The following is a 72,089-nucleotide window of genomic DNA, read 5'->3' on the forward strand; positions in this document are numbered from 1 at the left end:
AGATAGATTTCTACGGGCATCATGGCCGTCCGAAACGAAAGCGTCCGCCCAGCCGATTAACTGAGTTGAACGTGTAAATTCTCGTGAAAAAGCTGCAGTAACCAAAAGCGATCAGTCTTTGTTTGGTGCTTCTACTTTTATTTACTCTTTGTGTTGCCGAGATCGGCAGATGCGTGAGGCAACTCGCAACCGAGTGGCTTTCCGCAGTTCACTAGGCGAAGGATTTCTTCACCTCATGTTAATTACAGCTACAATAACATCAGTTGCGCTACCTTAAGAGTGTCGAGGAGAGCAGAAACTAATTGCCGCTATTAGCAAAGTTACCGCGTGAGTATATTATGTATGTATAGTATATATAAGCGACATTACAAACTTGGGCCAGTTAGAGAGAGAGAGAGAGAGAGAAAATATTTATTTATCATGACTTTGGGCGACTTCCTCGCAGGGTGGGCCAGTTAGAAGCAGAATGAAGGCTGCGCTACAAACTGAATTTTTTCGGTGACTTGTCATCAACTCATAAGCTCAGCGCGTGATTAAGATCTCGTACTCTATTTTTGTGGCTGCCGAGCAGTACACCATGTATCTATGCGTGGTGACTTCGCTTCTCGCTTAATTGTTTTCTCCGTGTGCGCGTCTTTCCGAACCGTCCGCTCTGACAACGTCACTGCGCAATATATACAGTGTAATAAGGCCGCGGCGGCGCGTGCCTAGCTTTGGCAGCTAAACAAACACGTTTTCAGTTAAAGATCAAAACATCCCCGCGACGGCAAGGAGCGGTATATCGGCAAGGCATCATTTAGTGAAGAAACTGTCCAGAACTGGCGTAAACGGCTGTCGACGTCTTACAGCGAATCGAGTGTATGAACGCACCATCTGAATGCAGCGCTGCGACAGCTGCGGCGCGCAGTTCTCAAGCAGAATCGTGGTCGAAACGCGACCTCCCTGAGCGCGAGCGATTGTGCAGTTTTGTGATGTATACCTCATGCACCAAACATACGTCCGCTAGGAAAACGAAGAGCTTTCCCGATGTATACGCACTGCCGTATGTTGCATACGGCCCAATTCGTTTACAAACGGGAAATCATATGTCTGCATGTACTAAACTGGGCTATATACGCTATCGCCGATCATTACTATAGCGTATGCGATAGCTCTGCATGCATTCACGCTAAATGCTGCATGAACAGACTTCCATTGCACGCCTTTCATTCTGAAGCGAGTTAACAAAATTTTTATCAGCATAGCAATTAATTTAACAGCTGACAAATTTTCATTAGGATATACAGAAATTCTATACGGTTCTCATATTGTTGCTGTGGGTGCACCGAGCTATCTTCAGGCTGAGGGCTCAATGTTTCTGCAGACATTGTGTGTTTAGTCTAGCTTTGAGTCAGTGCATCAATTGATTATTGGTAGACATGGAGCACACCCATGCAATGCAACTGTCACAAAATGTGTAAACTGCAAGGTTAACATATAACACACAGCCAGCCGGTGAAAATATGCTCTATAGCCCCGAAGATGCATATGTGAGCCTGAAGAATATGCCATATGCCACATACACTGGCAAATGCTGTAACAGCTAGCCGACTTATTTTTTCCATGATAAAGGCGGTCATCTATGCATGCAGTCCACAATTATATCTTCTGGTAAATTTTAGCAACCTGTACAGGCTGCTAGCCTGGTGACCATGTCAATGCCACCAAAAAAAGTGCACCTATACAATTAATGCATAATGTTAAATGTGTTCTGTATTTAAGCAAAGGCTGTGACAAACTCTTTTTGCTGGTAGTTGTAGCAGTGTTGTATATCAGAAATTGTATATATCATCATCATATCATATATCATCAGTAAGGTGAACAAGATTTCAGCATTTTAGTATTGTGTAATAAAATTGGTTGAAGTCAGTGCTTACTTACATCTACATTTACCCTGTGTACTCATCAATTTCATGCTGCCCGATACCACGGCACTTTACCAACTTGCCTGCAGGATTTCAGCAATTGATGCTTCTTAAATAAATTTGACATAGATGTTACAAGTGCTGCTTCAATGTCAATCAGTGCTTAATGTAGCAACAGCTTTGCCCCACAGTACTTTAGGAAGGTGATAAATGCATGAAAAACAGCTTTCATGTTTGAATTCAGCAGCAGATATAAGCAGGATTTCTATTAGGCAGGCATGCCTCAAACACTAGATGGCTTCAGCTCCGTCGCTGCAGCATGTGCAATATATTGCACGAGCTTTCCCTTTGGCTTCATGCTTTTCATTTTAACTAATAGTGTACAAAAAGCAATATTTTATCATTGTATTGGATACAAATATTCAAGGAAAGCCACCTTCAAGTATCAAACAGGCCCAATGTATAAACAAAACTTAAAAGTTTCATGGGGTCTGTGCAGAAATAAATGCCAGATGCCAGATGCATATATAGATATTAGTGTGTAGTTCTCGTTGAGAGTTAAGTGCAATATAAAGCAGCATTCATCATTTTGAAGGAATCCAAATGTGGCAAGATCTCCCAAATAATGAAGTGGTGTCTAGATCGAGACAGTGAAATTACAGGCAGCCTAAAGCAAGACATGCTCACTCAAGGGCTGTTAACTATTACGCATAAGTGACCCCCTCCATGTGTTTATCCAGAAACTCTTGTCTCTATACAACTGTGGTTCTGCTAAATTAGAATCATACCATTGCACACCACATTTGCATCAAGCCTCACTTTGCATCAGTCTTTCCCCTTGTTAACTGCAACAACTTGTGTTGTACCTGATAGTCTTTGAACAAAAATGTTTCACAAACACTTGCTAGTGGCAGCTTATTCAACTGCCCCTCTTTTTTTATTTAGATTCAGCTTTCATTTCTGTGTTCACTTCAAGCTGGTTTTGTTTCTTCAAGGAAAATATAATTTTTCTTTTTTTTTCATCTCCCATCACACGTTTGATGAAGGATGCTTCACCAATTGTCATACCGATTCTTTTAGACTACTTGCTGCAAGTTTAGCACATTTATCCTCAGATCCCCGTTCATCCTTGTTCTGCTAGCACAGTCTGTAGTAATTAGTGTTGAACCAGCTCATAAAACATATGGTCTCACTTGAAAATATGTTGATCTTACATGAAGCTTATCCCAATAGTCCGCTAATTCACAATGGTCTACAACAAATATCCTATAACTGTACAGTTTGTTAAACATTCTACATGAAATATCTTACAGGAAGTACACTGCACTCATAGCGGTTTCTTTGCATATATGTTCATTCTCGTCATCAGCCTATTTTGGTATCCACTGCAGGAAGAAGGCCTCTCCCTGCTATATCCAAATACCCGTCTTGGGCTAGACAATTCTAACTTGCACCTGCAAGTTAGAATCAGCTCAAATCAAATATTCAATATATATTGGGTGGCATCCCCGAAAAGGTTGCAAGGCCTTGAAGGTGCGTGGTGCCACCCAAGAGACTGAACTTATAAATCCGATCACGGAAAGTAAGATCGAGTGCGTCGTTGCATTTAATCCACGGGGTGCCACAAACACCACTGACAACACTAATGTGGCTTACCCATCTAATAGAGGACTCCACTATAGTGGTGCCGGGCATTTGTACCAGTACCAGTATAAACAGTACCAGGCACTTCGTTCGTTGCCCGTCCAGCCGAAGGTCGTACCGTTCCTCTCGTCTCGACAGGTCTACAACTATCCTACAGGCTTGCAGAGAGCTAAAAGAAAATATCAAGGGTTGACTTGGGCATGTTGGTAGTACATGTTCATAATAAAAACACCACAAGAGACAGAGACAAATGAAGAAAGACAGAGCACTGTGTTTGTCTTTCCTCATTTGTCCGTGTTTCGCACGCCTCATTTTAAAAAAGACAATATGTTCAGAAAATTTCACTTTTTATTGGTGAATAAAAATTATGCACAGATGTACATCAACAAAGCATGGGCTAAACAATTGCCATGAGGTGACAAGATACATTGACAAAACAGTTGCTTAGAGGTGACAAAGCAATTTTCTTAAAAACGTCTAAAAAATGAGCAACATAGCCTATTTAAAATCCACATCAGTTAGACCAAGCACTATGCAAACAAACACCGCAGATAATACAACATGTAAGCGAGCTCTCAGTGGTAGTGTCATAAATGGGGATGCAAGAGTACTTGCAAGGGTACCCCCCACCCCCGCCTATGTAATACCCTCTCCTGGAGGGCCTTTAGGGGCAACGTGAATAAACAAACTTGCATAACTGTGCAACATTATCATAACTGTGCGACCCAACAGTGAAGCCTACAAGAAAATGCACCAATGTGTAGGTATATGTCACTTATCCTTTGTCAGATAATGTGCATGTAGTGATATCATTGTTAAATTTTCTCACCATGCTTGTCTCTAAGTAAGCACTTTTTTTTTACATCAAAATCACAAGTATCACTCATGGTTCTCAAGTGCCTGTGCCTATAACTATGAATGCCTCAATGTACAAAAGTTGCTGCTGAGCATGTTGAGGGGCATTCATTTTATTAGGTACTTCACGAAAGCAAATAAACACACAAGCTTGGGTTTGGATCGTAGCAGTGCACCAATCGGCTACAGCTCTACTGAGGAAGGAGAATGCTACATGCAGATTTGCACATGAATAGAACACATTAGCACGTTCTGCCTAGGCAGCAGAGCTTACCAACCACTCTCACAAACTATTGGTGCCATGGCTGGTCAATTCAATGAACAGTTGCACCTGACTGCTACCTCTCCCCAACCACCTTCACGGAATGGCGACTTCAGGCAACCGAGCCAACCATGCAAGCACAAGCACAGCCACTTAGAGCGAGTGTGACGGCAGCCTTTCTGTACCAGCCGACTTCCCACAGCTCCACGGCCTCCTGGAGTTCTGCATCGCCTAACGAGCCCTCTGGTTTAGCCAGCCGAACAGCCATTTCACTAACAATGTGACTGACTTACTGCTGCATTACCACCATGCATTAGGGGAGCTTTCAGAGGGCCGAATTGTGGAACTGTGAATGGCACCTCCTGTGCCAAACATCTGTAAGAACCTGCGGCACAGCGTAATCGGCTACTGTACTTCGTCCTCCTCCCAGCACGCTGTCATGACCACTTTCACCCCATAACCAGTGGCCTCATTGCATATCTTCACAATGCTTACCCATGTTCACCCATGCTGATTGTTATCACATGCCAGTCCAGACCTTCAACCTCTCTTCATCCCATGAGTTGTCACACTAGCTCAGATAAGTCCGCACACCTGCTGTTCCCACAAAAGGAAACTGAGCCAACCACAAATCCTGTCCGCTTCTTTACAACTCCCACTTCTTCCTTACACACTGCCACGGGCTCTCATCCCAACCTGTTGTATCTGGTGACCTCTCACAACCATTTCCGAGGCTTTACCACTCACTCTACCAGGCACACTTTCTCTACATGACAGTCCAAGGACCACTTCGAGCAACCACCACCACCGCCCCAACTTTGTTGTCATAGGAATTCTCCTAGCAAGCAGGAGCAAGTAGACCGTCTTCTGAAGAGCAGTGCTCTTGATCCCCACAGATGCCTGAACTGCAAAAGTTTCACAGATGTAGCCTTGCCATGTATTCATTCAGCTTGAGTGTCAATTCTACCTCAGCATGAGTAAGGCACCACGCCACCATGCTTCTGCTGCAAGTCCTACACAACTGCCGCTTTTTCTGGTATCACTGCTGCCGCCAAATTCGTGTACTCTATATTCATGTCCCCAGCAGCAAGTAAACCTGCTCTTAATAAATTAAGCAATGACAGCTATCGGAATCCCTCATGAGACATTGATACTGCAGATACACCGAGATTACCACACCAAGACACCACTCCCGACGGCTTCTCGCACCAGCCACCTCCACCTGTCCTTTGCATTGTTCCTGCAGCTAAGCTTGTGAAATAGCATGAATCAGCTGCGACTGATCGTGCAGACACCAGCTTTTGCTGTACTATGCCAGTGCCATCCGAGCACCAATGGATGACACGGTCCTCAACATCAGCCCTTGCTGGACCCTTGCCCTCAGCATACACCTGCCTGGTGCACCTCGGCCCCGATTCCAAGATCCGTCACACTGGAAAAACAGATGTATATTCAACATAACACTGTCAGTGGGCAAGACTGCACGTTTCATGTACAGCCACAGGCTTGGTCTTCCCATGGCTATGTCTTCCTGCAGGCTCGCAGCTGACAACCTTCAGATAGGCAACTACGACTGGCATGTACGTACTTCTTGAATCTATGCAACCCACCACCCATCCCCAGCACCACTCTCAGCCTTGACCTCTAAAGAACCGTATGTACCATTCACCCCAACATGAACTCGACCAGGACAGCCCAATTGGCCCTATGAACTGCCACCATGTGTACGCACTCTCTTATTCGAGCGTTTCTTTTGCATATATTATTCAATCGCACTGCATGCTAGGGGAAGTACCTTAGCAGAAATGCGCCAATCAGCTACATTATCGCCAAGGACGAAGAAAGCTGTAAGCAAATTTGTGCATGTATAAAATGCTAGCACAACTGGCCTGTGCAGCTGCACTTGCGAAATGCTCTCAGCTTCAAGGCTATTTGGCTTCGACGAACCATGACCGTGGCATCTCCCTCTCCTCAAATGCCTCCACATGCTTTTCAACTCTGTCTTGATTAGCAGCCTATGGCATTATTCTACATGTCGTAAGAGGAGGGAATGGCTGCACTCTTTGCGTGCATCATAAGTGATTCATAATCCCATACAACCAGTAATGGCCTTCATGGCATTCCCACAACCAGTTTTCTCATCTGCCATGGTCCCATTTGTTACATGTGGTGGCATAAAAGCCGGCTCTGCTTGCCATTCTAGACGGCTCACAATGAAAGGCATGGCACACTTGATGAAATTGCTACCGAGCAGCCATTAGTAAACCTTATGGAGGTGCATGCGCTCGCCCGCCTTACCACAAATTCGCATAGTAATAGAGGCACACAGCTCCTACACCTTGCTGCATCTACGTCAAGAGTGCTGGAACATGAGCTGCTACATTTGCCACCCCAATTAGGTCCTCTTGTCGAAATGCTTACTTCAAGTTTCTTTTATCCGACCATTCCAAGTTCCAAGGTGATTTCAGTAACAGGCACTGACGAGGACACAGACAAGAAGCAACAAAGGCTTGATGAGGTCTGCACACCATATTACTGGCAAGCATGATGTATGGTGCTCACAGGTTGAAACACAACACTGCAAGAGGGTGGCCGCCGGTATATGCAATGTCGCGTGGGAGCAGGGTGATGCAGTGTGGTATACCGCGAGGGTGAGAGCATTTTGTGCATAGGCTTACTGCTTCCAGCTGCCAATGAATGAGACTGCGGTTCCCTGCAGCTCCCCACTGATGCTGCATGCCTGGCGTGCTAGAGTGTGCCGCCAATGTCGTCACACTGTCTGCTCGCATGCTCTTGTTACACATGCCCTTCCAATATGGCAGATATTCTGTGCACGTAAGGCACATTTACGTTCATCTTAATAAAATGAATGTCTGCATGAAGGAATAGCAAATGTTATTCTTTCTTTTTTTTTTCTAGAAGGTTACATTCTGCAATAAAGTTTGCTATTCCTTCGTGCAGACGTTCGTTCTATTCAGATGAACGTAAAAGTGCCTTACGTGGACAACACATGTGCCGCATAGGAAGGGCATGTATAAAAAGAGTGCGTGAGCAAATAATGTCGTGAAACCATCGGCACGCAAGCACGCTCCAGCGCACCAGGCTTGCCGCGCCCCTCCGGCGCTGCAGAGAACCGCAGTCCCATTAATAGGCAGCCAGAAGCAGTAAGCATACGCTCAAAACAATCTCTCTCGCAAAGTACCACAATGCAACACCTTGCTTCTACGAGCAGTGCTGCATGTACTGGTGGCCACGCTCTCACAGTGTCGTGTTTCAATCCGTGAGCACAGTACATATCTAGGTAATGCAATGCATGAAAAGAGCCTTTTTTTATACAGGTGCAAAAAAAGAAATACAACTTGTGGAATATCGGTTAATAAATTAGATGAACAATTACATATTGATCGATTCTCGTTTTATAAAAGGACCACTAGAAGTAAATGATACAATAAACAAGAAACAGCAATAGAAAACTAGCTATTCTGCAAAAGCTCAGGACACACCATGCAATGCCACATAGAAGCGAAGTAGCAATACAGCAGTGCAAGGCACTGGGAAAAAAACAGCATTACAACAGTTTGTACAAAGCATACCATGACAGACACACTTCACAAAGCATACCATGACAGACACACTTCACTAACAACAGCTTTCACATGTCATTACTCGCACACAATAACAGTGAAAAATACATAATAAAATAAACAGTCCAATGGTTTGTGCAAAGTGTTCTACTATAGACACTTTGCAAACAATATCAGCAGACAGGACTATTGATCAGTTTTTAAGCATGTTGATGACCAGATGCAAAATACAAATAAATAAAAATGCCACATTAGTGATCGAGAAAGGGGGAAAAATTAATTATACCCTCACACTACTTCAGCTTGCGGCCAGACCAACAAGCCCCAATTCAATGTTATCAATAAGGTAGAAAAACTCAATTTTATGGCCAGAGCACACACACGTAACAAAGCAGCTCCCTTCTCAGCAGCAGTCTACAAGACTTGGCACAGAACCATTGCAGTTAAGATTCCTACAAGAACATGGATGTGCAGATGCCAAAAGGAGGACATGCCTGCCTCTAGAGTCACCAACATCAATAGTATACTGGGCACAGTTTTCAAGCAATCCACGACTGTATGGTGAAATAGAAAAGATTCCTGAGAACTAGAAAGGGCGGCTAAACTTTGGCCATGCTAAAGAACAATTGAGCACTGCACATAGCGCTAGCCAATAGCCATGACAGCCTGCCTGCTTGCCACTGCCAGGCAAAATAAACAAACTGTAATTCACCCACAATGACAGAAAACAGAACCCCTGACAAATAAGTGGTCAACATGCATGCAGCATCAGCAGAGAACATTCCTAACAAAAGCTGAAAACACTTTTGCAGCTTTTAGTCTGTGGTGCTCTCCCGATTTTTGTTATATGGGAAAAATAAAGGCAAATTTCAAATGTCGCGATGTTAACCTTTCCACCATGTCCAAAAGAAATATAGGCTTCGATTATACCACTCAGCAATAAAAGCTCAGAGTAGAGCAGACACCTAATAGTTTGTATTTTTTTTTTTTTTGTGCAGCTTCACTTCACTGAATCTACGTGCCTGTAATGCCCACTGGCAAGAACAAAGAGATTGCCACAAATAAAAATTGCATATGCTGCAAAAAATATGTGTGCAGGAACAAATGTAACAGATTGTCCTCATTTATCATCAGATGGTTCCTTGTGCTTTAGTTTCACATGGAAACAGTATTAAAAGCTAGCCTAGCAAAAAGTCAATACGAAGTGCGACACAAACAAAAGTATTGCTATCATTTGCATCTACAGCTTCTAGACCATTCATGACAGGAGCTTCTGTGCAAACATTCTGGCAATGTCATTCTTGTCTACGACCTCCAGGGCAAAGTTAGTTAGCATAGAGGGTAAAAACTTAGTCACAGTTGTCTTGAACAACTTCTCGTGATCACTGGGGCCTGAATACTTAAGACTTAATGCTGTCGCAGCACTTCAGCACCATTTTTGCCAATATCACACACCAATGCTTATGGTGCCGCATTGATCAAATTGCATTGATCGCAAAATGGCATTTAACAGCAAGAATAATTAGAAATCTAAGCTTTCAAACCCGGTACACAGTCGACGACAACTCCATTACATGTTTAAACGCAAGCACATTAACCTTGCGACTTGTTGACAATGTGCAAAACAAGAACACTAACCGATACATATATATTTTGTTTTTTTTTTTCATGTGGCACACGACTGGGGCTCTCGGCCAATGCAGTTAGTTCATTGTATAAAAGTAAGCCACTGAAATCCTACAGCGAAGTAAGCGGCTCTTGAATGCAAAACAACAGTATGACAGCCTAATGTGTGCTTTACTTCACAGACAGCAGTCACTGCTCTATTACTATATCCTTAATCCCAAGCCACAGTTTTAGTAAGGCGAACAGGTTTTGTCACATTTTAAGACTTCCAGAAGTGCATACACTGCCATTGCGACTTTTCCGCATAGGTGCTTCGACAGAGAGAGCGCTGCAAGCCTGGATTGAAATGCGAGGCGGCTCAGAAACTATACAAGAGACTATGGTGTAAATTATGCAGAATGAAGTCCCCACTGCTCTCTCAGTTCAAACATTGCTAGTGTTGACAAGAGAGTTCATATGATTAACTACTGCAGGCAAGAATACTTTCAGCTCGCTGTACACATTTCGTAAACTCGCCATTTCACCACAAAGGATTCCTTTAGAAGATCAGTAGTCAGTCCCTGTAGGCCTTGTACATCTACAGGTGGAATCAAAACTTCTCTACAGAGTTCCCAACATCACAGATGTAGGATGAGCTGCCTACAGTGAAGAATACACACTGTGCCTGCAAGTCATCACTGCTGTACAGGCAGTGATTTTCTGAGGGCGGTGGGTGTTGGCAGTGCATAATGTGAGGTACATCAAAAGCACAAGCACCAATGAGCATGTGCTGACAATGAAAATATATGGAGCTTGTGTCCGCATAAATTCCCAAGACATGCACGTACTTGCCATCCTTCATGCTGACATAATATGAAGAGGTTTTTCGCGGAACTAAATAGTCTGCAGCATGTACGACTACTGTGCCAACCTGTGCTCGGAAGTACCTTGAAACTTCAGGCACTCTCTCAAATTTAGATATAAACAATTCCTGCAAAGTTTCTGACATCCCTGAAAATGGCTGGGGCACACCAAGAACACATGTCTGAAAGCATGCCTTGTACTGAATTTCCATCTTCGCTTTCGCAGATGCTATGCGAGCAGACATAGTCACTGTTCTTTCCAAGTTACGATACATCTCTCGCATAATGCACCTCTCAGCTACCTGCATTGGCACAAACTTCGCCGCAGAAATAAGACGCAATACAAAGCCATTGCCATCTTCAAAGGGAAATGTCGATGTTGCCCAAAGAGGACCAAACATTCATGTTGACTTCGGCAAGTGTAGCAGTTGGTGGACATTAAATGTCATTGAAGATTCTCCATAAAGTCTTGACATATGAGCAACAAATCTCAGCAACAGCTCTTCTGCCTCATTTATGCCACTTGCAGTAACAATATCTTTAAGCAATAAAAAAACAGCTTTCGAAAGCAGAGAAAAATGAGCCAGGAAACTTTGTGCAAGCACACCTGAAAGGCATGGAATACTATAAAATAAAAGCCAATGCCGCCATTCAACAGCCTTCCAAAAAGAACGCTCCGAGAGTGGTCGCGGTGTTCGTCCGAATGTTATTGGTGGCTTGATGCTACACAACCTCCCATCCAGCAATTTCAGCTCTCTGCCAATGTAATAGGCAGATCCTACAGATGAAAGCCACAACTCAGTCAGCTGTTTTGTTACACCTTCTAAAACACAATGCATATAGTCTGGGGGCAAGCCCCACACAAGGTCTAGACTTTTTAGCTTCATCAAAGGAGATGGCCCCTTAATACCAGCGACTGTAGTTCTCTGGTGTACAGCTTGAAGCATTGCCTTGAAAACACCTTCATGCGTCCTTTCTGGGGCTGGCTCTGCATGGCACAAGTACTTCAGTGTTCCTGCAAATATAAGCGCACAAATGCAAAGGTCATCTCCTGAACGCATCAGAATAAGCTATGAATTACATCATATGGCAGTATCAGCAATTCAGCTTTAGTAAGTCTTCACTCACATACACTAAGAAGTATTCCTGCAAAATAAGTGACTCAGCAATCGGCCTTTGTCCATATAGCATAACAAAACCAGATAAAATATGGTGATTGCAGCTATTAAAATTGGTAAAGTGTGCAGAGCATGCCACCTAAGCATAACGTGATGTGGTACCACTACTACTGGTGGCAGCACAGAGCATTGCAGCAATGGTGCTTTCGGCAGTACAGTGGGAAAATGATCAGCGATGTAAATAAGAGGGTTAAATGAATTCTTGATGGACTCTGCAGTTAATCCACCAATGTTTAAACCACAATGATTTTTATGTTTCTATAAGTGGTTTAGCACACTAGCTCAAAAAGCCAAGCATTCAGCATAAATTTATGTGAGCTTTTTAGGCAGATAGCTACCATGCCCAAGTAATTAACCACTTATTTTTCATTTACATTTAAATCATTTAAAACATTACCTTTCAGTGCATTCCCACTTTATTCGCATACATGTGGCAGCTAAATCTGCAGTAAAAAACTGTCAAAGGAAACAACAGAGATAGACTCCAATTCAGTGGTGCAAGCTAATGTAGTGCCTTTAGGGATGAGAATATCTTCAGATGTCATGTTTGTAGCGTAGAGAAGTGCAGAGCCATGATAAAACTAAGCCAGTCCTGATGCAAAGGTTATCCCTCTTGCGAGACCGCTTGCAGATGGTAATACGAGCACGTCGCCGCAGTCAATGACATCAGACGTCATAGTAACAATGCTTTGATGGCAAGGAGGTAGCGCAGTATCTTCTGCAGCAAGCAAGTGAAGTGGAGCATCATCTGCATGAAGTGAATAGGTCGCGTCGTTCATGTGGAGAATGCGTTGCCCGCAGCAGATGGAGGCGGAGGCCATAGAAAGAAAATCCCATCCCAATATGAGCTGCTGGGCACACGAACTTAGCACTGCAAATTGTACGTAATGCAGAAGTCAAGCGATGGATATACAAGCAATGCACATGACGGTAGGTCGAATGGCGGCCCCTTGAGCAGCGAGCAGCGTAGGTCCATCATAGGGGGTCGTAACTTTCCGAAGTCGCGAACACAATTCACAGTGAATAACTGAAACACTAGCACCAGTGTCTATCAAAGCTTCTACTTGTACACCTTCTACTACAACCAATATCATGTTGCACGGACGCGATAGAGGAATTTCTGTCCTGTCGTTTGATGCAGCTTTTCCTCCAAAAGCCGGACGACGCTCTGCGAATTGAGAAGCAGGTCCAAGTGGGGACGTGGAGTGGCGAAGGGGTGATGGCGAGCAGCGTCTCGCAGGACGGTACGTCGGAGCCATCTTGGATGCTACAGTAGGCGATGGTGAGCGGCCGCGTGGTGGAGCATAAGGATGGCATTGACCATGGAGGCTCCCTAGACAATGGAAAGTAGCTTTGGGCGAAAAGTCATCCCGTTCGTATACGTCATATCCGCAACGCTCGTCTTGCTGGCGCTTGTGGCAAAAATGTGCTATGTGGCCACGATAGCCGCAGTAGTAGCGGATGGGACGAGGAGGATGCCACTGCGGATAGCTGGTTTGGCTAGGTGCGCTGGTAGTCATGGAAGCCATGTGGGCCGGCGTTGGTTTTGAAGGCATCAGTGGAACGATGACTGGAGTAACTGCGACAACTTGTGCATATGTTGGCGCGGTCCAGATATTTCAGTAACTCAACTTGTTTCTAAACTTATGCTTTGATGTCATACATATAATTGTACCCATGAATTTTGCACTGTACCATGTTTTTTTTTCTATTTTTTTTTATATTCAATTTCGTTCCCGGTCATCACAGGAGGTGACCGGAAGTGCTGCGCAAGAAACAAGAGTGTCACTCGGTGCTCGTGCTACTAAAATGTATCACTTTTTTTCTGCAATTTCTGCTCGATTTATTTTGACATTGCATAGCAATGGAAACAAGTATCAAGCACCAGCATATAAAGTAAAATATAAACATAAAGTAATAAAGCAAAAGAACCAATGTTCTGCTGAGACTCAAACCTGGGTCTTTTTTAGTGGGAAGCAACCATTCAACCAAACAACATAACTTATCGCAGCACAACTACTGGCATTACCATCTTCTGGCTTATTTTTTTGGAAGTTTCTTCTGCATCACTCCACCATGACACATTGAAAACAAAAAGTGCAATGCATGAAGGAAGAAATAAATTCACCGACAATCAGGATACTCCCTAATGCAGAATTGGAGCACAGCTCTATACATGTTTTCATTTCGCAATATATTGGCTGGCACAGACAATCAGTCTTGTGCAGCCCACTGCAAACAGAGTGAAGTACGGCGCGACTGCCTTGCTAATTTAGAGATTGCGGGAGCCAGCGTGTGTGTGACGCGTGCTTGCGAATCACAGCAGCAGCCGCCGGCAGACCTCCTTGATGACGCGCACTACTCTGGCACCGACTCGTAGCCATCATCGCTACACTACACTTTTCTTCTCATGCCTTCGCCATACCCTCCTCCACAGCCTTCCTCCTCACATCTCGTCCCCTGCTGCAGTCCGTATTCACTCTTTCATTCTTCGCTGCGGTCATTTGCTCAGTTACGCCAACGCTCGCCGCAGAACAAGCGCCTACGAGCTGCACTCTGCAATGAAGATGTGCCCTTCCTGAACAGGAAGCATCTGCAACTTGTAGGGCAGTAGCTCCTCTATGCATGCCGTCTCTGATCTCCGAGCTAAGCACGCCTACGCCAACCAAAGCCACATCGGAGAGCAACCACTGAGATTTGTTCCATAAACGAGGGCAACGAGACCTAAAATTACATGCGAGTTTCGCCACACTTTTTGCAATGCATCTAGAATTGTCGGCTTACCAAGACCATTGAGCTTGTAATTGCAGCAGCATAGCTTAAACTCCCGTTCCATGCACAGGCAAAAGCACTTAACTTTTCTGCTGACCTACACACTAGTCCTAAAAAGGGCTTTCAAGTACCTTCTGAAAAAAGTACCTTCTGAAGAAGATACAAACGGAAATTGGCTCAGGAATACTAATGTTCCTGTGGCTTCATAGCATGCTGTCATAATGCCATCACTGATAGGTTCAGCTGAATTGTATGTTCTGCAAGTAATAAATTTGCAAATCGTCTGGCTGAAGCCACAAATTAATCCATGGGTATCATAGCGCTATAGGACACAGAGAAGACGGAGGCAACAGCATGAGCGCTTGTCCTGTTGTCTCACTCTAGTCTGTGTCCTATAGCGCTATGATCCCCATTAATGTATCTAACCAACTAGCACAACGAACCATACTTCTAAGCCACAAATAATTTGCTCATACGGAGATAAATTATGTTAAATTCCACTACCAGTTCTCTAAAGAAATGTTCTATAGAAAATGTCCTGTAAAAAACAATATATACACTGCTTTGAGAAAAACTAGTCAAAAATTGCCCAATGTGGCATAAAAACGTTGCAACTATCCAGACCACTTAGTAGATGGGAACATATGCAACAAAACTTCACCCACCCAGCTTTTCCATCTATCAAGATAGATCTCCAGCTCTAGCCTCAGTGCTGGACAAATAAATACACTTTCTATGATAAATGTGTAAAGTTAAGCTTGCACTCAATTTGCCCTCCACTTGCTGGTTCATAGTACTCACTTAATATTTTTGCTTCTGTTGCCAATAAGAGTTTGACAACACCAATTCAAAGTGCTTTGTAGCTATGGGCACTAAGTACCATGCATGCACTCACCTTCTACAGCTGTGCCTCTCTCCAAACACCAACTACAGCCAAAGTAGCCGTTGAATTGCTTCATGTTCAGAACTGCAGCTCTAGCTGGCGAATCAACACAGCAAGCAACTGCATGGACCGCTGATTTAATTCGTCTTCCACCATGGGACCATGTAAGAGTTCCAATATTGGCAAGCTCTTCAACAAATTTGCCAATGAAAAGATGCATTGGAGGGTGAACTTTTGAAAACCACAGAGCGCCAATTGCTATATTTTGCCACCGGACTTGAGCAGGAAGCTCGTTCAAAAGAATTTGAATTGGCCAAATTGAATATTTGCTCGATTCAAAAACTGGTGCACCATCTGTATTGAAGCACAGTGTCAAATCTGACCAACTCATATTAAACTGTTTCCTTATGCTTCTATACAAATCACCGTCAGTGATGTCACTGTATGTTCCTGGTATACAGCGTCGTGATGCCAGCAACTGCAAGTTTTGAAGCAGTGCACCACCAACATTCTTCAATATATCTAGCATCCGCTGCCTCATATCAAACATCAAGAAGAAACTCCCAGAATGCTTCAGGCTCTGAAGCGTCTTCTCCGTGCCACATGACTGACAAGTCACCGACACATTTTCTTCAGATTTTGAGAACTTCCCCAAATATTCATGACAAGTGTGACAAAAAAAATGTAGCTTTATCAGTTCTTTCTTGTCTTTCCAGAGCTTTCGGAAGAAATATGTGCTTCCAGGCACTACATTGCTTCCTAACAGGGCATTTATCAAAATTAGCAGACCTCTAATTTGAGCCCACGTCAGTCCAGCACTGACAACATAAGCTAAGATGAGCAACAGTGCCTCTGCCTTTGTCGTCGACTGCGAAGGGAGCGTTTCCTTTGAGAGTTTCAAGAAGTACTGCTCAGGGGCATCATCCAAACCAAACTGTTCCGTGTCACAATCTTCGGCTGCACTGTCACCTTCGCTGTCATGTTGCACCTGTGTATGGTCGGCCTCTTCTTCGGTTTCAGAGCTGACATCCTGCATGGCAACACTGGGAGCAGGAACAGAGCATTCATCTTCGTCTCTCTCGTCTCTTTCACATGTGTTGCTGGCATAAGGCATTGGCGGTTCATCATCAAGGCAGCTAGCAGCCATGTCTGGTAACATGCTCAGGTTGCCATCCCGAGATGCATCTTCAGAAACACTGGCTGTCCGATGAACTGGAGAGTCCTTTGCACAAACAATGGTCGCTGCCTGCTTGTTTGGTGCAATAACCTGGAAAAAAAGGCCTTCCAGTTTTAATTAAGTGGTAATTACTTTTACTGCGTACTGGGCAGATAAATTACAGTGGAAGTGATGTGTAATAAACAGAAGTATCACAACTAATAATAAACAACACAAAGAATAAGTAATATAATTGATATCCAAAACATTAAAAAGGGTCACACAATGGAAGGCTCGCTCTGGGCTGAGGCTTCCCTTGTTCAGCCATTATTAATAATTGATATTACAATATGTGTATAACATGCTGCCATATAATCAGTTGCAAAATACTCAATTCAGGTGGTTCGTAAGGCATCTTAGAAGCAGGATATTCTAAGTGCACTGTACACAGAATCGTATGAGCACATGACACTTAATATAACCTGGATTAATTTTAATTGCTGCGCTCAAGTTCATACCGACATGAGCAAAGGATGAAATTATGACAAAATAGAGAAAACATACGCCCATTGGAAGCAACACAGTGATGCTGTTTTGTTGCATCATGTGCATTAGTTTAAAATACAACTAATCCTGTTTTCCAATAATACAAATGGCTGCTGACAAATCTCAATGCCAAGGATACAGAAAGCTCCCCTAAGCTATCAAGCTAATATAATACAATTTATTATATTTTATCACAATTGTGTGCTTATTTATTTGTTAAATCAAGGAGTGCACAAGTACTTCGAAATGCAAAGATCTGACGGCAAGGGAAAGAATCCAACGAGTTGGCACAATCCTGCAAAAGGGAATTGATGCACTGGCCTCTTGGGTCGATGTGCTAGTAGCATGTGAAAGAAATGTATTATATTTGAGGGCAACAATTACCTACATTGTCACATGCTCAGTTATTGCTTATGCTCATTTGCCTACACAAGCAATCGAAATCAGAGAACTTTTGCAACTGCGTTGTCCATTCTAGATTTGTTACCTGAATATAGGGCACAGCAGCAATTCTTCTGTGGTAGTTCAACGCGTTCAAGCCCAGTCTTTTGTTTAGAGCTTGAGAAAAAGAGACGCAATTCGCTGCGGCTCAGCTACGTCGTGATTTTAAGTGACGCATTCTCTCTTTTGACCCTGGTGGTCGTCTGATGCTCTCGCAGTTGCTTTCACCGTTCTAGACTAGAGCCTTGATCGAGCTCTGTACGAAAAACTACACAGGACTGTTTTTACTTTCTGCCTGCATCGTAAAGCGGCGCCGCGGCAATCGTCATGGGAGCCCTGGATTAGGGGCCCCGCCAACAGTCCTCGGACTAGTCAATAAAGATGTTTATATTTCTCTGCACAGAACTCGACTTTGTGCTCGGCTGCAGAACGCCACAGCCACTAAACCAAAGTGGCATGTCAAAAACTGCCTACCCCCCCCCCCTTCCACCCAAAAAGAACTTGTTATAATCACTGAATTATCAGTATTGCACGTACCTTGCTAGCGCTGCGTGTTTTCGCTCGCTTGGCAATGCTGCTGAGGGTCTGCTTTGGTACTTGATCAGTTGAGTTCGGTTCCAAGTACCGCCTGTAGCGGCCTCGCGTCTTCTGCGACATGCTGCGCGCAAACACTAGCAGAGAGCAGGCTGGGCCTGCGGCACGCTTATTACTGCTGCTGCAAATACTTGCGGGCAAACACAACTAAGAGCTAGCTTCACCTTCGGAATACCACAAAACTTAGTCGAAACCCCAAAAGGAGGCATGTACAAACCGAACCACGCGGCCGACTATCCAAGATTATGGAGCCATGCGTGAGCAATGGATATATATTGTGTTTTGTGAGATGGAAAACATTGATGGTCGCCACCTGGCCGCTGCTTTTTTTTTTCTTTGCTAGTAAACATAAACTTGTTTCGCCGCCCGCCGTCAGCTGCAGAAAGCAGCGTTTCAGGGAGGGCTTCCGCGCGTTGCCCACTCCTGGGACAGGCGAATGCCCTCCTTGAAACGGTGCTTTCTGCATCTGACGGCAGGCGGCGACACAAGTTTATGCTTGCGCAGAGACGGCAGCAGCTTGCATTCTCATATGTGCAGTATATTTGCACTTTTTTTCATAAAAACCAAACAAGTAAATGTGCGAAGTGTTATACTAAATGAATTCGATGCAAAAATGCGATCGTTCTGCAAAATTTGAGCAAGAACAGTGCAGGGATGAGCACAAAACCTTTTTGAGAACGCGCGCAGCGAAATATTCAGGACCCTGTACTTAGGCTGATGCGGCCACTTATTAGCGTTTCTCTCTCTTACGCTCGTCTAGTATACCTGTGTTGAAACCAACAATCGGCATGTCGTATAAGCTCACGTCGAAATCATGCCGTCGTCGTCACGCGATGGTCGTCACCGTCGTCTTGCTGATGTCGTAATACGCACGCTCCTGTCAGACAAAGAGCTATTCGTATTACACAAATATTTACCTGGTAACGCTTTGCGCAATCCAAAACGAGCCCGCTACATGCAAATGTTTCGCATAACGTTGATTCCCACCGTGCGTGGGATGAACCAGCCCGATTCAGCACACTTGTGGATATCAGTGTAATTATGCACACTATACCGAAATTATAAGTTATCCTTTATAGTTCTTTTACATGACTTTTGATCTGCGTTCTGTAGATTATACGATATTGGCGGAAATCACAGAAGTCAAGATACATGTGCAGGGTGCTCTAAACGCTTTCCACCACTTTTGCCGATCATCATAAGTTGCAGCACTCTAATACATACATATAACTACAGCGCTGCACTCTCGTATAATCAATCCTTCCCAACACAAGTTCCATCATTAATGAAATAGGGGGAGTCGGGCCCGTCACAGCAGCATATGCATTGCTATATCTCGCTGTATAAACAGCTTCCTGAATGTCCACTTGTATAAGTCGTAGGATTGTATACCTCCGTATCACGCATAAGTATTCACATGTTTTGTACAAACACTCAAGCATGAAGCACTATGCATTATTGCTCTTGGCTTGCAAGAACTAAGCTTGGTTCATATTTTTGAAATGTTAGTTGTTCGCTCTAGAATATTGAATAGCTCTTAAATATTGGACCCTTTTCAAAAAATAAACCAATTGTGAGTAGCGTTTCCTCGTCGTCGTGTCGTTTTTTCACCGTGTGTTCTTCCTTTTTAGCGCTACCATCAGTTTTAAAGAATCGCTGTAGAAGCTTGTGCATGACCATATATGGAAAAGTTACAGATTAACAACCGTCAAAACCCCGAAGCTAGACTAGCCCGTGCGCTATAACAACAACCACGGGACTGGGAATTAAGCCAGGGTTTTTTCGGGAGGACAACGAACTAGAAGACCGCAATAGTAATTAAGGAAATTAAAAAAAAATAAGAAAAAACGCAGGAACAAGAAAGAAAGGAAGGGAAGCAGGAAGAAAAGATGTGTTTGAGGATGGTAACCGGGCGCATCCAACGCAGCGTAGGTCGACAGTCAATCGTGCTTCAAGCGCTGCACGCTTCACAATTAAAATATTTCGAGGATTCACGATCGAAACACCATGTAGCTTACCAAAAGTGATATAATGCAGAAAAGAGCAAGCAAGTTGTGACTGCAAATGTGTGCCAAGCATAAAAGTTGTCTTCACTTTTGTGTCCAGCTGCATCAGTGTACACGTGCAGCGCCCTAAAAAGTGTTCACTGCCAACTTTCAAAGGAGTAATTTCACGACGTGGCAATTGCACTTCCACAGAATAATTGCATTTTCCCTATTATTATTAGCTATTGTCGCTGTTGTCAATTGAGATAAACTTAAATGTATAAGAAAATCATGGGATATATACAATGCCATATATACAGAGTGACCCGTTATGCAATATGATACGAATACCGAATTTAGAAAAGAAATTCATCTCGCTTTTATTACACCCACTCACCTTGCCGTTTTAATCTATCTTGCATGTAATTCTCGGAAACTTCCCGTTCGTTGTGCAAAATTAACTTTTGACGCAGATGTAACGAAAGTCTGCATTAAAAAAGAAAGATTAAAAAAGTGCAGCCAACATTTCCTAACCTTATAACGGCATCATGGTGGCTCATTTAGTGGGGACACCTGTTTCACATTATTTAGCACGCGTTTTGAATGAAAAGGCTCTATTGTGCGTCCCGCAAACAGCTACACTAGCACGAAAGCAGTGTGGCACTTTCGTATGTTCGCGCCTTGGATCACATGACATTGGGTAATGTCGTCCATAGGACGTCACATCTCAAGCACGTGGTATAACGTGAACACGTGGATCTGACAAGTGCTACTCTCTCAGTGACAGTTCGCTTGGTTCGCCCGTGCCTCCTAGCTTGCCGCCACTGATTAGAGCTGCGTGACAATGTTTGCGTTCGTGCAATACGAGTTCGATGGCAAGACGGCTGTCGTCAAGCACTGCGCCATAAGCGACTTCAAGCCCAAGAACGTTGCCGATTTCCAGCCAACCAAACCTTACAGCGTTTACTGGCCTGGAGACGACAACACAGACGGCGACTTCTATGAAGCGCGAATCCTGCATCTCACTGGTAAGTGACACGTCAAGCTCCATTCGTACCCTTTCGTAGTGATGTCATGGATCGAAGAGCGTGCGTTGTGTATAGGCAGCGGCCGTAGTGACATAACTTAAGTCGGGAAGCAGCTTATCTAGACCTTTTCACACAATGTGTGTTACGCCTCGAAAGTGGCGGTAGCATTACCTGTATGTGCATTCACTTGGAGTCTTTAATTTTCAATATACGCTATCGCACAATGATTGCACCATGAGCATTTCATGTAGGCGTGCTTCAAAACGGCTGTAGAGTCTCCAAAAGGCGGCGTCTTTCCTTGGATTGTAACGGCGTTGTCGTGCTTGCAGGAACATTATGCAAGTAGGCCTTGTAGGATATTTGTGTCTGCGTGTGTTTGGGTTGCATCCCACAACGTTATATTATCTGCAGAATCGATGGAGGAGATGCAGGCCTACATGGAGAAGCGCCCCAGGAAGGTTTTGGTGGACTTGCCAAAAGGGCGAAAAAGGAGCAAAGAAAAGGTAATAATGCCTTGTTGATAATTGCATTTGCTGCATGCAAGGCAGAAGGCTAGAGCACTTAATATTATGTGCTGAACTGCCTTACGTCTTCAAAAAGTAATGACAGTGATGTCCAACCTGCACGGAAGTCAATGTGATTGCATCACACATACTACAGCGAAAAGAATGGTAAAAAATTTTTAGGAACACCTGCAAGCATTCCGCGTGCTAATTAGTGATAGTGGAATAAGTCAGTAAGTGATGCACCACCATTCACTTAAACCAAGCACTTTCCACCTTCATAACACACTGTAGATGTACTGCAAGTCAATTTCAAAAGCTTCACATCGCCTCTAAGACAACAGTGTGCTGATAAGGCAAAAGCAGACAGTTGGGCAAGTTTGCATGGTGACAAAAGAAACAGCTAGAAGAGACAAATGCGATGAAAGCGAGAGGGTGGAGTGCCCACTCTGAACTTATAACTGATTCAAAATCTTGTGATGTCTGCAGGAGAAAGAACAGAATGCAAACACAATTTTATTCTTAATAATGTTTTAGTTACTTTGGCAGCTGAGATCAGAAATTTTTTCATGGTAGGTCACAGTACAAAGCCTTCACAGAATAATTTTACTATGTAAACTGCAAGCCTTTTTGTAATTGAAGCCTTATATATAGCATTGTGCATGCATAACATACTCCATATTACCAAATAGTTGTCTAAATAGTAAAAAAGGTTTCATGTTCTAGTCCATGCAAGTTCTCCCACATAAGCTGCTGCATGCACAGGTATATCAAAAGCAAAAGCAGTGATTAAAATAATGATATTTAAGATGCGCCACATGCATCTTAAAACAGTTGTGGTTGAATCTGTGCTGCAAGTTTCAGTAACATGTAAAGTGCTTTATCTATATGTGTATACATCATCATCATTAACCTACTTTAAGTCCACTGCAGGATGAAGGCCTCTCTCTCCGATCTCTAATTGGCCCCTGTGCTGTGCTAACCGATTCCAACTTGCACCTGCGAATTTCTTAATTTCATTACCCCACCTAGTCTTTTGCCGTCCTCGACTGCATTTCCCTTTTCTTGGCACCCATTTTGTAACCCTAATGGTCCACCGGTTATCTAACCTATTCGCAACTTTCACAGATGGTAGCGACGCCATGCGGCAGCCGTCGTAAGCCTCAACGAGGGGATGCCCGCGTTTCGTAGCCGCGTCGCCCGTGTTCAGTTAGTGTGGTGCGCTGGAGCCTTTGTTTTGTATTTGACTGGGGTCCCTTTTTACAGCGGTATTTCAGAGCTCTGCAGTCATCTACGCAGCTGAGGCACAGGTTGCCTTTCGCAGTGATACTGTTTTGACGGGTTACGTGTTTGATGAAATGGGCAAGACGTACAAAAGCAACAAAATGTGCTGTGTGCCTCAGTGCACATGCCGTGCAGTCAAAGGCGAGGTAAGCCTTCACTCGTTTCCTTGCGAGGAACCAATGAAAAAGGAGTGCGCAGTGAAATTGCGCATTGGGAAGCCTGTCACAAAAACAATGTGTTAAGTGCATACTCTTCGAGAGCTGGCTTCTCGCACGCCTTGCCATATCTCGTGGCGTCGTTTCCTTGGAAGTTTTGCGTCAGCAGTTTTTCAATTTTGTTTTGCCAGCTGTTTGTTGGTGATGGCGCAAATCTACAACGTGTGGCACTTGCTTCCTGTTATTCTGAGCATTTGCTCTCTTTGCCACTGTGTATTATTTTACCCAGCAGTCTCGGCACAAATTCTAACTGCTTGTGCTGAGCTCACAGCAAACATGTCCTTATAAAATTTTGCTAGCTGAGCACTCAAATGGTTCGTATCAGCTCTGTAAATTCTTAACTTGTCCCAGTCTCTGAATGCGACTTCATAGAAGAGAAGTTCCTCAAACTTTTGTGCATGCTGGTTGGTGAGGATATGCACAATCAGGTACGGCTCACAGCCTGTGTTGCCTGCTTGCTTGCCTGCTTTGCAAGAGCAGTGGCCCTGTAAGAAAAAAAAATTTTGCGCCAATGCAGGACAGGCACTCTTCATGTTATGTGAATAAACGTGACGTATTGCGCTTTCTCCCGTTTCATTGCTTATCTTTTTTCCTTTCGTGCTGCCTTCGTGCAGTATTTTCTTTGCGGCTTTTTGCATCTGGGCTCCAAAAAAATATTCATGTAAGTGCTGGAAGAACCACTTTTGGGGTGTGGGCAGGCGAATCGAGTTCTACGGTTCATCGGAGAATGACCAAATCGATGTAATGATCCTACGGCGATGAAATCAGCTTTTCGGCATCATTAAACGTTTGCCATGTGCTGTACGACTGCATAGACGATGCTTTAGCAAATGAATGCGAGCGAATACCCTTTGTTTACTAGTGCATAAAGGCAGCATAGTTTGCCAGGCAACGCGAGGCAAGGGTTCGGACACCGAAGCCGTGGCAGTACACGGGGCCCCTCTTAACGTGTAGCGGTGCTCACAGCCGCGCATCGTAGCAAAAATGCAGACAACGTGAAGCAGCAACTCGTGGTCCCTTTACGCATAAACCTGTCTGCCTGGAAACGCACATGTGTCAGACGCACTTGCAGGCTGAAGGGCGCAGCCATGTGCTCGCGTGTTCAAACTAAGAGTGGACGACCGAATATGTAGTACACGTATACCATGCCACACGTACCAGCAGCAAGCAATTCATTTTCACGGAGCGTTGGGGCCCGCTCACGCCTCTGCAGTAAACGCAGTGAGCTGTTTTAATTTCTTGAAGTGCGGCCACTGAAGCCTATTCGGCGAGGGACTCTAAAGAAAAAAAAAATACAAAGCCAGTAAATAGCACATGTACCCATTTTTATGGTTTCGTCGCTCCTAAATTCGAGCCACAGCTCGTGCGGTTTCTGCCGCACTTGTGATGTTTGCAGGCACATTCCTTGGACGGTGTACTACGAGACTGTGCATTCTTTCAAGCCGCAGCAAACGATGTGTCCTGTGTTCAACACTTCTTCACCTTCAACCAGTCACCGAACACGCGTTTCTGAACCCCCAATGTGGGTCATAATACATCCCAGAGTCAGTGGTCTTTGAAATGAAGACATGACAATACCACGCTGCGGCCGGAAACACTATGCGATCCGATGCAGCGTGTACAATAGCCGGTGGCGTCTGCACGATCCCCTTAACGACAGCCATATTGAATTTCGAGTAGCGCCACCTATAGGCGGTGAAAGTTGCGAATACATTACATGCCCCAGCCAGCTCCTTTTTTTTTCTCTTAATGTCAATTAAAATATTGGCTGTGCCCGTTTGCTCTCTGATCCACACTGCTGTTTTCCTGTCTCTTAACGCTACACCTATAATTCTTTGTTCCATCGCTCTTTGTGCGGTCCTTAACTTCTTTTCGAGCTTCTTTGTCAGTCTCCAAGTTTCTGCCCTATATGTTAGCACCAGTAGAATGCACTGATTGTACATCTTTCTTTTTAGTGATAATGGTAAGCTTCCAGTAAGAATTTGAGTATGTCGGCCGTATACACTCTACCGCAAATTTATTGTTCTATGAATTTCTTTCTCATGATTGGGGTCCCCTGTGAGTCCTAGGTAAACATATTCCTTCGCGGACTCTACAGGCTGACTGGCGATACTGAAATCTTGTTCCCTTGCCAGGCTATTGATGATTATCTTTGTTTTCTGAATATTAATTTTCAACCCCACTCTTGCAAACTCTCTGTTAAGGTGCTCAATCATTTGTTGTAACACGTCCCCAGTGTTGCTGAACAGGACAATGTCATCTGCGAACCGAAGGTTGCCGAGATGTTCGCCGTTGATCCTTACTCCTAAGTGGTCCCAATTTACTAGCTTGAACACTTCTTCCAAGCATGCAATGAATATCATTGGAGAGATTGTGTCGCCTTTTCTGACCCCTTTCTTTATAGGTATCTTCCTACTCTTGTGGAGAATTAGGGTAGCTGTGGAATCTTTGTAGATATTTTCCAAGATATTTATGTAAGCCTGCTCTAAACCTTGATTAAGTAATGCCTCTATGACTTCTGGTATCTCTACCGAATCAAGTGCCTCTTCGTATTCTATGAAAGCCATGTAGAGAGGCTGACTAATCTGCAGGTTTCTCGATTACCTGATTGATTACATGGATGTGATCCATTGTACAGGATCCCTTCCTGAAGCCAGCCTATTGCCTTGGTTGACTGAAGTCCAATATTGCCCTTATTCTATTGGTGATTGTTTTGGTAAATATTTTATATAATAAGTAAGCTAATGGGCCTGTAATTTTCCAATTCTTTAACGTCTCCTTTTTGTGGATTAGTAGAATGTTGGCATTCTTCCAGTTCTCTGGGACCCTTGAAGTTGTGAGACATTTCGTATAAAGGGCCACAAACTTTTCAAGCATGTCTCCTCCATTTTGATTAAATGAACTGTTATTCAATCTTCTACTGCCACTTTTCCCCCGTTTCATGCCTTGAAAGGCCCTTCTAACTTCCTTGCAAGTTATAGAAGGAGCCTTGTAACCTGTTCATTACTACTTTCAATGGAGATATCCTGGCTGCTCTGGGTATTGTATAGGGCAGTATAGAATTCTTCCGCTGCATTTACTATATCTTCTATATTGCTGATGATATTACCCTGCTTATCTTTAATTGCATACAACTTTGTTTGTCCTATGCCAAGTTTCCTTCTCACTGATTTCAGGCTGCGTCCACTTCTTACGGCTTCTTCAGCCTTTGTTACGTTATAATTTCGAATATGCTTTATTTTCTCCTTGTTGATCAGTCTTGACAATTCCACAAATTCTATCTGATCTCTTGAGTTGAACTGTTTCATTCTTTGTCATTCTTTTATTAGGTCCTTCACTGCTTGGGAGAGCTCACCTACTGATTGCTTTGGTGCGTTGCCTCCCACTTCAATTGCTGCTTCTGAAGCAAGCCTACTTACGGTCTCATTCGTTACCTCTATGTCATCTACATCTCGCTGTTCTAAGGCTGTGCTGTAAAAATAGGTGTAGCTGGGCTGGCGACGTAATGCGTAGGGCAGATACCCGGTGGACCATCAGAGTTGCAGAATGGGTGCCAAAGGAAGGGAAGCACATTTGAGAATGGCAGAAAGTTAGCTGGGGGATGACATGAGGTAAGTTGCAAGTTGAATTTGGAATCGGCTAATGTAAAACTATCATGCTCCACTCTTAAAAGCGAAGTTTAGGCATCCTCAAAGTTCTTTATTTACACAATACTGCGAACCTTGCTTTTGGTCCTGGCTGAGAGGGATGAAAATATAATCAAAATCAGTATAAAGAACGGCAAACATCATTAGAGCAAACATAAAACCAAGTTTGTACAATATATCATATACATTATGTAAAATATATTATGAAGTGCCTTTTCGAAGTCATCACCCAATAGCATGCTCACTCTGTTTATTCCAAATCTGCCGGTAGCCCTCAATGATTGGCAGAAATTATTTTGTGTCGTGCCCATTCTGGCAGTCGTTGTGAGCAATCGGGTTCATGGACTACAACTTTGCTATCTGCCACACACGGTTTAAACAAAATTCTTGTATAGTAATGGAAACACCTATTGTATGTGAATTGGTTAGTTATTATTGGTGTTATGAGTGTACCATAGAAATCCCAAGTCGTCATCATAATATGAGCACCTTTAACTAGCATGCAGCAGAAATATGGAATGCAAATTCTAGCTTTCTTTTGTTTGTGAGTGTAACAACATCTGCACCACATCTGCAGAAATATCATTTCAGCTTTGTTTTTATTGCTTTTCACATTGAGTTGGTTATTGTATATAGCTTTGTTTGTGTTTTACTTTTATTCTGCAGTATGTAGGTAAATAAAGTCGTGCTGCATTACACTTAACTGTTACATTCTGTGCAGAAAGTGGTGTGCGTTCATTTTGCCAGGGCATCTATTGTGCCTTATTGAACTGCAGGTGGAGCAGTCCCAAAAGAAGTTAAGGACTCAAGTACGCGAGAGGTCGGAGCTGCAGCTGGCGGACGAAGTCCTGCAGGACGATGAGTCTGACTTTGTCCCGAGGAGTGCATATGCAGCTTTACAGCTGCAGCTGCAAGCTGTGCAAAATGAGCTGGACAGCTTGCGCGCCCAGTTCACTGAAAATGCTCAAGTAGTCTCCTCGGCGCAGCAGGTTCCTGAGGATCAAGGCAGTGCCTTGCCAAGAGGCACTTGCATATGTGCCGAGGAGCACTACAAGGAGCTGAATGAAGAAGTGCGGCAGCTTCGTGCCAGGAACATGGAGCTGCAAAAGACACTCTGTTACAAGCTTTTTCAAAGTGGTGAGTGTTTTCATTTCTTGAATTTTGGATCATTACTGTACTGTTGGGAAATTCGCACGCCAAGTATGAAGTTGATCCCATAAAAATGTTTAGGGCCCCATGTGACATACAGTGTAAACAAATGCAGGATATTTCATATTTCTGGTTTAGTTGAGGCTATTGGTTCCTGTCTGTGTTGCCTGGTTCACTTCAGTTATATTTTCCCTGTATTATTGTTTTTCGTGCTTTACTGGTTGCAGCTGTCTGGTGGCATATTGTCCTGAGGAAGGTCAATCTGCCATGTGCTCAGGATTGAGTGTATTAGAAAAGGCCTATCGACTAGGCCACTTGACTTGGTAAAGCCTGGTGTTGGGTGCGAAGTAGAATGGGCAGCTCAGGATGGCAGACATGGCTTAGAAATGAATATTTACATATGGAGTTTGGTAGCAGTACATGACATTGCACCAACTTTACTGCTTTCAAGACTGGACCATGCTGTAAAGTGTAAAATAATGCATTTTAGGTGGAAATTAGTCATGACAGACTCTACCATTGGTAGTTTTGCACTCATTTGATTTTTCTATGAAATATTCTTTCCATTGTGACATTCCTGAAAAATACTTTTAAAAAAAGGCAGGCTTGAGCAATTTGGAGGACTTTCATTGTGCATAGAGTGACCTGGGGGGAGATATTCTGTAAGTGTCCACCTATTGGACACGTCCATTTCTTCTGCTGCTGAAGTTCTGATTGGCCAGGGGTCGCCTGTCTCCTTCTGATGCATAGCCCAGCCCAGCCAATCGGAACTTCTGCAGCAGACAAAACGGACATGTCCCCTAAGTGGACACTTAGAGAATACCCCCCCCCCCCCCCAGCAGTATCGTCAAACCTCAATGTGGACCTAGTGCTCACTCCTAAGGGAAAGTTGGAACGCAGAAATTGTAATTGATATTCGGGACAGTCCTGCAAATTCTAGGAACCTTTGTGAGCCTAGCATTGTTACTGCCATCTGATCATGCTAATGCAGCAAGAAGCACTGAAGCAATGTTTGGAATTTTGGTTAAGTGGAAACACGTAGGAAATGCTTGAGATCCTTTTGCTATGTGATCAACAAAAGTCGGACAAGAGCTCTTATCCATTCTTGAAGCATCGTCTCCAGCCTGAGACATCTGTTGTTTGAATGCTGTTAATGATAGTGGAAGTTTATGTATGTGGCTTCAAAATGCATAGGAACAGAAAAATCATTTTTCTCGGTAACCACTGCTTCAAGTTTGATTAGGTTTACTGCATTTAATAAGAAACGTTTATCTAGGGACTGCAGCAAGGGTATTTTTATTAGGCCATCAATTTTTCATATGAATTGTTAAAAATTGCAGAATTTCAGAAAATGAGACTATCAAGCTTACAACTTTGTAACTCGACAACAAAAAAACCATTTCACAATTCTGTAAATTTCACCTTATGACATATAAATGGGACAAGGTTGATGTATTATGTGCCTTTAATTTATGGGTTGGACTTTTGCAGAACCCCTGTAAACATTTAACCAATTCATATAGACTGTAAAATCTTAATAAATTTGTCTGATTTAGATGGCTCTAATGGATGAAGTTTACAGAACTGTGATGTCTGCTTTTGGTGCTGAGTTATGGATTTGTAAAGTTCGTGCTTCTGTTGTTGGAAATATTTTTCACATTATATTCCTAAATCAAAATTTCTTAATCATTAGAATTTAACTCTCTTAAGTGCAGCGAATTTTATTACAATTGGTCGAGCAGATGTTTTATGAAAACGTATTTGCATTTTGCATTATTTCAATAAAGAACTTGGTGTTGGCCACAAGTTAAAGTTTCTTCTTACGACTTAATCTTTCTGTGAACCTCTTGTTTAGAGTGCTAGATAGATGAACAATACAGAGCACAATGGTAAAGCGATATGCCTTCTACAAAGAAGCTAAATGCAGCAAATTTGTAGTATAGCTGTGAAATTTGGTGCATCTGCTATGCACATGTTGCACCAGCCATGCTCTGTACACAGAAGTCGAGCTTGTTGGCATTTGCAGAGATCATTGCCTTTTCAAGGCTAATTTGTTTCATTGTTTGTTCCCCAAGTGAAAATCTGAATGAAAGGAAAAGTACAAATTGTTTTCTTCAGTTTTCTTGGTGTCTCATAAAGGGAATTGCAAGTGGTTGTGAAAATATATCAACTAGAGCTGGTGCCTTTGCAGAGAAAAAGCATGCAGATGAACTGCAATAAATAAGTGCCTCAGTTAAGAATGTACTTTTCAAAGCATTGCACTTACACCAAAAAGGCAATGTAGGGGCAAATTTGTTTGAATTATGAAGTATTCATATTTTCTGGCCAGAAACTTTGCCTCCATGAAACAAACTATGCTAAGATAAAAAGTGAAATTGTTTTGAGCTTTAAAGGGAAGCTTAAGAATCTGTCGAATTCAATAGGACACTCATATACGGTTGCGGGAACCTTATAAACCATGTAGGTAAAATTTTTTTTTTTTTTCAATTAGGAGCGACATAATCGTCAGTTAAAATTGCGCTGTAGCTCCGCTCCCCGTCGTATGCCGCGTGCTGCTGCTGACGCTGACAATGCGAGCGGAGACCGGAAACCACGGTGTTGTGACAACACTAGTGTTCTGTTCCTTCGCAGCCTCCGCGACCGTGCCTGACCGTGCTTGTTTGTGCATGCGTGCCATCGTAATCTGCTTCGATCGACCCTGCATTCCTTTGTTGGTGCGTCTGCGTGTATGTAGAGTGGTAGTCAACATGCGCAGCATCAACTGAAGTGGTGGGCCGATCATGCTGGCTTTCTGTGCAGCCTACGGTTGCACGAACACCAGCTGCCGCGACGATGTTGTCTTCCAAATGCCATCAAAGACTACCAAAGAAGCATTTGCACTCATGAACACATGCAAAGAACTAGTGTCAAATTACCAAGTGCACCTTAGCTTGATACATACGTATACGGCCAGCCCTGCAATTCGGCCTGTGCAGTTGCTGCATATGGCCACAGAATGAGAGAGGACAACTTGCCACTAGCAGGCTTTCTAAACGCAGCGCGAAAAGATCGGAGCAACAAAAACAAAGACGGCACGAGTGCGGACTGACTGATGATAACTGGTGTTGGAAGGCCTTATGAATACACGAACTCGCCCAAACCTGGATTTTGATTTACTGCGAGCTCCTTCGTGTTAGCACGCTGAACGGAAGGTGCATGTTTATCTCCCGCCCTTGATGCAGGTTTCGTTGCAAAGCGCCGCTAATTTTCTATTTGCACGTGTGTTGTAAAACAGCCTGCATGCAGCTACCATAACGCAGTGCAAATGTAGAGTTTGCATGTGCTGGAAAGCCGGCGCACGCCAGGACGCTACACTCCCCCCTTCTCTCGCGCACAGTGAGAAACCGACCGTCTCACGTAGCCGACGGAATTCGCCGCCTTTACGGCTTCGGTTACGAGTAGTGTGCGGATGGTGCACAGATGAAAGTCACTACACGTACTGCATGAACCAGGAAGCTTTTCACGCATTTAAACCGTCTTTGTAGATTGCCGACAGCTTTGGACAGCGCGCAAATGCCGACGATCGCATCCCCGCTTACGTTCCACGAGGAGGCATGCAGGAACACAACACTACAGTTGTTTGACCGGAAACGAGCTCACTAGATCGGCGAAAGATTGGCGAGATCACTAGATCGCTTTGCAAAAAAACATACTCGCCAAAGAGCATTTCCAACACGAGGAGATCCCAAGACTTCGCATTCGTTCGCGTCGAAAGCACTGCTCGCACCAGCATCGTTTGCTTCTTTGAGAGGCCGGCTCTTCGCAATCGGCTCGTACATGTAGGGAGTAACGCCGAACTCCTCAGAAAAACGCAGTCTCTCTAAATTTTCCATTACCATCTCGGAAAAACAGCACCAAACTACCTGGCACCGCGCTTCATGTGTAGCGGCAGCGGTTGGTTCGGACGAACACTAGTGTTGACGTCACGAGGCGCCCGACCAATCACAGGCGGAAACGAGACGCGCGAGCTCGGCGTGTCCGCTGCTGCACTTTTCGTCGAAATAAAATATATTTGCGCTTTCTTTCGCTCAATTTCGATACGATATTCGAATTCGGAGGGTTGAAAACTATTATGTACAGATGTTCACTCATTTTTTCTGGAAAACCTTTCATCTTCCCTTTAATGCTCATTGCTACAAATGCTAGAAATGTTTGTGTTACCACCACTTCAGTGTAAGAACTTCTAATGTATTTTGACACTGTTGTGCAAGCACAGTCAGTGTTATTGGAGATTATTGCTCTGCAGACATCTGTTATTTCCTTGACTCATATCAACACTGCTTAAACAAAGAAACATAAGGGATCAACTGGGCTTCCCAAACGCAAAAGTTGCACTAGGAGAAATGTTTGTGTTCATTGCTAGCATTGGCGAAACGACAAGCAGGAACAGCTGGCAGCATCTGTTGCTATGTTGTCTTAGTTTTCTACTCCATTCTCTGTTTTTGACTTGTGCTTTCTTGTCAATGGGCTAATTAAACATTATATGTCTTTGTGGAGTACATACTATTTCATATAGAAGTTATCATTTGTCATTTACTGGTGCCAGTCATGATAAGTTATGACATTCAGGTGCTGGTAAATTGTTGACAGCTCAGATGCCTCCTTCAAAAACCTTTCAGAAAGCAGAGTTGTCTATGCCACATCGTTCGATGTGTCAGTACGGGCGCAGCCGGACCCTGTCACCCCTTCGAACATTGGAGGCAAGTTCTATCTTCTGCTGTGTGTTCTAGTTTAATCTTCATTAGAAGCACTATTTTGTATTCCGCAGTAAAGTGTATTGAAAAAAGAAGAAAGAATGATTCAAGAAAGCATTTTTTTTCTGTATTTGATGTAGCATAAGGGCCATTATGTATCATCATATTGGACTATAACATTCCAACTGGAGTGCTTGTATAGCATGCAATGATTACATTTTCAAAGCATCATTCAGCCTTATTTTATATCCTGTGCATGTGTACTGTTAAAGAGACCGTGAAAAATTTTGTATAGAACTTGGGAAATGAGCTTGAAGTTAATATAGTCTATTTCATAAATACCTCGCATTCAAAGAGTGCTTCAATGCATTCAGTAGAAGTGGACTTATTGGCATTCAAATTCACCGTTAATCCCCTTCGTATTCCTTGTGCTCCTTCAATGCCATGCACTGCAAATGCCAAGTGCACTTGTGCTCAGCGAGCTGCAGTGAGCTCAGCTAGTGGGCTCATTGCAGTACCCTGGGGCAGCCGCAGTATCTACGCTATGTAGCAGACGCAGCAACATGTAACTGTAATGCATATATGCAGCATTTGCTGCATGTACAACACTGGCTGGAATGTGCACTTGTGCTCATGTTCTCCAATCTGGCTGTGCAATGTGGTGTGGACAGGCTTTGTCCTGAAACAGCTTGACTGAATAATAGTACCACATCGAACTTGTGCATTCTTAATTTAGCACTATCAATAGCTCAGTAGGAAGCGATGTCTGCCAAGGCATCTAGCGAGGAGCGGCCAGGTGTGAGCACGCGCTGGCAAACGTACGTGGGGTCTGACCCTAAGTTTAATATGGTTCAAGGCTAGTTCAATATTCAAAACAAATTGAGAGTAATGGGTTTCTTCATCAAAACTAATAGCTGGGTAGTTGGTGTGGTTTCATTTTAACAAAAACCTGTATGTGAAAGGTGCGGACGAGCAAAGAAACAAGAGTTGCAAAACAGTCCCGTGTTTGTTGTTTCTTTGCTTGTCCATGTCTTTTTCACGCTGGTTTTTTGTGAAGATGAAAGTAATGAGACTCAGCGGCTACGACACTGATAAGCGGTGTGGCCAAAGTTTATTTCTTATGCCGCGCAAGAGCAGAGGATACCGTAAAAACCGGACTATAGGTCGGACCAGAATGTAGGTCGATTCCCCAACTAACAAATTCTAAAAATGAAAAAAATCTTTTTCAATGGCAAAAGTACCGAAAGACACCCTTACCTTGAAACAAATGCAACTCATGCACAATAGTGACAGTATTTATTTAAATGCTACTCGCATGTGCACCCGGTCAATTTTTAACAGTATCGCGCGACCATTGACCCGTGTGCTTGTCAGCACCTTATTAACGGCGCTGAGCGGCGAAACAAACGAGACATGCGCATGTGTACACGTGCGCTTACTTTCGCTATTTTACCGCTCTGTGCCGTGATGACAAGGTGCTGACAAACATGCGGGTCGATGGTCGCGCAATACTGTTAAAAATTGGCCCGGTGTACAGTACACAGAAGGGCACGAAGTGCGCAAGCGCTACTCTGAACCAGAGCAACGTCTTTGATCAGAGTCGTCCGAACTAGAGTTGGATGACGAGTGCTTCTCACTGCCCAGTCCAGAGGTGCGCGTGATCTCTACCGCTTTCAAGCGGATGCATTCGGCAGTCACAGGCACCGATCTTACACGCAGCTCCCGGACGAACTCTGCAACCTAGTCTTCCAGTTCTGTGGTCGGCCCTCGAAATGCCATTTTCTGTTGGTTTGCTGCTTCTGCCTCCGCCAGTACTGAATGCTCTTTTCGTATACTCCAAATTTGCGCTGTGCCGCGAGGTTTCTGTGGGCTTCCGCGCACTCAATCACCTTTTTCTTGAAGGCGACGGTGAGTTGCCATCGGCTTCCGCTCATTTTGAAACAAAATATGAAAAAGCAGCCTTTAACTAATATAACTTTGTGACAATGTATACGGAAATTGGCGGTGCACAATGTCGCCACACCGCGCTGCTGCTGATGGCGATGGCGAAGGCGGCTCTTTACTTCATCTGCCCGTTGTTGCAAGACTTCCGTAGTTTTTCCGCCAATGTCCAGTATAAAAGACGAGGGCCGACTTTTCGCAATGATTTTTTGAAAAAAGTTCGACTTATATTCCGGTTTTTACGGTAGTTGACTTATTTCCGAAGTACGTAATTCTTATGGAAATTCGAAAGCATATTTTTGCTAACTTCAATTTCTATTAAACTGTGTTAATAAATATATACAGCAACATTAGAAACAGGTGCACTGATCTAAGCATCCTTCTTGCTATTGGCCAACAGCAGCCTCATATGGGAATGTGCTATATGACGAAATATGGCACCCGAAAAGAGTGAGAAGGCTTCTGTTGAAAAGAGAGTGTTTCAGAAAAAGGTGAATTCATGGTCTGCTTATGAGCTCCACATGCACAACACAACTGAGCTCCACTGTGCATGAATGGAAAATTTGACTGACGTTTATAGCAGTGTATCCTTTCTGCGTACCTGCCGTGGTTGCTCAGTGGCTATGGTGTTGGGCTGCTGAGCACGAGGTCGCGGGATCGAATCCCGGCCACGGCGGCCGCATTTCGATGGGGGCAATATGCGAAAACACCCGTGTGCTTAGATTTAGGTGCACGTTAAAGAACCCCAGGTGGTCGAAATTTCCGGAGTCCTCCACTACGGCGTGCCTCATAATCGGAAAGTGGTTTTGGCACGTAAAACCCCAAATATTATTATTATCCTTTCTGCAGACTGTTTTTTCACCAAGCCCAAGGGGTGGTTCAGGAGTTCTTTAAAGCAAAAAGATGGTTTTTATCCCCAAAGAAATTTGTTGCGTTACAGAGAAATTGCTGGTGTGCAGGATTCATATTAAGGCTGTACTTGCAACTTACTGAAGCACCTCTTATTGAAACTGATGATATGGATCCAGCATAATGTGCAGCCTTGCGCTCACATACACAGCATTCCAAGGTAAAGCGTCAGTAAATTTAATAACACTATGCTAGCTATACAAATTGTTCTTGCACAGGCACTTCAGCACTTTTGCCGAGCCTATATTTGCAAGAGTCTGGAGATGCACAATTAATGAAAATTCGTTGATTATATTTTTTTGTCACATTCGTTGTGTACATTTACATTGGAAATTTGAAGACGGTCATATTTGAGGACAACTACATTTTGTTTGGTTCTTATGAAGTACTTCTGTTTCGTTATATTCATAATAAAATTTGGCTCTCTCTGTGTGAATTTCACATTTAAAGGAGAGGGAGGAGTCGAAACAAGGCAAACCCATCATGTGACATAGCATATTGCGTATATCATGCCAGTGTAAAAGCCAGGCAAAGCTGATAACAGCTGTGCTCCTGCTCCCAGAATGCAAAAGAGGTTTTTGCATCAAGCTACATCATATGCAGTCTTTTCCCTATCTATTAAGATTATCTCTGCCCCTGAAGGTTAGATTAGCATACTGAGTATGAAATTGATATCCGGGAACACCAGTGCTTTAGTAGAATCAAAGTGAAGTTGCCTTCACATACAATTGCCTTGAAATTTCTAACACAGTTGCAAAATAAAAAAAGTTTCCAAACTTTCGTTAACTATGTGTTGGTTTGCTGAAATTGTGTCTGCTGTGAACCACACAAACCACTTCTGCAAACATTTGTGTAGGTTGCATAAGGTATTTATTAATCTGCACTTTATCTTCGCAAGCACTGTAATGTTAAATGCAATAAAGGCACTTGCTTTGTGATCACTTTAGTAATGATGTCGCATTGCAGGAATGTATTTGTAATAACAGTGTTTCTTCCTATATGATCTTTCAGCAGTTTGTGTTTTGATATTCTAGGGTCCACAACCCGTGTTGTGCCAGCACCAAGGGTGCACTGTCAGACGGGTAAGTCATTGTCTAATAATACAGGCGATTTGCATTATGCAGTACTCATCCTGTTATGTTGTGTTCACTGAAGCCATGCATGCCCAGCACACTGATGGTACCTAAGCTACTGTAGAAGGTTTTTTTTCCCACGGCCGTCTAATTTCTTGACGTAGCTCACAAGTATTCCCTTTCTGTAGGACGTGCAAGACTCCCACTTCAGAGGCCCACCGTCCCAGAGGAGTTGGCCCAGAGAGGTAAGTAACGTCCATGTTTTAGCTTGGAGCTTACATTGTATTATGCAATGCTAAAGTGGTAGGTCAGCATGGCAGACCAAACAGGCAGCTGTTTACTACTTTTTTTCCAACTTTTGTTTGTCACAGTCTCAACTGGTGCACATTTATTCTTTTTTGTGCATCCGTTACTGTTCTGCTCTTGTGTAAGGTTACTTGATTTTCCTGACTGCGAGCACAAAGGAAGAATCCGAGTGGGAGGCAGTTGAGGAAGGAGGAATGAGGGGCACATGCTATTTGCAGCAAGTTTGCACTGTAGTGTGCTATATGTTAGTTTTCAGTGGTTACTTTTCCTTCCCTGGAGGAACACATATAGTACTTGCAATTCGGGGCACTTGAAAGAACTGCAGATGCCAACCTGCCAACTCTGCTTAATTTTCTATAAAGGACAGCTGCCATGCACAACTTCAATTTTGTATAGCCTTGTACACGTGATGCTCAGGTTGTGTGTTTTTCTTCCATTGGTGGCAAGTTTTTCGACTTTCATTTCCTTCTTTTTTGAGGAGATGAATATAATAACAAATGCTTCCCCTTTATTTTAACTTTGCATTTCAGTTCTAAATTTCATAAGTTATCTGCATACTTTCTTCGTAGGGCTTTTACTAAGATGCAGAAGGGTTGAAATTCGGGCCAATTGGTACATAATTGAAGGAAAAATAAGTCACAAAACACAAAGGACAAGAGAGGTTCACACCACAACGGCTGGACTATCAACTGAGCTTTATTAGAAATGGCGTAGTCCCAGCAAGGCCAGCAGAGCATGAAAAGTCAAGTTATCGCATCTGTCGTGACCGAACTAAAAAGGCTAATTCTTTCTCAAGTAAGCGCACCGAGGTTGTACTAATGACGGCTGCATTAGTACAACCTCATTGCGCTTACTTGAAAAAGAATTAGCCTTTTTAGGTCGGTCACGATAGATGCGATAACTTGACTTTTCATGCTCTGTGATTAGTGATGCTGTTGCTGTGCATGCTCTGCTGGCCTTGCTGGGACTACGCCATTTCTAATAAAGCTCAGTTGATAGTCCAGCCATTGTGGTGTGAACCTCTCTTCTTGTCCTTTGTGTTTTGGGACTGTTTTTTCCTTCAACTATGATCGAGCTGCATGGTTTAGTTGTACTGTACAAAATATAAATATCAGGAATATATTTCACATAAACAGTAGTGATGAAGCTATGGCTGAAAATGCAACATTCTCTTGTGTGAAAAGAAAACTACAGTGCAGTACATATTCTTTTTACATTTGTACCTGTAATGGTGCTAGCTGTTTCTGAAATAAGTTTGGCAGCATATGCCACGTCATGTTACAGCTTAGCACAACAGCAGCACCATTGCCAAACCTGAAGGAAACTGTTGGCAGTGTGAAACACTGATGCACTTGTGCATTGATGTTTTGCATGCTTGATGATGTTTGTAAGAGGTGCTTGCTTATTTAAAGTGCAGCGATTTCACTTTCTATGGACTCTTTCACTTTTGCAAGTCAAACCATAATTGATCATAGCGGAAACATCTAATAACCTTGTAATTAGAAACATCTGTGAGGTACACCAAGAAAGTGCTTGAAATTTCCCATATTCAGTGCCTAATTTTCCCAGCTAAGAAAGTAAATATAGTAGAGGTAGCTTAGTGTCAATAGGCAAGTAAAAGCCATCAAGAAATTCTGTGATATGTTTAATATCAGGTGAGTAGAGAAACTGAGGAAAATAGGCAACCATCAGCTAAATGGCGGGTGTGTGTAGTCGTTGAATATAAGTGCAGTAATTATGTGAATATTTTTATTCCTCAGAATCTGCAACTGTCCAAAAGGATGCTGCTGCTGCTGCTGCTGCTGCTTCAGAACCTGAGATTCCTCAGAACTACGATGCTGCAGCATCAAATTTTAACAGCTTAGAAGAGTTGGGTGAGGAATATTTATATGTTAAATGATTTGTTTCTACTAGATCTGTCTTCTGGTGTATGTGGCATTGTCAACATATTTGTTAGGGCAAGTTTTACAAACAGTGTGAATTTGTCGAAGGGAGTTGCAAGGTGTTTATCAAGATTTATTGGTGCCTTAGGTTCATACAGGGAAGCAGAGGATAAGAGGTACTAAGATAAATATTCACATTCATTTATTCTCCTAGAAAGCTGGAATTCAAATTCTTTATGTGTTTTGTAGGTTTTGCACTCACTTAAGTTGATTAGTGCGGAGATATGGGCTTATTGGTATGTCATCATGAAGTTTTTTTGGTGTAGCGCAATTAGTACATGGATGTAGAGGAAGAACAAGACTGATTGTTTGTGGGTTCTTTTCGTTATTTGTGCACTAGTTGCACTACACCAAAAAAGCACTCATGCAACTGCTAGCTTTTTGAAAAAAGGTTACACATACTGTAAAATTGATTTTAAATATGTTCTAAGCTGTATTTGCCGTTGATATTTTGCAGACGATGTATGTGTGCCCACATAAATGAATCTTGCATGTTAACCCGACTTCGAAATTTTGTGTTGGTACTCCTTTAATGTCTGAAGCTGCTTAGGTCACTCAATATATGTGATAAATTTGTGGTTATTCTGCAGAGTCTGTGGAAACCTCTGCACCATTACCATTGGAAGATATAGGTAAGAAATAGTGTGCTACTGGTAATGTTGTGAAGGAAAAACATTGTTCAATTTTATATCTTGTGTAGAACCTAGCTCAGTGCAGAACATTTAACAGCTTTGTCTTCCTCGTGCGAATAGGAAACACATGTTAGTCATCATCGTCATGATCAGCTTATTCAGATTGTACACGTGGACCACCTTTCGTACTGGTGCCCAGTTTACACTTATCCCACCTCAGCCAAACCCATTTTATGCTTGAATATTTGCGAATAAAATTGCTCCAATCCATAGCACTTGGGAGAATTAGAAATGATGAGGCAGTAACACTGATCTGGACACCCTGCCACCAATAAGGGAACGGCCAAATTGCATTATATGTCACCTTAAAAGCACATTTCAATACAAACCATTCTGTGCTTCTACAAGGTACATTTCTGGAAGTTTCTGTCTTGCCTTTTTGGGGGGCCTCTTTCACAAAAATTGTCTGGTGGTGGTTACCCACTAGGGTTACCCAGTGCAACAGCCTGATGGAATATCCATTATGCCACAGGCGCATGCATAGCATTAGAGAATAATTAAATCCTGGGGTTTGACGTGCTAAAACCACTTTCTGTTTATGAGCCACACCATAGTGGAGGACTCCGGAAATTTCGACCACCTGGGGTTCTTTAACGTGCACTTAAATCTAAGTACACGGGTTTTTCGCATTTTGCCCCTATTGGAATGCGGCCGCCGGGGCCGAGATTCGATCCCGCGGCCTCGTGCTCAGCAGCCAGACACCATAGCCACTGAGCAACGACAGGCCATTAGAGAATAGCAGCCTACCACAATTCCTCACATGTGCAAGCTACTGCTTTAAAATGCTTGACATACATCGCATTGCATAGCAAGTTTGCTCCATCATGCAAGCATGCACCACTTTTGTGATTGCCGCAGTTCATCCGCCTGTGAGGTTAGCCTTGGTCATACCGGAATAAGTTGAATGTTTCATCTCTGGTGAACAAGAAATCAGTTGCCTTGCCATCCTTTGCTGTTGCCACAAACACACACCCTATACAAGCATGTTGCACCATTTTCATGGAACCCCAAATGATGCTATGCGGCCCTAAAGTTGTTGGGCAAGTTGGTTGATACTTGAAACCTGCCACGGTGGCGTTGTGGCTGTGGTGTTGGGCTGCTAATTCCGAGGTTGTGGGATCAAATCCGAGCGGCGGAGGCTGCATCTTGATGAGGGCAAAAAGCAAAAACACCCATGTACCAAGCATTGGGTGCATGTTGAAGAACCCCAGGTAGTCAAAATGAACCCAGTCTCCCACTATGGCGTGCCTCATAATCCGATCGTGGTTTTGGCATGTAAAAACACTACAACCTAGTTTTCTTTTATACTTGAGGAAGGTGGCATGGCATTGCATGGCAAATAAAATGCAAAGAACATATGGTGGAGCAGCATGGGCTGCTCACCATATGGCTGCCTGATTTATTGCAGTCTTGCTGGCATGTTTTTTCCAGTCTTGTAGGGGCTGTGATGAATTGGTTGTGGGTGGCGCCTACGCTCTCGTGTGTTCTTTGTTCTATTTGCGCTACATTAGTGTCCCTATATGCTAGATGGCTAGTTACCTAGCTGTGTAATGCTTTGCCTAACATTGATTCCCACAATGTGTGGGATCTGCATAATTGGCTGCCAGAGGGCTATAAAGATTAGGACACAAAGGACAGGAAGTTTATGTACTTGAGCAGCATCCTTGGTTTTATTAAAGGCAAGCTTTATGAATTTATTTATCCCTGAGGCCCTGAAGTGATGTGCAATTTTCATTACCTTATTTCTTGAATAATTTTTAGCTTCAGTTTGTTCGTTTAATGTTTATGAAAGAAATGTACACTTGGTAGGGTAAATACTCTGCTGACTGTGACTGTTTCCATTTTCTTACCACCCTTTCTGTTACTATAACAGGGTGCTAGTTATTCGTTCTATGCAATATATTATTTAGTCCTAGGAATTCTATTATACCAATTTCTTTGTTCTTGCTTACACTGTTTGTAATTTGTGCATTAGAAACCTCATTTTGTTGTGCAGGCGATCTTCATTGTGAGGAGGCTGTAGATTTTGAGCACGCCACCTCAGAGTTCGTGATAGGCTCCAGAAGAGATGACGGAAAGGTAATCACACCAAATTTATTAGCTGCAGATATTGCCTGAATGTTGTCACAAAGTGATCAATTGAGCTGCAGCTTGAATGAGCTGAATTTATTCTGTGACAGCTCGCAGGCATGCATATGAAAGTCCTACCTGTACCTGCCTTTCGGCAAGACAGTCATTGGGCGATTTTCAACTACTACACAGCCTGACTCAGTGGTTGCAAGCCACGCAGTAAACAGTGTGCTGGTCAGCCAGACCAGCACATGCACCAGCAGTTTGCGACCACTAAGTCCAATTTTTGTAATTTTCAGTTTTTGTGAGATAACTTTTAAAGAAACTCTATAGAGAAGCCACACTCTCCATTTTGTGTGCATAAGTGATATATTGTGCATTCAAGGAAATCTGGCATGACACTAGTTATGGAGTTGACAGCTAGCCCTCTGATAAAGCAAAAAAAAAAAAGTGATATAGACCTGTCAGTACTTCTAATTTGTGAGTGATTGTTTCTTTCTGTAATGCAGGTTTATGCAGGCAGTGGCTTCTGGTTGGACCAGAAAGCCTGGGACTGCTTGTTTAGTGCCTCCACGGACTCGATGTTCTGTAGAAGCGCTGCTACTGTGTTGTGGACTGCAGACCAGTTAAAGACGAGGAGTGTCACAGGTACACTTTCAAACAAAGCACGTTCGCTGGGCTACACCGAGGCAAAGCCGCCACTCACGCCAGAAAAAATCTCGTCTCTAAAGGGTATATATCTTTTTCTTGTGGCCTTTAGAAAGTTTGCATATTGATCTTGTGCATGTTTTATATTTTTATTATAATGTGGTTTATTCTACATAAAACTGGCACATCAATTTTGATTAATTGCCTTGTGTTATGTTCTACCATTGAATAATGGAAACAAAATATTTTAGCTCTGTTATTTGTGCATGTGATGGCCAATTCAGTATTTTTGCAGCAAAAAGAAAGTTGAAGGCTTGTTTATTTGAGTTATTGTTACCATGGTCTTTCAGCCGATAGTACAGTAAAAGCTCGTTAATTCGAACCGCAAGGGGAAGCCGCTTCAGTTCGAACTAACGAAAGTGAAGGAGAACAACAGTACACGGCGATTTGGAAGTAGTAGGGCATGCCAGAAATTTAATGCTTTAAAAAGTCCGTGATCATAGCCTGCCTTTTTTCCTTGAAGGTGACAGCTAGCACTTCTTGCTCTAACGAGCTAATGTGGCGGAAGGCCTCCTCTTTGCCTTCTTTAAAACTGAAAAAGAGACGGGCAGTATTCAATCCAGCCATGACCTCCGCAGCGGAGGGCCTCACTGGCGCGTCGTCTTTCTCCTCCTCCTCGTCACTGGCAGCGACAGGTTCAGCGCTTCTGACCTGAGAAATTATGTCCTCATCTGTCAGCGCACCACACACCACTGCACTCTCGTCCATGTCGACAAAGTCAGCAAAGATGTTGTCCAAAACGTCCGCCATGGGAACGGTGACGCCGTCTTCAGGCGCAGGTGGCTGGTTTCCTCCTTGTAGAGCTTGTGCGCCGAAGCCACAGTGGCGATAGCAAGTTGCTATCGTAACTGCAGTTACTTGCTCCCAAGCACGCACATGCATGTGTAGCGCACTTAGGAGCGTCACCTGATAATTATTGCACAAAATAATTTGCTCCAACAGATGGCGCCGGTAAAATGATTTAAAATTTTGAATGATACCTTGGTCCATGGGCTGCAGTGCCGCTGTAGTGTTAGGTGGAAGGAAGGCTAGCTCAATGGCCTTCGTCTCAATGTTGACCTTATGAGCCCAACAATTGTCACCGAGCAGGAGGACTTTCCGTCCACAACGCTCAAACTTTTTGTCCATCTTCGCTAGCCACTGTCCGAACAGTTCCCCCGTCATCTATGCCTTTCTGTTGGCCGCGTAGTCCACCTAGAGGGACGGGATCTGGGTGGCCAACGTAGAACGGAGAGGAGGCAGCCGCTGCTGCCTTCTGGCTGACCCCGCGCCGGTTAGATCTTTTGCCGATTTTGCTTTCTCTCGCCGTTCTCTTTGTTCCGGAGGCGATGCAGCCTTGTGTGTATGCAGTAAGTGCGCTTCTCTGGCAGTGTGCCAGGCGCCATGCCGCCGGCACGGTGACGCGTAGTTCGAATTATCCGTGGCGGAACCTTCTCGCGCTTGAATTAATGGGCTTTTTTATACACAGACTTCTGGGGAGCTTGACCAGACAAAATCGTACAGTTCGAATTATCCATAAATTCGAATTATTGAAATTCGAATTAATGAGCTTTCACTATACTTGTCTGCCAACTGTTTTCCATATTTTGCTCTTACAGTGAAACCTCATTAAACCGTAGTTGGCCGGAGCTCGGGAAAAGTACTTACTAAACAGCAGTACTGCTTAACCGAAATAGCATGAGATCGCCCACTTACCTGTCAAAAACTGAACTCTGAGAGAGTGCGATGAAAGGGGGAAAGAACAAGCAGTATTTATTCACTTTGCGCAACAAAAGTGTTATTTTCGTTTGATGCCGTGGCGGCCTAGCAGCAACAACAGCGGCCTGTCGTCGGCTCACTCATAATTTGCTCATTTGCGCAAGATGCGTGAGGCAGCCAATCGCAGTCGAGAATTCTGATCCGCATCGGGCTTGATCGTGATCAAAAGTGTTCACTGGTGTTACTGAAGCTGCGAGCCAGCTTTTCAGCCAGCCCCCTCTTCTCGCCAAGCACTCGCATGACAATCTTCTCATTGACATTGCATGTTCTCCATGCATGCAGGCGGTAGCGCAGCAGAAGTCGCGGGGCGCCTTTTTCATTGCCGGGTGCTGTTCTCATCGCGGCGATTGCATTCATGAGGCTGACGTAACGCGCAGCTTCTGCTACTGTCGGGCCTGAATCGTCCGTGCTGTCGCTTTTCATGTCGTCTTCGTCACTGTCGCTGGTTGACACTTTGGCAAGAACAGAGGCAACAATGGCGAAAAGTCGAACCTTGTAGCCGACATCTCTTCGCGGTCGCAGCAGCGCTGCCGAGCAACTTCGCATTCTAAATGCCACGCACCGTAGCCAACAGTAGATCCTTGTCGTGTGCCAGCACAGACTTCTTCGTATCACGTTCGATAGCACGAACGATGCCTATTTGTTCTTCTATGCTGAGCACTCGGCGTCTTTTTTATCCGAGCTTCTGTATGACGCGAGTCCTTCTTTGCACGATGCCACAATGCTCTCTAGCGTGGCGCCGAAATGATGTTGATGTGGCTTCACGCGCAAACGCACAGGATGCTTGGAGGCCGTTCTGATTTCTGAGGCTTGTTCTGCCGGGCTGCTCGATGGAGACCACACACTGCTGTGATTGTGCGATGAAAAGTGGAAACGCTACTTGTTAACCGATATGCATGCAATAAGCTGGTACGGTTTATGTGGATACAAAACATTATTTTCAATGGGCACTGAGTCGGCGATTTCACTGTACTACTTTAAAACGAAACTACTGTTTAAGCGGGTACAGTTTAACGAGGTTTTACTGCGCTAGATTTCTGACTACAATTTTGCACAAGAACGCAAGCTGCAATCACCGGTGCATTACTGAAGTTAGTGCAGCAACTTGCTGCACTCGGATAGTTAGCCATATCTTTATTTTTCATCACTGTAGGTATACTAAGATGCTCATTATGGTCAGGTGTTAACAGTGCTCATGCATTGCAAGTCATATGGAGCAAAATGTGGTACTATCGGCATCAAATAAAACGTGAACAGTGGAGAGCATAACTGAAGGTTTAGGGTGGACCGTCCAGTCATCACCGTCGGCAGGCGTGCTCATCCGGTTTGAATATACTACATGATGATGCTCCCCCTTTTCGTTTCTGTTCTGGCTCTCTTTTATTTGAATGTGACAGAAGAAAAATTGAAGAAAACAGAAGCTAAAATATCAAAGTACAGGGTGAGTATTATTGCCCATTGCGGTGAAACCGTATATGCTATTGGTGTCAAATGAAACGCAGTGGTACAGTTTGCACTGTCGTCATTACTCTGCCATAACCTTTCGCTTTCAAATAAAAGAGAACCAGAACAGAAACTAAAATATTGCAGTATAGAGGGAACATCATTGTGTAGGACGGTCAAACCGGAAGTATGTGCACGTCAATGGTGTCGATTGCATGGGCGCAGGCTTTACCTTCAGTTAGGAGCTCCGTTCGTCATTTCATGTCGATAGTATCTCACTAGCAGTAGGTGTAACAGCTTTTATACATGGATGCTTCATAGCTTCATATTAAATATGAAGTAATCAAGCACACCACTGTTACACACGACTGTGCAGAACAATAATAGCGCACTTATTTTTTTTAAGGAAATTAATTCATGCGTTCACAAGCAGTAGTGGCTTCCTTTGCAAACTAAATTTGTCTTTGCCTACATACTGTGCTGCAGTGACTTCTGAATGTGCCCATGGAGTAATAAAGAACTGTGCTTAGTTCTGTGTTTTCTTTATGAGGTTAATAGTTTCACTTTCTATGCAGCGATGTTTGCCATCTACATGGGCGACGTGACAAAGGAGGTGGCGGACAAGCGAATGAAAATGGTCCGCAAGCATTTGTCACAAAAGCTTGGTGACGTGCAGCGGCGCTGAATTGTGTGTATCAGCCAGGAACATTAAGGTGTTCAATAAATCTATCAGTCGGAGCCTTCAGGTTCCCAGATGTCACATCAATGCATACTCTCGTGCCATGGAGGAAGAGTAGATTTTAATGAAGAGAAAGGAGAAGAGGTTGGCCTGGAGAGCTTGTCTCTAGCCTGCTATCTTCCCTGGGGAAAGGGGAAATGGTAAATACAGAAAAGGGTAGGTGGCGGGTGATTGTTATGGTACAATGAGCTACTATATACACATCCAATATGCGGAGGCGTACTGTAGATGCAATACATGCAAGAGTAATCTTGTCCGCACAATAAGTTATCATGCAAACCCATTTTGCACTGTCTGCATGTCTCGCAGGTTCTAGAGGCGATCGTCTAAACCAGTCTCATGTAGAAAGTTCAAGAGACTTTATGGCACGTTGGGCACAGTCAACTCTTCACCACGTGCCCAGAATCTTTTCTTCCTAAAAGGGGCGATAGTCCAAGCAGTCAACACTAGATTTAAGTGTTCTTCATTCGCCCGCTTAGTGAGGGCACACACAAAGTACTTGAGCTATTGTCTCGGGAGTGTGACAGACGCTACAGTGCTGAACATGAAGGCTGTGATGTGCAATTTTGTTGCCTTTGACCCTCTTGTTGCATGTCACCCAGAAAGAGTATAGAGCACCAACAAGATGACATAGGATGGGACACACTCAAGCATAAGTGTGTGTTACCCATTGTGTCCTTGTTTTGTTCTTGCCCTTTTACTCTTCTGTCTGTGCTGTTTTGTTGCAACTGTTACATCTGTTCTACAAATAAAACGGACTGTGCTAAAGTTGCACCAACCAGAGGGGTGGTCAATGCAAGTGTGGGAGGATTTATTCATTTTTATTTATTTATTTATTTATTTATTTATTTATTGCCGAAGGATACTGTTGCATCTCTTCTAACTGGTCACATTGTGATATAGAATCGTCACTTACAGCGCATACATAGACGAGGGACCTCGTCTATGTAGGCGCTGTAAGTGACGATTGATACCATTGAATACGAACTAGCCCGTACCCAAACCTTGCTGTGATTTCCTAAACAGGAATAAAGTACCTCGGAAAGGCTGGCTATATTTGAGCAAGCAGGTGGCAATTAATGAACCGGCCTGTTAACAAGTTTTTTTCCAGGCTGCCTGACTATATGTATGTTTTTGTGGTCCCCTCTGTTGTCTGCAGCACCTTTGTTAAAGTCGGCTGCTGTATATATAGTACAGCCCTATTTGTTATGTGACAGTGGTTATGCTATATAGCTTTTGAAATCTAGTCTGGCTTCTGTGTTAGCTGTAAAGTGCATGCCTTTGTTCATTCATCCAGTAATAATATATTGTGGTCAGTTGTTATTTTTTGTTTTCTGCATCCTCAGGCATTCTTGCTATGACAACAAAGTACTTATATAATAATCATAGTGGTAAGATATTTGCAGCAAGAGCAGTCCTCTGTGCTGTCACCGTGCTACAATACAGCATTTTAGCGGAACATTTCACCGAGCCTGTGCCAAAGAAAGCAGAATGAAAGCTTCATTCCATTCATGCTGTCTTCGGTTAGTACAGGAAGCATCTTCAACAGCAGTTAATGCGGCAGTTTTTCAGTTCACTTTGTTGTTATTGAATGACTGCGACTCATTTATGATAAAGCATTTAGTACAATTTTGTCATTTTAATTATCTCTAATACTGTAAGCCTGTATTCTTGCCCACATATAATGTTTTTTCCCTACATTTCTGCAGAAGTACCCTTGCTGTAAAATATGAATGGTGTATATTTTCCATTAAGACAGTATATTCTGCATTTCATGTTTTTTCTCTTCCCATCTGCTTCAAAAGGGGAGGCTGTTCCAGAATTTTCTTCAAGACAGTTGGTTTTGCACCAATTTCGTCAATGCAACAACAAAACCGAACTGCTCATGTCGAGTGCAAATAAAGCTTCAGTTACCTCAATTTTGTTTGTCCTGTTGAAAATGGAGTGTAGAATGCGCACATGCCTGCCTACTGACTGGCATACAAGCTGGTTGAGACACAACAAAAATGTTAGTCCTTCAGCCTGCGTAGCAGCTGTGCAAATACGTCTTAAAATTGATGCAATCATGCATTTTTGCCATTAACCGATAAGCTAGTAGGGAACGATAGACTGGTAGAGACCGATAGACTGGTAGACCATCAGACTGGTAGACCATCAGACTGGTAGACCATCAGACCGGTAGACCATCAGACTGGTAGACCATCAGACCGGTAGACCATCAGACTGGTAGACCATCAGACTGGTAGGCCATCAGACTGGTAGACCTTCAAGGTCCGAAATTACGTATAGCCATCAGACATGTAAGCCAGTAGCTTGATGGAATTTTTGACTTTCCAAAAAATACGTAAAAGCCAAGTGATATCTCAGTGAAGAAAAGCCGTGCACTCACCATATGCAGTCATGATCCGGACACCTCCATTCGAACGTTGTCGACAGGACGAAGAGGATACGATCTCGTAGTTGTCGTCCAAGTTGGGGTCTCCAAGATTCCGTATCCCAATCGCTGCCAGCCAGTGTGTTGCGTACTCCAGGGTAGCGTACCGTGCTGCTGCCGTGAAGTAGCGGCGCCTGCCTATCGAAGCTCGACCAACATTACCTATTGGGTAGCGTGGCGTTGTCGGCGGGCTGCAGGCATACGGTAGATCATGGCGATGAAGCAGGGGCGAGACGATTTGCTAGTGCGAAATTTGCACGGTTTATTCAAGGTAGTTGAAAGAAAATAAGAAAAGCATTAAGTTTGAAGTATCAAGTATGAAGCCTATCAAAGTACATTTCGGAGCCCCTTAAATAGGCTCTCTACAAGTGTGGGCGGGATCTTGCTTCCGTCGAGGACACGTGACAGGCACGGAGAGTGGGCCCCGTGGGCTCCGGCTCAGGGGGTAGGGTGAATGACCTCTCCGGCCAAGAGAAGGTGAAAGAGGATGAGGTAAGCACACACGATGCCACGACCATGAGAGGAGGGGAAGGGGATGAGGTCGCCCGTGCGCTCCGGTGAGTGACCTCTCCGGCGCCGTGGGGTCAGGCCAAGAGAAGGCGAAGGGGAATGACCTGTCGCCACGTGGTGTCAGATGCCAACCCTAACAGTACGTAAAGTCTCAAATATGCGGTTAAATTGAGGCCTTTGCAATAAATTCCGGGGGAAGGTGATCCGAAGCATTTCGAATGTGTTTTACGACAGGCGCCACATCTAGCCGGCGTCCAATACATACCTAGATATGTCAGCAACATCAATCTCAACAAACACAAGCGGACCACTATGGAAACTCCGTTCACTGATCTAATTGCGTGTAGATTTATTACAGCTGTCGGGCAAAAAGAATTCACAAATGAGGGCTCAAAAATGTCACGTTGCCCTTATGTGCTACGGATCCTAATGCGAGGATAGCGTTCGGCGTTACGCAATCCATATATTTTACAAACATGGGGAACATCTTAAATGCAATGGTTACCGTAACATTAACCTTACTTGCCTTACTATGAGCATTACAAATAATTAGTGAACCCTCCTTTTTTTCAGCTTTAGTAACCGTTATACGACATTGACCCGGTATCCTCGGAGAACTAAGGGGGGCGCCTTGATACTGTTAGGTGAAACAAAGGGTCTGTCAATGGCTGATGTCTATACAAAGTTGTAACACCTGACAGAATATTTTCCTTCAACGACAACTTTATTTCATAAGGTGGTACCAGTTCTAGTCGCCGAGTGAAAGTACATCAGCCCTATGCATGGGCTGAACGTAAACACCGTAATCATTGTTTGTGTGTTCGGGTTCATCTGAGCAAATCTTCAGCATAAAGTATGCTGCCGCATTGTGTATCCTACTCTTAAATTGTAATGTTTTTTCCGCGGTCTTTTATCTTCATTACCGCTTTCAGTCTTATTAATTCATGCTTTGCAGCATCAAAAATTAACATGGATTAAAAAAAGGATTCTGATGGTGGAGAATATCATGAGGCATTAGAAGTAGAATGTACACCTGATACAATGTATAACTATAGCAAATGACAATAATGACTTTAAGCTAAAAACGCGGACAGATATTGGCCTAATTTCTATTCAATGACGACTGAAAAATCTTGGCTAAAGTACTAGCTGACAGCTTGAAAGTCTTCATACGATCTGTGTTAGCTGATCACACCATATGTGGCATTGGAGACCGGACAATTTAGGTTTATATTCATAGGAAGGAGACACTGCTCGGCGAGTTGGTAATGCATGATAAATAAAGGAGCGCTAGAAAGGCGAAAGACGAGAACCATTAAATATTAGCAAATTCGCGAAGGCACTCTTTCCAATTGAAGAATGCGTACTAAACACACGAAAGCAAGCTTGCGATCAGTTTTGATGGTGGTGTAGGCGCTCACAATATTTGTTCCTAGACCTGAAGCTTTTGTATAACAAATGAATTATGTGTAAGGCAAGTACATTGAAAATGACTACTAAATATTTTGTACAAGTATACGTATCTGCTGTTAACATCCGAAAATTTATGCTTTTGACTTTGAGCACCACTGTTCTTAGATCATAAATTTCTAGGCAACTAAATGGAGGTATCTGTTAGCGATCATGGTAACAACGTACGCTGCTTTGCGAAACTCTTAGAACCCAGCTTGGAAATGTCGTAAGTGGTAGCGCCAGTCACCATGTAAAAACAAAGGAATAGGTTAAAAGGGTCTCGACTCTTAGGAAAGTCATCATGCTTCAGAACGAAACTGCCAAGTGCCTAGACCTTTATACTAATGCTTTCAAAAGCTACTGGAAAGCTACTCGGACTGAGACAATTTCAGGAACTGATACGTTATTCAAAACATTCAAAATGTATCTGACGTTTTTGACATTTAAGATCTTCCGCTAAACGATATTAACTTTATTATTCTATTATTTAAATGCACTTGGTTAACCCCTGCTACTTTAACATATAGCTCATGTGAAAGCCTACGTTCATGCGACCACAAAGATAGGTAAGCCGCCAGAATGAAGGCTACGCATGCTAAGAGGCGCGGTCAGATATTGACATTTCTCTAGTTTTCCACGGCTGTTCAGTTCTTTTTTTTTATAAGAAATTGATCTGAAACATCTTTCGACTATCCTTAGTATGTCGTCACCACCGCAATGTTTAATTAGCTTTTCTGCAACACATACAGCTGCAGGTTTTGTAAAACTTCACGTTACAGCTCATTGACCTAGCTGAAGCAGAATCGGAATGCTTGAAATAGAAGGAAAGCAGAAGAGAAGCGAAAGAAGCAAGTGGCAGAAAAGTCACGATCAGTAATTACGGGTAGAAATATTATTACAGTGAGCAACATCAGTAAAAGTTGCAAAACACCTTGCGTCTACAATTGTCGTTCTTATTTAAAGAGCGTCTAACTTCGTGACATCTCTAATCTCTCGTGTTGAAGACTGTTTGGGTGCTGGGGGTACGCTCTATGAATTGGCATCGTGTAGCACTAATTTCTGCTGAGAAGCACTTACAATATTTTGGCGTGGTATGTGAAATGTATAGGGTGATCTACAGCACATAGCTTCAATACTTTAAGAAATAACTGCCGAGATCCTGATCCCTGTCAAGCGGCTCTAAATTCGTCCTGAAAAACTTGATCGGTGGCAACATTTCCCAAGCAATGCTACTCTGCTGTTTGTTCCCTAGGCCGTTTAAATGGTGCTTCCATTTTCATAGTATTAAAAGTGAAGTGTGTGAAAACGGAAACAAAGGTGGTTGTACGATTATTTCAGGGTGTCTATTAACCGGGAAAACAAGGAAAACCGGGAATTCTCAGGGATTTTCAGTAGTCTGGAAAAAGTCAGGGAAAACTCAGGGAATTTGGGCCTCTATCAGGGAAAATTAGCGGCAATTTGATTGGAACGGTCGAAACTCACGGTAATGCTGGCTCGAGCAACAGACAGGAATCGCATTGAATCGTCTTTGACGCCCTGTCGTCGGCTAGATGAGTTGCCAGTGCGCAGTCAACGATCGACTTTCCGGATTCCCGATAATTTGGACGGCTTCGCGGCAACGCCACGTACCCCATAGAGTCAACGTATCAGAACGTGTGAAATTGCGGACGCAAGAACCCTTCGCCGTCCGATTTTCCGGACGTTTTGCCGTGACCGCAGGTCCGAAACGGCAATAATCAAAGGCACCACCGCTGCAGTTTTCATTACTTCGCCACCTCGAACCGGCACTGTCGCACGCAGATCCGCTGGCAGCCGTTGCGACAACTGCGGCAACGCTAGGCCTAGCTGCTTCGACGTTCGCTATGAAGCTTCTTGCCGTTGGGTGCCGAGTTTTTTATTGAAAGATTTAGCTGCTGTCAGCAATGGCACGGACTCCGCTTTTGTGGTCCTCGCGATTGGTTAGAAACTTAGAAAACACGGTGCGTTGCATAATGCCGGTTCCCGAAACTCAGCTTCGCCTCTGTACAGAACTGTTGCATGGTGAAGCATACGCAAAAGTATTGCAGGGAAGCATAACAAGCGTGGGAAGGGGCTATTGCCAGGGAATACAATCATCATCATCATCATCATCATCATCATCATCAGCCTACTTACGCCCACTGCAGGGCAAAGGCCTCTCCCATACTTCTCCAACTACCCCGCTCATGTACTAATTGTGGCCATGTTGTCCCTGCAAACGTCTTAATGTCATCCGCCCACCTAACTTTCTGCCGCCCCCTGCTACGCATCCCTTCCCTTGGAATCCAGTCCGTAACCCTTAGTGACCATCGGTTATCTTCCCTCCTCATTACATGTCCGGCCCATGCCCATTTCTTTTTCTTCATTTCAACTAAGATGTCGTTTACCCGCGTTTGTTGCCTCACCCAATCTGCTCTTTTCTTATCCCTTAACGTCACACCCATCATTCTTCTTTCCATAGCTCGTTGCGTCGTCCTCAATTTCAGCAGAACCCTTTCCTAAGCCTCCAGCTTTCTGCCCCATATGTGAGTACTGGTAACACACAGCTGTTATACACTTTCCTTTTGAGGGATAGTGGCAACCTGCTGTTCATGATTTGAGAATGCCTGCCAAACGCACCCCAGCCCATTCTTATTCTTCTGGTTATTTCAGTCTCATGATCCGGATCCGTGGTCACTACCTGCCCTAAGTAGATGTATTCCCTTACCCCTTCCAGTGCTTCGCTACCTATCGTAAACTGCTGTTCTCTTCTGAGCCTGTTAAACAATACTTTAGTTTTCTGCAGATTAATTTTCAGACGCACCCTTCTGCTTTGCCTCTCCAGGTCAGTGAGCATGCATTGCAATTGGTCTCCTGAGTTACTTAGCAAGGCAATATCATCAGCGAATCGCAAGTTGCTAAGGTATTCTCCATCAACTTTTATCAATAATTCTTCCCACTCCAGGCCTCTGAATACCTCCTGTAAACATGCTGTGAATAGCATTGGAGATATCGTATCTCCCTGTCTGACGCCTTTCTTTATAGGGATTTTGTTGCTTTCTTTGTGGAGGACTACGGTGGCTGTGGAGCCGCTATAGATATCTTCCAGTATCTTTACATATGGCTCATCTACACCCTGATTCCGTAATGCCTCCATGACTGCTGAGGCTTCGACTGAATCAAACGCTTTCTCGTAATCAATGAAAGCTATATATAAGGGTTGGTTATATTCTGCACATTTCTCTATCGCTTGATTGATAGTGTGAATATGGTCTATTGTTGAGTAGCCTTTACGGAATCCTGCCTGGTCCTTTGGTTGACAGAAGTCTAAGGTGTTCCTGATTCTATTTGCGATTACCTTAGTAAATACTTTGTAGGCAACGGACAGTAAGCTGATCGGTCTATAATTTTTCAAGTCTTTGGCGTCCCCTTTCTTATGGATTAGGATTATGTTAGCGTTCTTCCAAGATTCCGGTACGCTCGAGGTTATGAGGCATTGCGTATACAGGGTGGCCAGTTTCTCTAGAACAATCTGACCACCATCCTTCAACAAATCTGATGTTACCTGATCCTCCCCAGCTGCCTTCCCCCTGGGAATACAATATGTATTCCTTAATTATACACACGTGCACCCGGTATTTCCTGTCACAGTACGAGCGTCGATATGCCTAATATGTGTACCGACAGGCCTTCAGAGCGTTTTAGAACGTGCCTGTGGTAGTTTAAGCCCCCAAAGGCAGTAAATGACACGCATTTATTTTTTTCCTACTGGCCAATTTTTGAACGTTTTCGCGACTCCTAGAGAGTTCTAAAAATCGGCCGTGGACTGTGCAACTGACCAAGATGCTTGACCAAGACCAAGACCAAGAACAAGTACAGAAATGATGTACGCATTGTGGAATAAACGGGAAAGGAAGCTTGCTGCCGCCGTTTTGAAGGAGCTTGAGGCTCAAAAAACAAAGTTTAGGCTGATGCCGAGATGCAGGTGTCCCGCATCCAAGCCAAAATAAACTCTTTAAAACAGTGAAACACAGCACTCGGGCGTCGTGCGTAGGCTGAGAGTACGTCAGAACAGTTGAGGTTGACTTACGGGCTGTTGAGAGAGAATCTCAATTGTGACAGAGTTCGGGCCGCATACCACTCAGCTTGCTATCAGTTGATAGATATAGCTCATATTCGAATATATTTGCTTCTATATGCCCCTCCTTTTATTCGAATTTGTGAATGTCCGACTTATTTGCAGTTTTTTTCGAAGACACTTTATTTGCTGTGCATTTTACTAACCCCTGCCTTCTATTCTGTTTTTGAATAACATAAACACTACTCCTTAGTATTCAAATTGGATTAAGTCGCTTTTTAATTTTTTTTCATTTGCTTACTCGAGAGTGACAGCATCAGGCGATATGGTTTCAGCCCGTCTTGACATAAAACATAGTTCTGCATCACTCAGGGGAATGGGCATAGGCACTCAGGGAGAACCTGGAAAACTCAGGGAATTTGGAAATGTCAACTTGGTAGACACCCTGTATTTGTTATAGTAATTGAATAACACAAGGCAGTGATACTTGAAAATAGCAGCATGCTTCGTAAATATTCTCACGGTCACAGATGAAGCGCGTGCTGCTGGCGATTATCTTTTTAGGGTAATGCATGTGCTGGTTATCTTTATATGAACGATGTGCAATAAAGCTACTGCTTTGTTATTTAGATGTCTAGACGTCCAACTTAAATTTTACAGGTTCGAGATCTGTCAAACACTTTAGTTCCATCGCACCGAAGACCTGTGAGAAAAACTACGGATCTACCAGGCAGTTCTTAATTGTCAATTGCATTAGCAGGGACGAGTGGATGAAAACAACGTTTCATTGCCCCAGCAGCCCTTTGCCACAGTGGCGCGCAATGGTACGAGTCCGAGTAAGGGCGTGTGCGTGGTACTGGACGTAAACATTCTCACGTTGTGATACGGTGAAGAAGCACACGTTATTGAAACCTTTCAGTAAGTATAACAAACTGTTTAATGCGTGAACCTGTGCCCAGCAAAACAAGACACACTCAATGCAAAACGGCAGAGGCGGGCACAGTCGGCAATCGTCGAAAATCTGATTAGTGGGTCAAGCGCGCCGGCTTTCACACATGACTCGTCGAAGGTTCGAGTGTAATCGCAAGTAGTTGCATGGTTTCAAGAAAGTGGTACACAATCAGCATAGCGCATACTATCAGTAACGCATGATTTGGTGACAAGAGACAAGGATACAACTATCGATAAACTTCGCGAAACTACAGGTACTTGCAAGCGCTCCCTGCACCGTGCGATCAGGTTTAACACTTGTTAGCCGCTGAAAAGCAATCCCGCGAGAAAGATAAACAGGTGAACGTGTCAATATGAACGTTAGTGATGCGATGAGGAGGTGTGTAAATGCATGGAGTGAGTAGGAAGGAGTGTGCGTGAGCATAAGCATGAGCTTAAGCGTAGCTCGGGACCAACTGCAATGCATAGTATTGAAATGTATGTGAAATGCCGAAATTATTTCATGAAACAATCCCTTGATGGATCCAAAAATCCCTGTTTTTTTCCCGAAATTCTCGAAACAATCCTTGTTTTTTCGATATGAGAAAATGCTTTTCTGTTTTAAGTATGAATCGAATTTACGATTTAGCGTGTAAGGTGTCTTATCAAAACTTTTAGAATTTTGTGGGGTTAGAAATAATACAAGCGCGAAGTGTACAAATCAATAACAATGTATTAATGTCGTTATTGCAGCACCGTAAAAGTGCACGTTTTAGATATTCTAAACCAGACAAGATTTATATCGGAATGGAAAGCTTATGTAGCATTGTGTTTATGTTTAGCACAAATTGTTGATTTATTCAGAGTTGTGTATTTACGACAATTCAGTCAATGTCATTCATTCGTCCTCATTTCTTTTGCTGTGATGTGGGTGTAGTCAGGCCATGGTCATATTACAGCCGTAGTAATTACAGTGCCGGTATTCCGTCGTCACCACACTGTTGTCTTCGAATCGTCATTGATGTTCTATCGTCGTCCTGCGTACAATGTGACGACGTGGAGGTGTGCTCAATGCTGATCTAAGTGTTTCCTTGTGAAAATGCATCCAACTTGGTAGCGTGCTCTATACTTGTCACTGCCAGTTCGATAAGCAAGAACAGTTCTTCAGAAACAGCAAATAGAGCTTCGACTATTCGTACAGTGCGTGGAATGTCCAATTTTTTTCTCTGCGTGAAAATAAATCAGTTCTGATCACTCCAGGAAACCACCTGAAATAAATTCACAATCAGCCCTTATGGCTTACTGTTCCTCGGAACCTTGTGAGATATCACAAAGCTGGTCCTGACAGAAAGTGTAGTCAATGTGCGCAACATACTATAATTACTCGTGTTTTTTGCACTTTAACTTGCGCAGAATAACGTGTAAGCGTCTAATTGGCGTCAGTCATGGTAAGCGTCACCAGGGGCCCTATAATGTAAAAATATTCCAATATGTTTCTATTCCAATCTCCTGACGTCAAATTTGCGTCACCGCCGACGCAAGCACCGGGCGGTCACCCACAGGGCTGTCTGTACAGACCAATCAAACACTCTCCACGTTCATAGGAGGTCACTTTTGTTTGCTTGAAAAACGAATAACATTACCTACACTGAGCGGTTTGTCGTATCTAATTGGCTGTCAAGAGGCGAGGAGAACGCTCAAGTGGAGAGAGATCCGCTGGGGCAGAGCCAATGCACTGAAAATCGATATCCGGATGAAAAGGGTGGTGCCGGCGTCTGCAATTGGTCGGCTTTCCCTTACTTAACTCGTGGTGGCTGGTCGAAAATCGAGGCGGCATGCAACGGAAGCTTAAGAATGACGCTAAAGCTGACCCTCAGCAAAGAAGAGTTGGCAGAATGAGGTGGTAAACGTGCTGAAAGTGCTCGAAAATGTAACACGGCCACACAAGAAGTTTTATTATACGCAAATACACCCATGCTCTCCAGCAGGTGCGAGTAGCCAGCGTCTCAGCGATCGGCGGCAGCCATCTTTCATTCCTTTCGGAACAGGGCAGCCTGCGGCTATTCCGAAGAAAACTCAGTTTTGTTCGGCATAAGAATACATCTTTATCGCGTACACGTCACTTTGACGCGGTGAGTTTGTGCGGCAGGTGAAGTGGGTGCAGCCCTAAAGCTTTTTACCAATAGCCGAGGGCTAATGTCGAAAAGGGGTCGAATCAGAAATAACTGATTTTCTTTTTTCTGTCAAATCATGCATAATCAGTGATTACACATCATATCAGATGGGGAGCTACTGCAGTTTTCGTGATGTCGCGTGACAGACAGATGAAGGGGGGGGGGTAGTGCTCGAAAAAAGTTTTTGGCCAATCGTGGAGGACTGATAGCAGAATTGGAATAGAAAAGTTTGGAATAGTGTTACGTTATAGCGCCCCAGTAAGAGTTTGTGAGACTACGCAGAGACGCACATCTGCGAAGACTGGCAGCCCACAATCAGGCAAAACGGGAACAATGCTACTGCATCTCTCGTGACAAGCGGCGGTGCCAATAACAATGATGTCTGTTTACGGCGGCTCCTTTATTGGCTTCCGTGTTCCCTCCGCTGTGACCGGAACATTGTTGTAAGAAACAAACAAACAGGTGTGCACGCTCTCAAAACTACAGGTAAGTTGAGGTTCATTTGTCAGGAGCTGTGGCACCGATGACGGGGTGAGCGACGGAAAACAGAACATTTTATTCGATTGTAGCCCTAATCAGCCTATGACAGCTGGCATACCAACAAAAAAGACGAAGTCCTAACTTTCCCAGTAGACACGTCGCACAGGCCCGGCAACACGGCCGCTCATCCCAAACTTGCAAAGTGTGGGACGTGTCTTTCCCTTCCCTTTTCCTCCATTTACAAACTGTAGTCGTGCTTGACGCGCCAGATAGCTGGAAAGAATTGGCGAAGTTTTTGTTCGCCTTCTTTGAGAAAGCGCACCCCTAAAGCGCTGGAATGAGCGTTCTTTGACTGCCGACCGTTTCAGCCTTGGGCGGCGTGGGCGACCATGTCCACTGTGTTAAACTACATAGCGTCAGGCCCTTCCGCGCGTTCATGCGGGGAAACCTTCTCTCTGGTCGTGGCGGGACGGTAGAAACAACAAGGAGAGCTTCGCCACCGCACCAGATTTCCACGTGCACATTTGGTATAACTCTCCGCGTAAACGAAGCGCCGGATGGCAGAAGAGCGCGGCCGATCGCCAGCCTCGTGAAGTGCGCGTGTCGCATTTTGCTTAAATAGGCCTCAGGTTCAGCTTTATGGCGCGTGACGCGTAAAAAGGCATTGTGTTTCGTTTGAAAATTGCGCAAATCACACCAAAAGTGAACACGTTCTCTATTAACAAAACTGCTGCAGGCACTTCCAGCATTTATACTGCTGTCCTCATTTTCTGAGGTTTACTGAGAGTATTATCTGATCAAAGAATGCATATCCGAGTATTTCACCTCTTTCAGCCACCGAAAAATATCCTACAACGCCAATCCGGAATTGAAAAGAGAATGGTAGGTACTACCCGCATCCTCGCATATTAATCTTTAGCGACCGTATATTGTCATGGAAGGGATTGGTCGTAGTTTTATTGTGGGCTACCCTGACAGTAGCCGCGTTTCTTCTTCCGTCGTGTTTCCTAATCGCTTAACAGTGTTGCGCATTTTTTGTCTGTTTATCGTTTTTCCCCGTGATGGATTGCTATGAAAGCCTCTACAGGTGGTTCAGCGAATCAGAACAGATCGTAAGTGGGAAGGTCGACTCCTTTGCATTTGCACGGCCGCACCATTTCTCAACATGCCAGGCGGCGTTTTGGGTGCGCGAAAAGACGTAGTCGCTATTAAAGTTGTGAACAAGCCTCTAACTGTTAAGACGCTGCTTTTCAGATATAGGACTACTCTTTATAGTACATGTGCTATACGTGCTCATTACTGTGCCTCTTCAGGGAGAGGGCGAGGGAAGGGAGCAGGTAAGTACACTAAAGTACCTCATCTTTATTCTCTGCAAATGTATTACCTGCAGTAATGCTGGTTTTACATTATCGCAGCTGGTTAGAGTAACTACAGTGGCGTTCATTGAACGGTACTGCAACAGGTTGAAGCACTTCGCCCCTGTTTTTCAAAATAAATGCTTAATGAAGCCTTCTTTAAGAAATAACACATGTAGGAATGTCCAACCTTCAAGTATTGCTGTGGAATCCTACCTTCATAGGATGCGTCCTTAAAACTACCCTGCGCACTCTGTGTACGTCAAAAGCCTAAAGGTCACCCTGTGTTATTTGAAGCTTTGACGTATATGAAATGCTTTGCAGGTTTTTGAAATACGTAGACTACATACATGCTCTAGAATCCGGAATCGAGCACTGCCACATATGCAGGCATAAGTGAAATCCTTTAAAATTTGACATTGAAGATTTCCGATAGGTGAAACGAGCTTTTAGCGACCATTATGTTACGAACAAGCGCTACGTTGGATCAACATCGTAAATCCTTTCCAAAGCATGTGATATTCGGAAAAGCTTAGAGCTGTGAGCGAAACCGCCAAAATGTAACACGACTTATGAACAAGCTGAGGTAATGAAATAATTTCCGAATCATTGCAATGTGATCAAGTTCCAGCAATGCATAGATATTGCTTAACGAACGCCCAATATACCCTCACCAACATATCCGGTCTCGACATATTCAAACTTTTTGTAGGCAACGGAGAAGTAGCTTCTGCTGGTGGTTCTCATGTAGAAAAGCACACGTCCAACAGTGGTCAGGAACCCGCAAAACTTCATCAATGAACAAGGTTTGCAAGGCATAATGTTCTTTTTCCAGTCCTACTAAATAGAATGAGGAAAGATTTGAGCAAATCAAGCAAGATTGTAATTTATAAGAGTTACAAGAGACACATCAGAAAATTCACCCCCCCTTCCCATAGAAATATCATTTAATACATGTGCCACAAATCTAATTGACCTTTGTTATCACGTGCGAACATATCTTAGTTAATAAAGTAAATAGAATAAACGAACCGTACGGAATGTAAAATCCTCCCCCTATTCTCTTTCCAGAGTGAATGGCTATGGGAAATAACATATGCAAGAATCGTTATCTCAGGAATGTAAAGAAAAAACACCTACATCAGTAACCTCAGGTGACAAGCCACTGAGATCGAATGAATCATTATTCCGAATATAAATACCAGTAAATCGTTCTCAGGAACGCCGAAACCACCCGAATGAAATTCTGCAGCTCGACTTGAATTGAGTTTGCTTATCCACCCCGAAGCATCGACGTTACGCCGAACACGCTTTCATTCCTACACCTGCATTTAGGGAGCGTTTTGCGAATGTCCATTCTGTAAAATTCACGATGTAAGTTAGTCGCACAACACTGACAAATGGCACGAATACACGTATGTATTAAACAGGAACTAGATGAATGAAGGTAGAATAGGTATTATGTTTGTGAGAACTTCGCAATGTCCCTAAGACAAATATGTGGCATATTTAAGTGCAGGTTTTTTATTACAATTTTGACCCTTTTATATGGATTGTTCGGTACAGTTTACGAAATTATGGTATCGGCACTCGGATTAAACTGTATACTTTGGCGTCTATGGTGTAAAACTCCGTATACCCCGTAAGCTTCGCCTTTAAGACTGCACCACGATCGCGTTAAAGAGTCCCTGTTTGACGCGTGCACATGCGTCAAACCATGGCGACGCGGCCGGTTCTGCCTTGCTCAAGGACGAATGATGTGGTCAACGAACCTGGCAGCCTCCGCGAGAAACGGGAAACTTTCGCTCCTCCAGTTGCGCAAGGAGTAATGGCAGCACCTGGCGCACAGTTCGACGGCCTCTCCCCGACTCTGCACTCACCATCAGCTTCGTTCAGCGAAACTGTTGACGCTCTCAGGAACACCCAATGTTCAGGTATGACACGTCACTTGAATGGCACACCACCAAGTAAAATGTAAGTATTGCCCGATAATTCGATAGTCTGCAAGACAGCGTAGGCTCATACTGTGAAGTTGGCCATGGTTATTAATGATGACCTTTTGTTATTTGATAACCAATCACTAATCGCCGTTTGAAAATATCCGCTTATAGCTTACTTTTGCAGCACTGATGAATACCGAGTGATATAACATGTTTTTCTACCTTTGCAACAACACACATTCAAATTCAATGAAGAATACACTCACATAACACTGTTATATATTTACTAATTACCATACACACTCAATAATGATTCCAGACACTCGAACTACTACCATCTCATCGGAATATTTAACATATATACGAATCCAGTTAGCGAAACTTTCTGCCTTTTTGCTCCAATCTAAATGGCTCATCCCTCATTCGAATACTCACAATCATTCTGTATACGTCAGTACATTTCCCTAAAACACTTCACTAAGTGACAACGCAACCTCCTTATCAATACTTCACGCAAACAAATACACACACACACGCAGATTCATTCCTTTAGGTACAATTAGAAAAGCCAGCACTCACATTAACTTCAGACAAGCTAGCCCATTCATAATTAACGTGCTCATAATTACCATGCGAGCCACAGTACATTTCTCTGAGAGTCTTTACTTAATTAAAGCGCACAAAACATTCCCTCGACTCGCTTTAACACGCATGAAGCCACAACGGGCTCTCGTGACCGTTTCGCATCCCAGGTTCGATGACCACTTAAACTCTAAATTTCGTTTTAGCTGAATTACTTACCTTTGTTTACAGGACCCTCATAAGAAATTTCGCGTCAATGCAAACACAGAAGAGTACGCATTTGGGCTGGTTGGTTCATGATTACGAGCAGTAAAACAACGCCGCCCTCCTCGTCCTGTTGTTTAACGCTGTTTTACTACTCGTAATGCAAACACACTTTCACCAGCCAACAAATTTTGTTTATTCTTTACTTCCGTCGAGAGTTTTAGCTCACGTGCAACGCACGGCCAACGCAAGGTCAACACACGAACAACGCCGACGAGACCGCATTTTCTGCGCAACAGGGTCCTTATAGCAAATGATTTTCAAACGTCGCCATCCCCTGTATACAGCAGTGCCTCTACGCACGCAGAAGCTAAAATTAAGCCTCATTACATGGTACGGCAGCAGTTCCCGTGCTCTTTCGAAATAAGTTGCGAAAACGGGAACTAGCGCAAGCCAAATAAATTTTTAACACCGAACCCAAAGAAGCATCGAAAGCCAACGCAGCATTCTCTTCAGGGATGAAGCAATGTTGAACAGCAACTTGTCTTCTGGCCACCAAACGTAATGGTGTTCGCAAGAAGCCTCAGAAGAAGCCAACGAAGGAAGAAGGACGGCCTCAAAAGTTTCTCACCCTGAAAAAGTGATTGCTCTTGCGGCAGTCACTTCTGATATAAAGATGCAGTGGGTTTTCTTCGGACATGGCGTCAAAGCAAACAGCGCAAATCATATTGTCACGTACGAGTTTGTGACGCTGGGGACAAAATGACGCTGGCAGGCAAAGAGGAGATTGAAGTGTCTTGAAGATTTGTCAATGGTGTTACCCTGGTCACTGAACTGCGTTCTTGTAACTGTATATATTGTAAATACATATATTTTCTCCACGTAACATTTTGGTGGAAGTAGAGGGTAATCTCGTCACAAGCCGACCCTGGATCTTCGCAGCAGGCATCGTATAGGCTCCGCTGTTGTGGCTACTGACGCTGCATCCGCCACTGAGACACCCGCGGAAGTAGTGCTAATCCAGATACGTCACCCGGGAATCTTTATGGGCACTGGGAAGGTCGACGTCGAAGAATGGCTGACGTCGTACGAGCGCGTCGGGAAGCACAAGTGGGACGCCACACTTTTGCTAGCCAACGTGATATTTTACTCCGGATAACAGCGAAGGTATGGTTCGACACTCATGAAGCCGACATTAGAAGCTGGGACTCCTGCAAGGAAAAGCTACGCGATCTTTTTGGAAGAGCTATGGGCCGTCAAACGGAGGCAAAGCAAGAACTAGCGTCTCGTTCCCAGATATAAACCGAATCGTACGTCCCGTATATTCAAGACGTTCTGGTTTTCTGCCATAAAGCCGATGCGGACATGCTAGAGGCCGATAAGGTCAGACATATTTGGAAGGGCATCGCGGACGATGCGTTCAACCTCCTGCTTTGCAGGGACTGCTCAACCGTTGGGTATATCATTAAGGAATGCCGGAATTTTGGGCAAGCGAAGAGCGAACGCATCGTACAACGTTTCCACCGACTTCCGCATACAGCTGGCACTTCCTCCTGCAACGACCCTCCGGTGTCACATCCGCCTACAACGCCAAGCTTCATACAAGTCATTTGTCGCGAACTTGAGGCTTTGGCTCTAAGTTCTCACTGTCGCCATACGCATAACAACATGACCATCTCGCTCATTCAAGTTATTGTCCGCCACAAAATCGCAAACAGGGATATCCAGTCTGCCCTCCGCCCACGTCCGACCCCTACCGCCTTTGTCACTGCATCTGTTGGCCATCGACAGTCATTCACGAATCGATATCAGAAAACCTCTCAATGGCGAATGCCAGGTGACAGGCCAATTTGCTTTGCTTGCTCTCGCAACGGTCACATTCGTAGTGCCGTAGTATCCGTTTGTACTCCTCGCCTTGACCATATGCTTAGTGCCGCTTCTACCGAGACTCTCGGCAACTCTCGCCCCTTTCTGTACCATACCATGCCGGTGTTCCCTCTCGCGGAAAAATCACTAGCCGCTCGCCCTCGCCGGAACGCCGTCAATCCCGCACGCCTACACCTCGACGTCCCTCGTCCCCGTCCTACGCGGGCAGCTTCTCGGGAAACTAAACAATGCAGCCCTCGGAGGTGAGGTTGCATTGACAACTCGGACAGCAAAACCTGTGCTGACCCATGCTGCTCGACCGAACATTGTTGAAATTTTGTTGATGACGTACCCGTTCAAGCCCTCATAAGATACTGGCGCTCAGGTGTCGCTTATGCGATCAGATCTCCTTAGCCGTCTTCGTAAAGTCCTTACACCCGCTCAGCCGCCTGCCGTCCGAGTAGCTAATGGCAGTACAATAGCCGTGATGGAGATGTGCACCGGCCGTGTTACCATTGCCGGACGCCCAGTGTTAGTCCTGTTCACTGTACTGGCCGGGTGTCCACACAAAGTGAAGCAGTAGGTTCTGCCTTGATCGGAAACACACTTCTAAAATTTAGCAGCATGCGTATCAGCAGGATTCCTCTCCACCTCATGAGGCAAAAATGGTGCACAATAGCGCACGAAAAACTTCTATTATTTTGTTTCCGCTTCAGAATGTCCCACAAAGAGCTCGTTTCTAAACCCACTTCATTATGCAGTGTGATAAATGTTAGAAAGCACATTGTCTACTACTCCTCATCACAATTGGCCTTTTCTTCTTCGGGCATTACAAAGGCCATGGAGTGACTTAAATGAAGACAATATTCATGCTGCTAGATGCATTTCCGAAGCGACTCAAGGTGTAAATTTGCGCACTGTTTGCTCTTTTTGAAAAGTACACTTGATTTTCTGTAGGCTGTTCTTTACAGAATAAGCTAACATTTCTTAAGCGCATCCCAACAATAGTTATGAGTATTTATTAGAGCGCGAAACATTCCGCAGCATTCGGCATTGTACTCTTCTTATACAGCATATCACTACATATCCGTGTTGGATGCTCAACGGTCTGTAATACAACTTAAGCAGCACCAGCGGCAGCCTGAAGGGCACATTTGTTTTGAATTCAGAGTGGCGGCTCCTTCAATTGAGGTGGTGACGCAGCCACCGCCTTCAACACTGACGGCGCCCAAACAGACACCAGCAAACTGCGGAAGAGACGAAGCGCACGATTTGCTTTGTCGCTCCATTCTCGCGTTGAGAACTGTTTGCTAACCGGAGCATTCCCGAATTTTTACGGCGCAGCTGTACATGATGTTCGCCGGCACAAGTGTATTTGCCGACTATGCGCCTATGCAAGCTACTGCGACAGCTCCGAAAGAGAATGGCTGAAGCCTTTGTTCAGTGTTCCCTTAAGCCTCAGATGCGTAACAACATTTCGGTTGTGACTATTCTACACAGAGCTAAGTTCATTTGGTGAAACGCTAGACCGGGAAAGCGGAACACAAATGAAGGCACATATGGAAAGTTCAAACGCATATTACGCCCTTATATATTGAAAACTACGGCGTTTGAACGATAGACCGTACGCTGAAGATTCATCGTGCAAGCAAAAGAATAATGCGCAGCAGTTCTCCGGCGCCACATGCGCACACGAACGATCAAATCAATCAAAAAGGTAAGTTATCATCGACAAATAAAATTTGTGCAATAAATAGTGATATAATCATAGAAATATTGCTGCCAATGCATTCTATCCTAATCTAATAAGCTTGCAACTGAGCCATGGTATGGTTTAGCGACATGTTTAGCGCAGAAATATCCTCCCTCGAGAACAAATATATGAGTAGAGATGGAGGGGGGGGGGGTGGTTCTTGTGCTATAAAATTGTACATTTTCGCAACCCATTTTCACGTCATCCTATACCCTGTAACTCCATATGTTTTTTTTCTCAATTTGTTAACTTTCTTCCCTGGAACATTTTTCGGTGTGGCGTTATGCGACGTACTCTTTCTGCTTTGGTCGGCTTAGAAACATCCGATAAATTGAATCAAGCGGGCTCTCAGGCGAGTTCAATGCCATTTTGAATAGGTTAGCAATTTATGACGTATTTGTGACGTAATAACGTAATGACGTGCTGAACGGCTTTACGTCTGTAAACCGTTCGAGGTTTACCCTATTCCCGTGTTCAAACGCCTCTTCCTAAGGAAACGTTTGTTCTGCTCGGTTGAACTCTGTAGATATATGTAAATTTTTGGTTGCTCGACCGAAGTTTTAAATTCGACGAAAATGTGTCTTAATATTTTTTTCTGTTCCGCCAGCCTACCGAGACTAGTGGCGCCTTAACGTAAAAATATTCCAAACGTTTCTCTTCCAATTCTGCAATCAGCCTTCCGCGATTGGTCAACAACTTTTTGAGTCACCCCCGCTTCAACTGTAGGTCACGCGACGTCACGAAAACCGCGATAGCTCCTTATCCGATATGACGTGTACACACTGATTATGCATGATTTGACCGAACAAAAAAATAGGTATTTCAGATTCGATGCCTTTTCGGCACTAGCCCTCGGCTATTGGTCAAAAGTTTTCGGGCAGGCCCTTGGCCTACCGGAGTCGACAAGCACTGCTCGTCTGCTACAGCTGGGAGTATACAACACGCTTGAGGAACTCGTGGATGCGCAAAGAACCTCTCAACTCGAACGCATGTCTCTGACTGCCACGGGCCGGTACATCCTGCGGAAACTCGGCTTCAACTACCACTTCCAACACGGTCAGAAACAGGTCATTCCACCTGATCTCAGCGACACGCTGATTGTCGCCCCTATACCTCGAAACATGCACCCCGAATTTAATCGGGGCCGACGCCAGGCCCGTGCCAAGGCACTGCTGCGCTCCTTGGGTGGAAAGAGGACTACGCGCTTTGTAGACGCCGCAGAATACGCACGAGAACACCGGTTCATGGCGGTAGTCGTATACGTTAGCTCCAGGCTTACGCGCGCGTGTAGTGTCGCAACGGAATTCCCCGAAACAGCAGAAGAGGTAGCGATTGCGCTTGCGCTTACCGACCCCCTCTGCGAGGTAGTGTTTAGCGACTCACAGTCCGCAGTTTGCAACTACGCGCGGCGGCGCATTTCCTCCGAAGGTCTCCATATTCTAAGGAAAGCTGGTCGACAGCACTTCGATAACACCGCCATCATATGGTTTCCAGCGCACGTCGCCACCCCCACCGATGAGGGCCTCATTAACTTGAACGAGAACTGACCCGCCGCACAGAATCGGGGACCGCCTCTTCGAGTTCGGAACTGCTGACTCAAAGCACGCGAGAACGCCTGGTCAGGTACAATGACATCACCAAGCACTACCAGCTGGGCAGGCGGTTGCTGCCCCCACCTCACCCCATGCTGAAACGTCGCCAGGCAGTCATCTGGCGACAATTGCAAACACAAACATTCCCCAGTCCAGTGCGATTGCAGCACATTTTCCCTGCGCAATACCCGAATGCTCTTTGCAAATTATGTCAGGACACTAGAGCGACGCTCTCACACATATTGTGGGAGTGTCGGGTTACATCAGCTACAATGGCAGTAGCCCTGGAGGCTCTTGCGTCGAAGTGGGCCGCCGCTCTGCGCAGCTCCAACATCAAGACACAAGAGTGGGCTGTCCAGCAAGCCCGAGAGGCGGCGACGAGGCAAGGCCTCGAAGTCCCCTCATGGGAGACCTGAGCCCGGGTCACCAAATTTGCCGGATTCCGAATAAAGTTGTTTCCATCAATCCATTCGGGCAGGACTCACTTCACCTGCCTGTCACGACACCTCACAAAACTGCAAAAGCTCATCGCGTCAGAGTGACGTGTACGAGTGAAAGATGCATTAATATGCCGAACAAAACTGAATTTTCTTCTGAATAACCGCTGGCTGCCCCGTTCCGAAAGGAATAAAAGATGGCTGCTGCCGATCGCTTATGCACCAGCTACACGCACCTGTCGGAGAGCATAGGTTTATTTGCGTGTAATGAAACATTTTGCGTAGCCGTGTAACGTTTACGTGCACTTTCGGAACGTGTACGACCGCGTACTGCCAACTCTTCTTTGGTGATGATCCGTTTTATTGTCATTCTTAAGCTTCCGTTGCATGCCGCCGAGATTGTCGACCAGCCACCGCCAGCTAAGTAAAGGAACGCGGACCAATGGCAGGCGCCGGCACCACACTCCTGATCCAGTTATCGATATTCAGTGCAGGGGTTCGGCCCCATCCAATCCCTCTCCACTTCAGCGTGCTCGTCGCCTCTTCTCAGCCAATCAGATAAGACAAGACGCTCAGTGTAGGCGATGTTATTTGTTTTTCAAGCAAACAAAAGTAACCTCCTATGAACAAGGAGAGCGTTTGATTGGTCTCCTTAGACAACCCTACGGGTGACCACACGATGCTTGCGTCAATGGTTACGCAAATTTGACGCAAGAAAATTGGAATAGACACACATTGGAACAGTTTTACGTTATAGGGCCCTAGAACGCACCCTTTCGCAACTAAATCACCTCGACGAGAGGATCTCAAGCCGAAGAAGTGGGCTCAAGGAGCAAGACACTGTAAGAATAATCCAAACGTTCCTCACCAGCCGCATCCGCTACGGCACCCCGTACCTGGCTTTAAAGAATGCTGAAATAGAAAAGCTGAACTTCATGATTAGCAAGGCAATCAAAGTCGCCCTGGCACTCCCCGCCATGGCCTCTACATCACGTCTCCTTAAGATGGGCGTCCACAACACGTGGCAAGAGCTCGCCGAAGCGCACTAGAACAGCCGTCTGGAACGACTAAAGCTCACGCCCACAGGGAGATCAGTACTCCGACACCTAAACTACAGCGAGACGTATGTCGCAGACACGGACAAGAAAGAGCGAATACCACCGGACTTTCGAGAGTGCATTTGCATCGCACGTGTCCCGCGCAACATGCATTCCATATATCACAAGAGTAGAAGACAGGCTAGAGCCAACGCCATCAAACGAAGTTTCAAACATGACCCGAATGCCCGCTACACCGACGCGGCCAAGTATCGGCATCCAAACGCGTACGCTCTGAGCGTCGTAGTCTCCCGAGGCTGCGAGCTAGCATCGGCAACCTTCAAGGCACGCAACCGGGATACGGCTGAAGAAGCGGCAATTGCTCTCGTCACCACCACATGCACAGACGCAGCGGTTATATTCACCGACTCTCAGGCCGCCTGCAGAAACTTCTTGAGTGGCCGCATCTCGGCCGACGCACTCAAGATACTAAAAAGACCAAGCACTCCGCTCCCGTACACCTGCGTAACGTGGGTACGCGCACACGAGAGACTAGAGGGGAACGAAGCGGCCCACGCCGCTGTTCGCGGGCACGTCAGGCGGGCTCCCCTCTCCCCACGCGCTCTCGGACCCGCGACACAAGAGGTGGAGGCCGTACCCACCAACTATTCGGCCATATTGCAACATGACACGCTCAAGCGTCGAGTGTACCCTCCACCGCACCCTAAACTCGACAGAGAAGAAAGCCTGATCCTTAGACGACTGCAAAGTAATACGTACACGCACGGAACGATAATGCATCGCCTCTGCCCGACGCTCCACGGCTACCTCTGCCCACTTTGCAACGTACCCGACACTCTGGCGCACTTGCTTCTGGAATGCCCATGGCAGGAAGGCAGCGAAATGCAACCAGAAACGCACGCAAAACGAGCAATTGAAGCAAACGACCTATCCGAAACGTGGGAGTCCATGCTGACCATCGGGGACCTGGAAGACCAACGATAACTCGTCGCCTGGGCCTAGAGTGCAGTCGAAGCTAGAGGGTTCCTGGACTAAGGAGCCTTCCCACCTTAGGGTGATAGTACCTTGCTTATATTACCTTTAGCATTATATAATAACTCCTTAGTTGTCTTTCGCGATCTATAGATTGAAAAGCTTTCATTTCTGAAGAACAGTTCGTTATATTCAACTTTGCCGGCAATTTGCGCTATATTTACGGTCGTTCGGAGTACAATATCGGGGAATGTTATCCGGTGATGCCGCTTATAAAAATGGAAGCCTCCAGAGGGTTATTTTGTTGATATACGGAAGGTGAACCTCCATAGTACTAGTACTACTCCTACATGCATTCAACTTTGGAGGAGTAATTAGACAGTCAGATTGAAAGCTAAAAACGCTGTGTGAAGAGGTGGCAGTAATGACAGTGTTGAGTCGAGATGGCATTGGTGAGGAGATGAGAGAAGTTATTCTACAAAGTTTCGCATCAGTTGACTATTGACCTAGCCCCTACTTAAGGCTTTCTTGTTCTTGGGGACCAAATTGTCAAATGTATGACATACAGCGGCGGAGGAGAAACTTAAATTCAGAAAGCGAATGATGATTGCAACGAATCAATAGGTTTTTGTCAAGGCTCTGATGGTGAGTTTTCAATGATAACTACGCATCTGCGCAATCTTGCGAATTTTAAACGTAGGCAAGCTCGGCCCATATATACAGGGTTTGAAGGAAATTAATTTTAAAGGTTTAAGGCGAATTCCATACAAGTTCATTCCATGACTTCGCTTCTCCGTAGCTCAGAGAGAGAGAGAGAAAGCAAAGACATTAAAGGTAGGGAGGTCAACCATAAGAGCACCCAGTTTGCAAGCCTACACTGGGGGTAGGAGAAAGGGGAATAGAAAGAGGGAAAAAGGGATAGAGTAAGCACTGAATGCGTGTTCGAGGGCACTATACACAGGGGCGCTATAAAGGGTCTGTTAAGCAGGTTCACTTCAAGTATTGCACTAGTGCACGAATCGCTTTTCGTGCCAGTGATATGTGTGGCCACGGTCCATGTATCTTTGACTCTGTGAACGGTCTTGAGTTGAGTCGGTGCAAAGTCGCCCGCAGAAAGAGGCGTTGTACATCGTAGCGAGGGCAGGTACAGAATAGGTGTTCGATGGTTTCCTCGCACCCACAGGAGTCGCAAATCGGGCTCTCGGCCATGCCCAAACGATAAAAGTATGCGTTCGTGAAGGCCACTCCAACCCACAAACGACACAGGAAGGTTGTTTCGCGGCGGGAAATGCTTGATGGCAGTTGTAGCCGTAGCGTGGGGCCAGTTTACGTAATCGGCAATTGAAGGCACTTGAAATCCAGAGGTCTTGTGACTTTTTGCATGCAAGTAGTCCAAGTTCCCTGGCAGCGTCCGACCTCGCCGAAGATGCTGGACGCGTCTTATCTTCGTGGGCAGACCGGGCAGCCTTGTCAGCTAGGTTGTAGCCGACGAAGCCACAGTTAGCAGGAATCCATTGAAATGTAGCTCAGAACTGCCATAGCTTCCATAGCTGCTACGCAGCTCAGCACCGCTCGACCCACGCTGTCGTTCCAGATTTTTTGTTACTTGAAAACGCTGTCGTTCAAGGTTGCGTTTGCCGAAACCACAATATGAATATCGGAGACACTGGAGTGATGAATATCGCCTTACTGAGGTCACTGCTTGGAACACCCATGGGTAGTACACCAGGAATTTATGTCTATGTACAGAACCGTCCTTGCATTGCGGCCTTCCACGGAATATGAAAGCGGCAGCCAGGATGCGTTACGTGACCTGAAACTCTGCAGCACAATTTGATAGTGAGTAAGCTACCCGGCGCGTC

At 44.5% G+C, this 72,089-nt stretch overlaps 2 protein-coding genes across 2 annotated transcripts; one reads left to right on the plus strand and one right to left on the minus strand.

Moving 5' to 3' along the window:
* Window positions 1-11,118: 11,118 nt before the first annotated feature.
* On the minus strand, window positions 11,119-18,614 carry LOC142570561 (uncharacterized). The gene is made up of 3 exons (XM_075678934.1): window positions 18,231-18,614; window positions 15,563-16,817; window positions 11,119-11,732 (listed from the first exon to the last, which is right to left on the minus strand). Exons 1-3 carry the CDS (start codon window positions 18,348-18,350, stop codon window positions 11,119-11,121), a joined length of 1,989 nt encoding a protein of 662 aa, XP_075535049.1. The 5' UTR covers window positions 18,351-18,614.
* Window positions 18,615-21,115: 2,501 nt separating this feature from the next.
* On the plus strand, window positions 21,116-46,412 carry LOC142570562 (uncharacterized). Its single transcript, XM_075678935.1, has 11 exons — window positions 21,116-21,300; window positions 21,712-21,803; window positions 27,726-28,086; window positions 32,757-32,856; window positions 36,693-36,763; window positions 36,943-36,999; window positions 38,821-38,934; window positions 39,594-39,635; window positions 41,692-41,774; window positions 42,275-42,497; window positions 46,250-46,412. Exons 1-11 carry the CDS (start codon window positions 21,117-21,119, stop codon window positions 46,357-46,359), a joined length of 1,437 nt encoding a protein of 478 aa, XP_075535050.1. The 5' UTR covers window position 21,116; the 3' UTR covers window positions 46,360-46,412.
* The last annotated feature ends 25,677 nt before the right edge of the window (window positions 46,413-72,089 follow it).

Source organism: Dermacentor variabilis, chromosome 2, assembly GCF_050947875.1.
Source record: "Dermacentor variabilis isolate Ectoservices chromosome 2, ASM5094787v1, whole genome shotgun sequence".
NCBI classification, from domain to species: Eukaryota; Metazoa; Arthropoda; class Arachnida; order Ixodida; family Ixodidae; genus Dermacentor; species Dermacentor variabilis.

Coding starts and splice junctions, on each gene's coding strand:
- LOC142570562 (XM_075678935.1), top strand. CDS start 21,117: ATGTTTGCGTTCGTGCAATACGAGTTCGATGGCAAGACGGCTGTCGTC. Junction 21,301..21,711: donor GCGAATCCTGCATCTCACTG/GTAAGTGACACG, acceptor TATTATCTGCAG/AATCGATGGAGGAGATGCAG. Junction 41,775..42,274: donor CCAGAAGAGATGACGGAAAG/GTAATCACACCA, acceptor TCTGTAATGCAG/GTTTATGCAGGCAGTGGCTT.
- LOC142570561 (XM_075678934.1), bottom strand. CDS start 18,350: ATGTCGCAGAAGACGCGAGGCCGCTACAGGCGGTACTTGGAACCGAAC. Junction 16,818..18,230: donor AAACACGCAGCGCTAGCAAG/GTACGTGCAATA, acceptor CTTTTTTTCCAG/GTTATTGCACCAAACAAGCA. Junction 11,733..15,562: donor GAGAGGCACAGCTGTAGAAG/GTGAGTGCATGC, acceptor TTATATTTGCAG/GAACACTGAAGTACTTGTGC.